General features: G+C 40.1%; 8 protein-coding genes across 8 annotated transcripts; 4 read left to right on the top strand and 4 right to left on the bottom strand.

Moving 5' to 3' along the window:
- Positions 1-13,529: 13,529 nt before the first annotated feature.
- Positions 13,530-19,720, top strand: bcl6ab (BCL6A transcription repressor b; the record flags this gene model as incomplete). Its single annotated transcript, XM_079220383.1, has 9 exons — positions 13,530-13,560; positions 15,284-15,455; positions 15,587-15,808; positions 15,910-16,773; positions 16,882-17,006; positions 17,106-17,273; positions 17,868-17,998; positions 18,085-18,222; positions 18,439-19,720. The coding sequence occupies 9 exons, from the start codon at positions 13,530-13,532 to the stop codon at positions 18,580-18,582; spliced, it is 1,995 nt and encodes a 664-aa protein (XP_079076509.1). The 3' UTR covers positions 18,583-19,720.
- Positions 19,721-20,891: 1,171 nt separating this feature from the next.
- Positions 20,892-26,321, bottom strand: cmpk (cytidylate kinase; the record flags this gene model as incomplete). The annotated part of the gene is made up of 6 exons (XM_079223316.1): positions 20,892-22,215; positions 23,609-23,705; positions 23,974-24,050; positions 24,161-24,313; positions 24,898-25,044; positions 26,178-26,321. 6 exons carry the CDS (start codon positions 26,319-26,321, stop codon positions 22,174-22,176), a joined length of 660 nt encoding a protein of 219 aa, XP_079079442.1. The 3' UTR covers positions 20,892-22,173.
- Positions 26,322-27,442: 1,121 nt separating this feature from the next.
- On the top strand, positions 27,443-29,201 carry fam78ba (family with sequence similarity 78 member Ba; the record flags this gene model as incomplete). Its single annotated transcript, XM_079225699.1, has 3 exons — positions 27,443-27,777; positions 27,957-28,236; positions 28,959-29,201. The coding sequence occupies 3 exons, from the start codon at positions 27,443-27,445 to the stop codon at positions 29,199-29,201; spliced, it is 858 nt and encodes a 285-aa protein (XP_079081825.1).
- Positions 29,202-30,954: 1,753 nt separating this feature from the next.
- On the bottom strand, positions 30,955-37,914 carry slc35a3b (solute carrier family 35 member A3b; the record flags this gene model as incomplete). The annotated part of the gene is made up of 7 exons (XM_079229883.1): positions 30,955-31,797; positions 32,480-32,613; positions 32,732-32,850; positions 35,180-35,354; positions 35,547-35,669; positions 37,338-37,473; positions 37,697-37,914. 7 exons carry the CDS (start codon positions 37,912-37,914, stop codon positions 31,704-31,706), a joined length of 999 nt encoding a protein of 332 aa, XP_079086009.1. The 3' UTR covers positions 30,955-31,703.
- A 4,737-nt stretch (positions 37,915-42,651) lies between these two features.
- On the top strand, positions 42,652-44,592 carry imp3 (IMP U3 small nucleolar ribonucleoprotein 3). The gene is made up of 7 exons (XM_079230962.1): positions 42,652-42,812; positions 43,182-43,289; positions 43,657-43,731; positions 43,829-43,908; positions 44,046-44,097; positions 44,254-44,326; positions 44,459-44,592. Exons 1-7 carry the CDS (start codon positions 42,676-42,678, stop codon positions 44,483-44,485), a joined length of 552 nt encoding a protein of 183 aa, XP_079087088.1. The 5' UTR covers positions 42,652-42,675; the 3' UTR covers positions 44,486-44,592.
- A 1,079-nt stretch (positions 44,593-45,671) lies between these two features.
- sec22ba (SEC22 homolog B, vesicle trafficking protein a) lies at positions 45,672-47,438 on the bottom strand. The gene is made up of 5 exons (XM_079230951.1): positions 47,328-47,438; positions 46,678-46,787; positions 46,375-46,535; positions 46,121-46,267; positions 45,672-45,837 (listed from the first exon to the last, which is right to left on the bottom strand). Exons 1-5 carry the CDS (start codon positions 47,400-47,402, stop codon positions 45,683-45,685), a joined length of 648 nt encoding a protein of 215 aa, XP_079087077.1. The 5' UTR covers positions 47,403-47,438; the 3' UTR covers positions 45,672-45,682.
- Positions 47,439-47,835: 397 nt separating this feature from the next.
- Positions 47,836-53,809, top strand: LOC306744706 (uncharacterized protein C1orf21 homolog). Its single transcript, XM_079227388.1, has 6 exons — positions 47,836-47,915; positions 49,060-49,201; positions 50,479-50,558; positions 50,915-50,985; positions 51,110-51,173; positions 51,938-53,809. Exons 2-6 carry the CDS (start codon positions 49,111-49,113, stop codon positions 51,959-51,961), a joined length of 330 nt encoding a protein of 109 aa, XP_079083514.1. The 5' UTR covers positions 47,836-47,915; positions 49,060-49,110; the 3' UTR covers positions 51,962-53,809.
- A 534-nt stretch (positions 53,810-54,343) lies between these two features.
- Positions 54,344-55,470, bottom strand: tsen15 (TSEN15 tRNA splicing endonuclease subunit; the record flags this gene model as incomplete). The annotated part of the gene is made up of 4 exons (XM_079217304.1): positions 54,344-54,515; positions 54,634-54,769; positions 55,244-55,325; positions 55,414-55,470. 4 exons carry the CDS (start codon positions 55,468-55,470, stop codon positions 54,344-54,346), a joined length of 447 nt encoding a protein of 148 aa, XP_079073430.1.
- Positions 55,471-60,948: the final 5,478 nt, after the last annotated feature.

Raw genomic sequence — 60,948 nt, 5'->3', positions numbered from 1 at the left:
ACAGATAATTATCACACAAATCTGCAGTTCCCCCTCAGCACAATGAAGAGTTTTAACTTATTTTTAATTGTTTTGGTTATACAGACAACAACTTTACGGTTTTATTCTTAATGCTCTCATCAGTGTTGCTTCCAGCTCTGATAAAGCCACTGTACTCTTCCTGCTTCACTCTAAACAGCAGACAGACACAGTTAACGACTAGCTGTGAACATAGTTTAGCATTTTGCAGCTAAAGAGCCTGATATTTCCCTCAGGGGTTGGTGGAGACCAAAAACCGAGCAAACCACTGTAAATGAATACTAATGTTGCTCCATGTCTGCTGAAAGTTGGTAAACAATCAGCTATTTGCTAACACATATTCCGTTGTGATAATATATCAGTGTTTATGAAAAGATCCTAGGAAATGACCGTGACTGGATCCAATACAACCAAGTTGCATCCATACTGCACTCTCCAATGACTTTGCAGCCTAAAAGTGGTCAATTTCCACTTGGTCAATTTCAAGTGGTCAATTTCCCGTATGACATTGAGACAATGCAACAAAGAGAGGTATACATGCTGCGATTATAGAGACAAAGCTGCCAGGATCCTCGATCAACAAAAAACAAGTCACTGTGCTGATATGAGTTTTGCCGTTTTACCGGGTTTAACGTATCCAGTAAGAGAAACTGAACGAAATGGTTTTCTCTGCAACACAAACCTGGTTTATTTCTGTGTGAATCTCACACCAAAGTCGTGTTACTCCTTTTTGCCTTTCCTCACCGTATCTCTCTCTATTTACCTCTCTAGTTTTACATTATATATATATATACATATACATATATATATGCATATATATGTATATGTATATATAATGTGAAACTAGATATATATATATATATATATATATGTGTGTATATATGTATGTGTGTATATATATGTATATATATATGTATATATATATATATATATATATATATATATATATATATATATATATATATATATATATATATATATATATATATATATATACCAGGATAATAAAACTGTGTTTTCAACCCATCGCTCAAACAAAGCAGGGCTATTTGTGACGGTTTCCTTCCTCTCCTGTGTCCTAGCAGAGGAATGTGATCTCTCAATCCACCCTGATCTCCTGCGGTGAACTGTAAACTGTGTGCAAACTGTTTGACCTGGATGGGACTATCTATACCATGTACTGGACCCTGTATCTGTTTAGATGTACACAAGATATTCAAAGACTGCATTTCATCTAAACCTGTTGAAAAGATATATAATTAGTTATACCTATTTTCTTTTCTTTTTTTTTTCCAGTTAGCAAATTATGGATTAACACTTCAGAAACCCTGATGCCTTCTCTCCAACCCGTGGATACAGTGAACAGTATTAATTACAGCCATGGGCTACTGTCTAGCAGACGTGTGACATTATTATGTTTCTTCCCTCTCGTTCCTTGTGCGTTACTGCACCTCGTTGAAACTGATCCAGGCAGCGAACACCGACTAGTCCTGGAAATCTGTCACCTGCAGGTGTCAAATACAGAGCAGCGACAGAGGGCCCACCTACAACATGGCCAGGACCCAAATAACCCCTGATGATTTGTCTCATGTATGGCGCTGCCCTCTTTCACACCTCCCCGTCACTCCTGTGTGGAGCAGTTGTTTACCTCTAGCTCGGGTTACACTTGTGGTTGTGCCTTGGTGAGTCTTGTGAAACCAAAGCGATGACCTGGAATTCTATCCTTTGACCCCTGTGTGAAAGGTGCGCTTGTGATGAAGCAGCACTCACATGATTGGGTTCTAACCCCCACAAAGAAAAAACATGTTTGGGAAAGAAAGAGAAAATTGACACAGCCTAAACAATTTAACCATTCTAACTTATATTAAATGCAATACACATTTCTGAAGAAAGAAATCCTCCATTCAACACTTCAAAACACTGCCATATCAAGTTTCAGGTCATACTCCTCAAACTGGATTTACCATCTCTGTGTATAGCCCAACCTTGAATGGCCAACAGAGTGCATATCTTTCAAAAACATTGTGGCCTCTGTACAAAAGATTGTTTCAGTGACATGAAACGCCTGTTTACAGCATCATAAACAACCTGCTACATACAATAAGAGAATCCAGAGCAGCAGGTAGCATCAGGTGAAATATTTTTAGACTCTTATGAACACAATGTCAATGTGACAATTATAGCACGTTACTGATACTTCACGGAAGAATAGAAATAGACTCATCGCTTTCTTTATATCTGTGTGTGCCTGAGCCACTCTGGACAGAGTGAACTGAACACAAAGTTAAAGGACACAAGTTGAAGCTACCTCACTGTCAGACCGTATTGATGCAACAATACATTTTGGTTAATAATTGATACGCAACTCTTCAACTGCAAGTACATCTTTTTGTCAGACTAAACAATAACTTAATGGGACTCCACTACACCGGTTCACAGCCTGCATGCTGCACAAGTCGAATTTCTTTGGTCAAGTTTAGAATCGTTGAGGTTTTTGGTTGCTGGGATCCGATTCCTCAAAGTGCTATGTTGTTATCCATGGCTTTTCAGATTTCCATGAATCTTATGGACCTGCCCTAGATTTTCTAAATGCTCATATTGTTATTTGGGTTTTCAGTAACAGTGGAATCATCAAATCAAGAGTGTTGAGTTAAGTGCGCCTCATTTTACAACACGATTAAAAGAATAGCTCGACATTTGGGTAAACACACCAATGTCCACATTCAGATGAGAAGATTGATACTCTTATTGTTGTCCATTGAATATGAAGCTACAGTCAGTGCTGGCTATAGCTTAGCTTAGCATAAAGACTGGGAACAGAGGGAAACAGCTAGCATGGGTCTGTACCATAGGTAACAAAATCTGCTTCCCAGCATGTAAACCTCACCAAAGAACATGTTATATCGTGTGGAAAAAATTGTCCATTAGCCGTTGGACAGTTTCCAGTCTATAAACTAAGCTAAACTTAACAGCTGCTGGCTGTAGCTTCATATTTACCATACAGATATGAGACAGACAAGAACAAGGAAGCAAATGAGAATAATATTTCCCAAAATGCCAAAACAATCCAACTTTTGCGAAAAGAACAATAGAGAGACAAATGTAGATAAACCAGTAATAACAATTCATAAAGAAATGTTGAACAAATTGCTAGAAATCATAATTGTATTGAAATATTTAATTTAGAAAAGACAATGTACATGAAGCTGGTTTACTCAAATACATACACCCATATATATATATATATATATATATATATATATATATATATATATATATATATATATATATATATATATATATATATAAGCAAAACCTAAAATGTCATTGATGAATCTCAGTTTGCTCTCCAATTCTTCAAAACAAGTTGGACATTGAAAAAACTATATTATTTGGTGTTGAGAAGGTTCCAAGTAAAACATCAAAAGCTTCAGCAATATGGATGATTAAAAGCACACCATCTGCTCTGCGTGCAACACGCCTTTTTTTTCCATGTTCCACCAGCATTCCTGAAACTAACAGCACATATATTTTAACTGTCAGACAAAAAGCAAGCCACGTGTATCTCCCACACAACCCTGCAGAGAGGGGGAGGCGTCCACTGCTGGGGAACATCATATTTGAGCTGCAGTTAAAAAGTTGAACATACCCATCTGTCTGACATTAACGCTGGTTATACATTAACCCACATCTTAAATACCTCCACTGCAGAAGCAGCATAGCCCTCTGTTTGTTTCTCAAGGGCAGGTGTTTCCCTTTTAGCATGTGTAATAAATCATATGTTTTTGGAGTGACAAAACAGGTTGAAACCAAACTCATATTCTAAACCTGCTGTTGTGAGAGGACTAAGCATTGCCACTGCAAACTGAGAAGGAGAAACAAGGACTCCAGAAAAACGCAGTCAAAACGTGTGGACATCTTTGTATTAAAGCTGCTGTGACGATAAGGATTTTTTAGAGAAGAATTAATTTCACCCCATCACTATGGCAATGGATCATTTTAGACCAGCTGTACTCAATGAATCACATCTGTGCTCGACACTCAGGTTACACAGTGTTACACTCACCAAGAGGCTGCCCTTATGACACACTTGACCACCATTTGCATGATCTCATGACATCCAATGACAGTCACTGCATAGCTTACATATTTAGCATGCAGTGATGTTCTGTATGCTTCAAATGAAACCCCTGCTTAAGGTCAAGGGCAGATCTGTGACCTGAACATGCATGTCAGAAAAGGGGGAGTTATATATTTTTTCTTTTTTACTAAAGGCAGGGTTGTCTTTGTCTTTTGGGGGGAGAGAAGATTACCTCTCGAGGCAGCATGGCACTTGTCTGTATCATCCAGCAGTTTCTTCATTAGAACCACTATGTTGTAAAATATGTATCAAACTGTAAATATGTCACATAACGAGACAATGACAGCTCTTGGTTTAAGATCAAAGAATGGTTACACTATTCATTGAACAGGATAAATCACTTGTTTGCCATTATTTTTAACATTTGCTGATTCCACTTATATTGGACACAATACTACAGTTAAAAAGAGCACACTACAAAAAAAAGAAAGAAAAACATCTGATTGTCATTGAAAACACAAAAAATACCAGAAAGAATCTAAATGAAATTGTAGCATTCAGTCTTTATTGAAAGTTTTTTTTTTTTTATGCCTGTGTTTTATTTAGCAGTGACACAGTTTTTCACTGCCAATATATATGAGCCCCTGACTGACATTAACAGCAGTGATATCTGTTGTATAACCTTGTTTGTCCTCAGAGCGCCGTGTTCCCTCTTTCCCTCCTCTTTGGTATGCAGACTTCTGGCATCATCAGTCAAATCTTCCTGCAGCCGACTCCATTCAGATCGTCTGCTTTTTTCTCACTGACTCACCAGCATGTGAGGAAATAAAGCTCTGGCTTCTTCAGAGGTCACCGAGTTATAGAATTCACACATCACATCCGGATTAGCTGCTAATCAGCATGTTGTTTTTATGGCAATTCCCTCAGTGACTCCAGCTGGCGGCCGGACTAATAGTATTAGCTCCGTGCTCTCTCATGTCCTCATCTCAATCAAGGACTCAAGGAGATTTCTTTAGACAAATAATGCAATACAAATGTTTTCACTGTAATTACTTACTATTGCACACAGAAATCTAATCAAAATGGGGGGATGGGGATTTTCAAAGTGAATGGGTGCAAGTTTCAAAGGAGGGCACCTACAGTTAATTTGCACTGTGGTGAACTGTTTGGAGAGCAGGCACAATAAAGAAATGTCCACATCATACAATCTTTCCTGTGAAGTAGCGACTACTTTTCTGTTCAATCAGACAGGAGCTGACTCAACGCGATGGGAGTTTTTAATACCATTATTATCCTGGATCATATCATATTAATAAAGTAATTATTGTTTACACTTAAAATATAATAAAATCAAATATAACATTACATCATGGCCTCATGCTATGCAGCACCTACAGGATGCTAAAGGAATGAGTATATAATATCCGGAGATGAGTCAACATCTTTGTATTTTTGGTTAGCTCGTCTCAAGTCAATGGGTTTTCCGAATGGGTTTTTGGTTAGATGCCTGAAATATGCGCCATGGTTAACACAAGATTAAGACTAACTTTAGCTTTTTGCTCCTGGCGATTGCATTCCCGCTTCAGAAATCATAAAAGTGGTGTTTATTTGTGAAAATCATCTTGCTTCACAAAATGTTTAAGTATCATAAACTTGTGCTGGCCACAGAGCTTATTTTCTGCCATAATCTGAAGTGAAAGACCCATTGTTTTTTGTGAAGGGAACCAGTGGGATGCTAACTTCCACGGTTTGGCCCCACTCTATACACTGGAATATGTTTAAGCTCTCCATTTGAGATGTGGCCACATTTTATCATCAGCTATCAAATATATGTTTTTCAATGCCATTGTCTAAATTGAATTATTAATTTACAATTATTTTGAATTAGGGCTGCACATCAACACATCTCATAAATTGATGTCCAGCTAATGCACATAAACTGCCCTCTTTGGTTTGTGTTGTGTTTTTACAGCATCTGTGGTTCGAAGAGGACAAACCAAACAGGTTTTTGCCCCTCTGCAAAAACAAAACAAAACAAAAATACAGGGAAACAACTGACTAAAATTCAGTTTTGGAAAATTGTTATCCTCTCAAATCAGGCTAGATGGTAAGCATTGATTGTAATTGATTGTTTGACTGGTGGGTCTTTCTTTGTAGATAAGGATGGAGTATTGGGCTACGCTATTCATAAAACACAGATACACACAGAGACAAAGATGTACTGCAGGCACTGTTTTTGTTCTTGTACTTCATTAAAATGTGTACACACGTTTGTTTAAATGTTAGAACTAAAACAAATAACAAGCTACTTCAGTGGGAAACACATTTATTTTACAACGTGCCATCTTCATACACTTCCACATTGATCTCTGGGAGCTGCACAAACAGGCTTCCTCTGTTTCCCTGTCAGGACGCTCTGCATTGTTGGCAATTTAAGTATATGTGACTGATAAACCACAAACAAATTTCCCCTTGGGGATGAATAAAGTATCTATCTATCTATCTATCTATCTATCTATCTATCTATCTATCTATCTATCTATCTATCTATCTATCTATCTATCTAAATATTTAGCTTGAAAGTATAACCAATCACAGTATATTGTACTATTATTACTATTATCACTAATATCTTTGAATAAATTGAGTTGAACAGACATACATACATGTTTAGTCTGGACTAGCACTGCAGCACCTTGCCAGCTCCGAATTGGCTCACTCACTCAACTTGATCAGTGTTTGTTTAATAACGAATGAAATATCCGCCATGTTCTCTTGACCTTTTTCATGCCGTTGGTCTGTATCTCACTAAGGTAAATTCGCCTCAGCAGTGCATACGTTTTCTGGACAATCCAAGTTATCAGTCAAAACATCTTGGTCTTGTTTTTGAGTTCTCATAGTTGACGTCTGACACTTGGTTTCTCATCACCTGGACCAATCGGAGATGGAAGGCATTGATGAACTGAAGAAGCAGCCTTGGGCAATGTGCCTTCATGAACTGTATCTGGAAGTTTGCATCAAGAACATTTGAACTCTATTCAACAGCTGATGCTGACATTCACATATTCTGACAAAATGTATAACAATACACGCAATTGTTTTGTCATTTTTAATAGAATTTTGAAAATGTAGTCATTGTTGCTTAAAATGCTGAGTTAAAGAGTACTGCAGACTTAGTAAGCAAATTTCTTCAAATTAATTAGTTTGTCCTTTTCAATTCTTGAAGTAAAGTAAACATGTACAGGTGAAATGTGTCATTCCTCATACATTATTCTCATTGATATATTCCCAGCTGTTCTAAAGTAACTTAACTTAACCACCAGAGAGGCACCCACAATCAAATCAATAACTTTCATGACTCTCTGTCTCTCTCTCACACACACACACACACACACACACACACACACACACACACACACACACACACACACACACACACACACACACGCACACACACCTCTTGTGCCTGTGCAGCCCTGCCCCCTCCTCACCGTCATCCCTGAGGTTTAGCTGCAAAACAACAGGGGAATCAGCCGTGTTGACGCGGCTGATTCCCCTGGTACTTTTCCACAGATAAAATGAAGTGAGAGGTAGTGTTGCAATATGTGTTTATATTGACTTTGCACATGTATTGCTTCACATTGCACAAGGTAATATGCTTGATTATTCCTTCAGGGCAAAACAGCAGCAATTAAAGCAAATAAAAAGAGGAAAGAAGTGGGCTTGACCTTGTTAGGCCATGTGCTGTCAGACGATCCTTAAAGTGACAAGTGTTTGTCTGTCCATTAACCTATTTTCAATAAACTCTGACAGTGAAGTGTGTGTTGTCCAGACAAGCCACAGACACACGACACCTTACATATGTCTTGTTGCACAGAGTGGTCAGCTGACCTTTCCTCTACATGTACAATCCATTTAGCCAATTTCAACTGAGGATGCTTTCTTTGAAGAGCAACAAAGCCACCATTCATGTATCCCCTCTGAGCATTTTATTTGAGATTAGACCACGAGGACGAGTCCCCGTCCTCAAGTGACCTGAAACCGGCAGGATGATCCAAATAATGTGATTTATTCTTTGGTCAGTGTTGAATAACACTGCAAACTGGCCTGTTGTTGCTTCAGCGGACAGTCTAAGGAGCTCATTGTACAGTGGAAATGTTGAATCTAATTGAGTGTTTTAAATGTTACATCATTTTGTTATTAAGCAGGGTTAATGTAAAATAATTAAATAACTTTAACTCTTGCAAATGTTTTGCTGCTATGATCTTAATGGGGAACACGCAATGCTCTGGATTCCTTCCTATGAAAACAAATGATCTGTGCACCTTAAACAACAACAAAACAGCTTTTACAAAAATAAAACATGTGGACCCCTTAATTAAAAAAAACATTAATAAAAGGTAGAAACATTAAATACAGGATTTATATTATTTGTATGTGAAGTGCAAAGAGGAAACTCAATGGCCAAATATGAAATGGTAAATGTATGTTTCTGCAAATCTTGGAATGTGCTGAATGTCGACATTTGTTAAAAAACAATGTCATAAATATATTTCATATCTGCTTTGTATCACAGTTTTAGAAACTTACACTGCCACGAGGTTACAGACGTGAAACGATTGGTTAGGTTTAGGCAACAAAACTACTTGGTTGAAGTTAGAAAATAAATATCATGGTTTAGGTTAAATTAATAATGTATAAACAAAATGTGACAATCACAACAACGTAACTAAAATAAATACATAACAACCGCCCTTTGCAGACTTTTTTGGGGACAAGTATCAAAGTCAACGTTTAGTTTGGGTTTCACACAGGACATGAATAGAAGACTTCCGGGGAGAGTGAAATTCTGAAAGTCCAGTGTTTGTTTGCCCCATAGTGGACTTTTTCGCTTGTTGTACTCATTATTTTGCAACGTAACTTTCAGTTGCTAAATATATTTTGTCACTTGTTCTGTGCGTTGCTTGCTGTACTGCGTCTACATTTAATCTACCTGTGTTTTGCAAAACGTACAATACCAATATGTTTTCCGGGTGACGAAGTGTGAACCTGAACCATGTTTCACTTGATAAAAAGCTGCTGGTTTGAGTTAGATTTACAATTGTACAGTATCTTAGAGGCAGCAACTTTTTAATGAGCCAATTATTTTATTATTAATAATAATAATAATAATACATCAATCTTATAAAAGCGCTTTTCCAAATACCCAAAGACGCTTTACATAGGGCAGAGACAAACAGAACAAAACAAAATATAGAAAAAAAGGAGCAAACAAAACAAACAAACAGAACATTTTCTCAATTAATCAATAACTTTTTGATTAGGAACATTTTTAATTGAAAATTACTTCAACTATTAATCCATGATTCCAATTATTGGCAATTCAATTTATGAAGATCGACTAATTCTTTCAGCTCTACAGTGTTGTGTTTCATATCTGGATATTCGCAATATAGGTTAGACACAACACTTCAGATGATTCACACTTATGGTAACACATCTACCTTGCTGGGAAGATTCAATGCCCTCTCTGTGCAGGACAGCACTTTACTGGCAGTTTGACACCAACACATTCGATGCATCCAGTCACCCGAAGTTCATATTTACTTCTAACTGCCCCATGCAAGCGGCATGAAGCAGTTCAAAGTTCGCTGTGTTTAGCTCACGTGAACATTCCATATTCAGTGTTTCATGGGGTTGTGTGCAGGGTTCATAAACAGCTGCTGAAAAATGACACTGAACTTTGTGCTATAAATAAGCAAGTCAGGTATTTTCATGCATCTTGTTTTACCTTTATACATGTTGATCAAAAACAAGCTTCCCAAAATTATTATTGTTTTCAGCTTTCTGTGGAACTTTTGTGCCATGCCATAATAATGACTCATTATGTTGCAAATGATGTTTTTCTCTTGCATGCTGCTCCCCAAATTCAAGTGCACACTCCTGCTTCAACAGACCTCTCCCCTTCGGCAATGTGTCTGTCAAGACTGAGCTAGTTTTAGAGTCATATTTTATTGATATGACCTTTGATCCCTGTCAGACAACCATGTACCTGGGTCATGTTTTGGGACAGGCACGTTGATATCCGTCTGCGTCTAGGTCCCGGGTTAGCGGAGTTCATGAGAGGGGGGGATGGGGCAACGCTTGTTAACACATAGCACAGCCTCTTTCTAGCCGAGGACGAGAGGAGAACGGCAACACATTTGTTCCAGGGCTGGCTGGAAAAATCCCATGCAGTGTTGTTTTCATGACATGCATTCTTCAGATGGGCCCTGCAGAAAATGAAAAAGGACGGCTGTTTACAGGCACACATGATCAGGAAGGAATTATATGCTTTTTTTCTGTTGATCTTCATGCAACATTATTGATTAAAAAAAAGAAATCCTTTTAAAGTGGCACTCCACCCATTTGACTGATATCTGTTTACTCATCATGGCTACTGCTCCTCAGTCGGTAAACACAATATAAATATGTAAAATATCTTCTGTCTTTGGCGGAGCTTTCTAAAGAAAACCACCCTGAGCGTAATGTCATCAGGGTTATTTTTGAGTGGGGTCAGAGACCACACATTTAGAAGAAAACTTGAAGTTTGGACTTTGAAAGAAGTGAGACTTTACCTGGCAAGGAAGGTCTAAGGAGATACACAATTGAGTATTTTTGGAACTTGATCAATACAGGGGATTAAAAGTCTCGATATATCAGCCTCTGCTGCATTCTCTTTAAATGTCTCTTTTGAAAGCCTCACAACATCAAAAACATTGTGGAGGTGCAACAATAAATCACTGTGGTGCCTCTTCATCCTTTAACCTCTGTGACCAACAGATACAACAGACACATTGTTTTCCATTTTCAGCAGATGAGGTGATATATTATTTTTTGTGGTGCAGAAAGAATCAGACCTTGTAGGAAAACAAACAAACAAACAGACATTTATTTTGCAAATCAAACCAGTAGCACCATGTTTGTGTGAATATGGACTCTGAAATGAATCACACACAGCAGTTTGTATGTTTCACATCTCCTATAGCTTTCTGCTATTGTATGGCAGCTAACCCCTAATGTGATGTTAAAGATTCTGCAGTGATACGAGCAAGGAAAAGGCTGACTAATCAAATGTACGCATCCTTGCCTGCAAATAAACAACTTTTAACCAGGAAATCCAATGTATATTTTCTGCCACGGCTCTAATACTGAACAAGTTTTGCCTCATCTCATTCAGACCAGAAAGTATCACTTTGTTCAAAGGATGTGAAGATGATCAACCCATAGGAACTTGGGCCACTAAAGATAACCGCAGGGGAAAAACATCTAGAGTAAAAACATTAACTAGAAATAGACCTCTTTGTTGCCATAGTCACCTGAACAGCTGTAATTTAGATCTGTTGAGCTGCACTGTTCATGTATTTCACAGAGGAAAATTCAGTCAGAGTTGTTCTTTTCTGCAACAGAAAAGCATAATGGTCAGACTAAATGCATATTTTGCTTAGTTTTATGTGCAGTGATATAATATTTGTAGAAGACTTCTGTGAACAATTACTAAGTATCATTTGTACTGTTCCTTGCATGTAATGTTGCTAAATATGACACATTGTGATGTGTTACTATGTGTTGATGTTCCATGAAAGACTCACATTTCCATTGACAATTATTGGAGGTTAGTTAATTACTGGTTAAACACAAAGGTTTTTGCAATACTAATATGAGCAGTTGTAAAAATGTAATGCAGACCACTGTTAATAATGAGCATATGGTATTGACAAAATGTATGCTCAAAAAAACTGGATCAGTGAAGTCTAAATGCTTTACTTCAGTGACGAACATGGTCCTCGTTAAGTCACAATTACTAGCTCTAGTTCTCAATTACTGTGGTTGTGTGTTTTCCTCCCACTGAATTCTGCAACCTGCCCGAGCATTTGTTCAGCAAAGCCTCACTGCAGCTCACGGCGAGAGTACATGGTGATGCCAATGAATGGTGATTCTTCATATTGAAAAACACAGAAGACCCTTTTGTTCATCATTAGCTTTAATTAAATCAGGGAAGGGAAATAGGGAAAACATATCATGTTATAAGGGGTTGCTTATAACGTGGCATAATTCAACAAAAATGTAAGTGATTTACAGAATATAGTGTCATTAAACAAATGTAATTGAAAACATGAGATATTCGTCAGATTTTGTATGATCATATGAAAAAGAAAAGACACCTGCCAACCGTATTCCCAGATAAAGTGTAACATACTGTGCAGGGGAGCTGAGGGCATATACATATGAATAGGTTACAGATTCGATTAAGGCAACACTTTGCAAAAGGCAAACCAAATCCTGCGGAGTTATCAAGAAACTAGTAGGAAGACACCACTTATCCTAAATGGTCACAACATAGTAACAACGATGCAATAAGTACTTTAAATGTTGTGCTATTTAACAGCTCATTTGGAGTTAATCAGGATTAAGAATTAAGAAAGTGGTCAGATGTCTAGAAAATGTCACACTGGTTATGAAGCAGTCTGGTCTTTACAATTGTATATCATTATATCATTTTATTGACGTTATTTATACATTTTTGATCCAGAGTTATTCAGGAACTTCTTGTTAGTTGTTCATTAAAGAACAGTTAGTTCCTGATTTGTTGACTAATTCATTGGTAGCATTTAGGATTTTATGTTACCCAGATGAATATACAGCTGTGATGCTGAGACAGGAAGTGGTGGGAACACAGAAGAGTGCCAGTGAGCCTTTTGAAGGGTTGGGAACTTTACACACACTCACAAACATGGCTACTCATAACCTATGTGTGACATTAAAAATAGAACGTCACAGCACACTGCATGCAGGAAAGGCTCTAAGATGTGAGATCCTTTATCAGCATTGCAGAATTCCCCAGGAAGTTAATAAAATGTTCAGTGCAAACTTTTATAAAACATACAATATAGAGACAGTATTCAAGTAAACAAACAAATAAACACAAGCAAGAAACATCTGGTGCGAAGACGTTACAGAAGAAAATCAAAATAAAACGGGGGCATTATGTTGCTACTTATTAGAAGATAAGATGACTGTCTTTTCTCAACTCTTCGTGGCAACTCAGGTAGGTTTACTCACATGCTCTCATATTCCCCACGGTATTTATAACTCGGTCAGCTGACCTTGCACTCGGACCCATCTACTGCAAAGGAAGCTTAACCCACTAGGAAACGAAGATATTAACTGATACAACTACTCACACCGCACTGACCCTACAAAAAACGGATTAATTAATAATTACGGCTGATCGCAAATGTTTTGCCGTACAGTATTGAGGGTAGAGGGTGGACATGACGCAGACGGGGGTGAACAGCTCCCCCGCCCCGCAGATAATGGTACGGTCCTCTGTTGAAATTCCGAGAATTGGGCTGTTGTGTTTCTTAGAACTGGATTCTCAGAACTGGTGATGCACAGAGTTTCGAGGAAACTTTTACAAGGTGACTTTTTTTCCTTCCTATTTTCCCAGCATTAGGTCAGAAGTGTAGTGAAGTAGCAGATGTTCATGTGACGGCTGCGGGGCTGGGATCGCTTCAATATTTTGAATATTTTGTGATTCTGTTTAGCGACAAGTGAACTAACAGACTTGAAGTTTGATAGTTGACTTTGATAGCTGCTCTGCCTTTGACTGTTTTAATGTGAGACGGAAGTGCGACTTTTTAGGATGTGTGCGGATTTAATTTGACCATTTGTACTTTAATAGCTGCCTGAAAACCAGTAGATGGTTGTTGTTTTTTGCGGCATAACCATTAGCCAAGACAGCAATGGGTATTAATAGCAAGCTCAGTAGTATTTAGACCTTTTATAGTTGTATTTGTTACAGCATTTGGCAAGTTAGAGGCGCTAAAAAGTGGCGCAACAGGACAAGTCGATCAGGTTATGTCACCCGCATTTTCTCTCTGCGTATTTATTATGTCGAGAAACAATCTTCACTTCACTAAATGTCTCCAACGTAGAGCCGGTAACTTTCGAGTAGTTTTAATTAAAAAAAAAAAAAAATCTGCAGGACAATCTCCAGACTTGACAGCTCAACACTGTTTCTAAACTTGAACCGACTTGTGCTGGCCTGCTCGGGGGTTTACAGCAGAAGTTACGCAGCAACAACTAACCACTCCTTGGAAATAAATAACACCCCACGAAATCACGCTGTCTCGGTTTAGTCTAATACTATTTCAGATAACTCGAGATATTGGTTTAGCGGGAGCAGACTACATGTTAATGTGCTAAATGAGATGAGTGAGTTCTACTTTGGGGAACAGGAAACCTCTCTGTGTAACGTTTCTGGCAACTTAATCTGAGCAGCCAGGACGGAATGTGCTCGACGTCAAGCACGTTTACAACCTCCGGGCTCCGGGCTGCAGCGCCTCCGCCTGCGCTGCACGCTGCGAGGCGGCGACATGAGCACAGCATAACCTAACGTCAGATGTTTACCATTAGAAGTCAGCGGTGTGGGATTGTGTTTGCAGTACATGTGCTGTTTGTCCATGTAATGTCTTCACACTGCGAATGTTTAGTTGTCGCCTCAAAAATATGACAAACTGACAAATATCACGATTTTCAATGGTAACGTGTTTAAATATTGCTTCTGTAATAACACCGTCACAAAGGCCAAGTAAGAAGCAAGCCATGGCTGAGAGGGTTTAGTGAAACTCCCTTTTACTTTTCTGTTTGCAATGGCGCCGCTCCTTGATGAAACGCGGTCAAGACACTTGCAGGTTCAATGTTTTGATCCCTGGCGGCAGGTGGCTTGTGAGAGAGAAGCATGAGCTTCATGAGGGTGATGAAATAGGTGTGTTTATTTTGTTATAAGTGTTCATTAATGTACAATTTACTCATAATGATTTATTACAATTGACTTAAGTTTCGCTTCGAGTGTAATTTAGTTAGATGTATGGGCTTTAAAATGACAAAAACAACCTCATTGTAATGCTGCCATTGTTTATATAGTGCATATATTATTATAGAGTAGTGAAGCAATCTTTTTTTTCTGAAAACGGGTTATGCTCATCATATTGCTGGCAACATACTCCATGTTTTTCTCAGCTTGCGGTATGTGCACCGCTCTCCTCGTTCCTGGCTGTCTCTTTATTTAACATTGGATCACGTTTAGTGTTGCCAATAATGATCAAACTATTTGTGTAAATTGTTTTTGCCCTTGCTCAGATTGTGACAGCATGGCCACGACTGCAGATGGCTGCATTCAATTCACACGCCATGCAGGGGATGTCCTGCTCAACTTCAACTGCCTACGCAGCAGGAACATCCTGACTGATGTCACCATACAGGTGGACGGGCAGCATTTTCATGCTCACAAGGCCATCTTGGTGGCCTGCAGGTATATTCACCATCATGAATTTAGCAGCATGAGTACTTGTTTTAGTTTTAATCACTGCGCCTGACACGGCCTCATCCCAAATTAACAATTTTCTATAACATTGTATCCCCCTTGCTCTTGTTCTCTCGCAGTGGTTTCTTTTATTCTGTGTTCATGGACCCCAAGAATGCAAACCTTAGTGCCATCAGCTTAGACCCCAAAGTGGACCCCAAGGGTTTCTCCATCCTGCTGGACTTCATGTATACGTCCTGCCTGGACCTTAAAGACAGCCTGGTCCTGTCAACGATGAACACAGCCATCTACCTCGAGATGGAACATGTGGCCGACACCTGCAACAGGTTCATCAAGTCCAGGTAAAGGGAAAAATAAAATGTGACAAGACACACTAATGTCTTGGTAAAAATGGATGAGATCTGAGTTTAAGTTAATAACCTCTAATTGAATGTTTCTGCAGGCAGCAGATTGAAGAGGTACAGATTAACTCATCACATCTGGTTGAGGAGATCCCTGCTTTGATGCATGTTGATGAGAAAGAGCCAGACTCTAAAATCAACCACATTTCAACCACATACCCTCTCCAGGAGTGCAGGGGCTTCATCCCTAATGTTTTCAGGGGGATCAACACCTCTGGTTCAAATCACGTCTATGGTGACCTTCCTGTCCCTGCTGGGATGCTGGAAGGTACCTATAAGGTTAGCGACCTTCCCAGAGGAGGGGCTTTGACCCAGAACCAATGCTTGCAGGTACCCAGCGCCAACATGGCTCACAACGAGTCCACCACCATCAACCCCCACCCTATGCCATCCCACCCCAGTATCCCCACCACTATCACCCGACCTGCAGGAGCCCACGAGAGCCTTCAAAGGCCTGTCTCTCACGTGGAGGAAGACGGCATTCAGTATCCACAAACCAGCTGCCTAAGATTGTCCCCAGGTTTTAGCAAAGGTGTGATTTGTAGCCCTCAAAGCCCCCTCAGATCTGACTGCCAGCCGAACTCGCCCACTGAGTCTAACAGCAGCAGAAACGCCACGCTGAGCCTCAGACAGCCCTCAAACTGCCCCAAAGGCACCAAGGCCCGCAACTGGAAGAAGTATAAGTTGATCGTGATGAACCGATCTCCTGACGAGAATGAAAAGGAGGCTCAGGGAGGCAGTGCTAAAGCTGTAGCCATGTCCCCGACACTGAGCCCCTGTAGGAGTGGTGAATCCAGTAGACACAGTGAGGTCCAGGCAGAAGATGGAGCCAGCAATCACAGAGAAGAAATCCTCATGTCTCAGAGTGTGGACAGCTGCAGCAGCAGCACCTGTAGCAGCATCAGGTAAAACTCCAACTCATTGTGAGAACATAGTTAGTTGGAACTTAATACAAATTGTTAAGCGAAGAACCCAACTTTATTTTAACTCTGTGGTCATTTTTCTCTGTTCAGCTACCGCAGATGCTCCTCCTGTGGCTGTGACAGCCCCCAGTGCATGGACATGGGTCACCTTTCTCCTGACTCCTGCCGAGATGACACCACCAAACTACACTCAGAGTGTTCCTCCTCCAGCTCAGGTGAGTGGACTCCACAAGTGCCATCCCATTAACACAATTATGTAAAACAAAACAAGAGGTGTGTTGAATTCACATTGATTTGTTTGCTTCTTTCTACAGAAAGCAACGTCTACTTCTGCAACGGATGTGACTCCAAGTTCACAGAAGAAGATTCCCTGAAAGAACACATGGCCCAGGTCCACAGTGACAAGCCATACAAGTGTGACTGCTGCCAGGCTGCCTTCCGCTACAAAGGCAACCTGGCCAGCCACAAAACCGTTCACAGCGGTAAGATTAATAATTCCTTTTTAAATTACCCTCAAGCTGACTTGATTTTTATTTATTTATTTTGCAGGGACAAATGCACACTAATCAACAGTAAAACTGTAAGTGAACCAGAGTTAGCAAGAGAGGCTAATTTTCATCTGCTGTCCCTGGCCAGATTTTCTTTATGGCAGCCTGAAAATACATGTTCAATAACACAATCCAACTAAGATAGACAGACGGTAACGTACAGACAAAACTAATTCACAAAACTAATTCACATCAAAGAAAAAGAAAAGAAAAAAGTGTATCCACAGTAGACGCATATATAAAACACTGGAGGCACATAAAATACATCAACACCAAACAAGACAAATGCACATATACACCAAATAAGCAGGCAGGACAGACAGCACATGAATGCTTGCACACCTGATTGGCAACAAGACATTCCTTAAGGCTATGTTTGAATGTTTTGTACGTTTTCTTTTGTGCGTATGTGTGATGGAAGGGCATTCCATGAGTTTGCTGAATTCACAGAAAATGCAGATTTGCTAAAGGAGCTTGATGGATGTGACAGTTTCATTCATTGCACAACCTGCTGATCTTTTCTTCCAGGTTCGAAGCCCTACCACTGCAACATCTGCGGCGCTCAGTTCAACCGGCCAGCCAACCTCAAGACACATACCCGCATCCACTCTGGAGAAAAGCCATATAAGTGTGAGACGTGCGGTTCCAGATTTGTCCAGGTAAGAGAAAAAAAGTAAAGCTTTGCACATGTCAAACTATTGCTTTTAATTGTACGTATTTTAATATATGTTGTATTGTCCTCCAGGTGGCCCATCTTCGCGCCCATGTGTTAATTCACACGGGAGAGAAGCCGTACCCCTGTGAGATCTGTGGCACTCACTTCCGCCACCTTCAGACGCTTAAGAGCCACATGCGCATTCATACAGGAGAGAAGCCTTACCATGTAAGCCTCCTCGTCAGTCTCTTCCTCCTTATCCACCGGGTCTGCTGGCTAAATAGAGAGTAATCCCTTCTCCCACATGATCCATGTGCCTATCAATAGTTATAAGTCCTGAGTGGTAATCCTAGAGAGCTATGAACTGTAGCTGTGGGGATTGGGGGATGAAACTGTCCCTTTTTTAAAAAGAGTGATTCTAAATTATTTCTCTCTTTTCCTCAGTGTGAGAAATGTGACCTCCACTTCAGACACAAGAGTCAGCTGAGGCTTCATCTGCGGCAGAAGCACGGCGCGGTCACCAACACCAAGGCTCAGTACCGCAGGACTCCTAGCAACATCATTACAGGCCTGGTGAAGTCCTGCTGAGCCCGCTACAGTCCCCATGTGTGCCATTCTAGTTTTCCTTTTGCATCGCCTGCCATGTTCTTCAAAAGATTTTATTTTTACAAAGAGAAACATAAATATATATATAAATATATTTATATATTTGTCCTTTATGCATTTGTAAATGATGCACATACTTAAGCTCTTTGGTATTTCAAAGATTGTAGAAGTTTATGCTTTCGTTGTGAATGTCTAACAACAGAATGTACATTTTGAATGTAAATTTGAGCAGTCTTTTCTCTTTTTCGCAAATCACTCAACAGAATGTCAGCATTGAAGGACAGTCCTCTTTCTCATTCAGACTAAGAATCACTGTTACAGTTTTTCTGTAGATATTGGTATGAATTTTCCCAGCAATGTGGTCACAGTTTATGCAGTTATTTTCCATTCGGTTATTTTTTGTAAATAAGATAATATATATTTTCAGATTGCCATCTGCTGGCAGAGTACAAATATATTTATGTTAAGTTTGTCGTTACAAAAGGGCTTGTTATATTTGCCATCTCATAGTTTATGATACGTATTTTCATTTTTAAAATTTGCTATGTACATATTTCATTTTTTCAATCATTTCTAGCCTGTTGGTATTTTGCACATACTCATAATGCTGTAATTCATATATTTTCATTAAAATATTTCTACTTAAAATGTTAAAATGACATGTTTAAATTGTGGCCCAGCACTTCCTATTTTCTTATTCATATTCAAAGTTTTATTTGATGTATTCTTTTACATTTTGGTGCTTCAATGATCCATGTTCCTCAGCAGGATTATTTAAGTCTGATTGTATTTGATCTAACTATATGTATTATAGTGCACTCGTACGAACCAGTTTAAATAGTGCCTTACATTCACACTTATATATTTGCTACCTACCCAGACTAACCATTAATGTGTTCTAATTTTGAGTATATGAAAGCCCCAGTAGTTATAAACTGCTGTTGTGATGCATTTTACATTTGGTACATTGCCCTGTTGTTGTCACGTGTATGCAAGTGTGGTACTGTTGTTTTGGAAGCTGATTATCTGTTGAGTGTGGCTCTTACAATGCAGATGCATCAGGCCTCAAGCTAAAATACGCTCAGGAATATTCGATATATGTAAGCAAATGTCTTTGTAACTGCAGATTATATGTATATATAAATATATATATATATATAAATATATATATATATATATATATATATATATATATATATATATATATATATATATATATATATATATATATATATATGACATGTCATATAATACAAATAAAATTTTTTAATGTAGCAATTGATGCAATAATGATGTTCATTATTTTCAAGAGAGATGATTTGAGCAAAAATGTAAGTGAACCTTTAAGTATTTAATATCATTTTCTAGTATAGTTTTGTAGGTATAAGTAAAGTATACTTGCTTCTCTGTGGCTCACCCTGGTGTTCAGTCTTTGAGAACCATCATTCATTCTTCTCTGCAGTATTAAAACAAGAGAGTATTTGGAGCACAGATGGTTTAGTTAGCCTATCAATTAGTCTCTATTTGTGTGGGTAAAAGTGGTAAAACTACAAAATATTACTATCAATAACATGAATAAATTAACAGTAACATTTTAAGAATGACCCATTTGAATTAGTAAATCATTTTCTAAATATATGAATGCTGAAATAGAGAAATGCTTTACAATTATTATTGATATATATCTATATATATATATATATATATATATATATATATATATATATATATATATATATATATATATATATACATATATATATATATATATAAACATTGAACAAAAGGTTTGGAAATTTGTGTTTGGTAGATTATTTCTCTATTCTAACAATGCTTCTTGGCAATACATTGTATACCGTTGGAAAGCCTGTCTGTTTCCCTTTCAAACGGTGCACATATGTATGTGGGTTGCGCCCATGAAAAATTTGCCAAATCTTCTCTGCCAATGCCAAACATCTTATTCTGCTGTTGCTTGACTCTTGTGTGGTGGATTGTATGATTGAAGTCTATCAGTAACAAGGAAGAAACAAAACATATTCCAGACTGTGGATCAATAGGATTGCTGCTGGTTGCACAATCTCATCTCGATATCTCTGCATTGAGAATGTCTCCAATGAAGCACCTTTGGAGTCCGGAAGCTCAAAACAAGAGTCAAGCAACAGCAGAATAAACTGGTCGGCATTGGCAGAGAAGATTTGACACATACTGAGCTGTGCTGCTCATCCCAGAAATGCATGTTCCTCACAAATGGGGCACTGTTTAAAAGTGAAATAAACAGACTTCCCAACAGTATGACATTTATTAGCAAGAAACATTGTTAGAATATAAGCTACAAAACACAGATTTCCAAACTTTTTGTTTGATGTTTATATATTACATGTGTATATATATATATATATATATATATATATATATATACTGATATAACAAAAGTTAAACAAGAATAAAATGTATATTTAGATAAGACATAATAATTAAGACATGTATCCGTTAATTACCTATATTTAGCACTTTCATACTTATAGTCGAAATAATTTTGTATTTCAGCATCCACTTACTATTTATTGATGAATTTGTTTTTTTCCCGCCTTTGTGAAAATCCAACTAACAGTTAATTGCAAAAAATAGATTAAAAAAACGCGCTCAAACTATACAGTGAGGATAGAGCACCCCCTATTGGCTGATAGGGGTTGAAAAGCTATTAGGTGCATGAGGTTTTGTGGATTGTGCAACAGTTAATAACTTCTTAACTATAATATATATATATATATATATATATATATATATATGCATATATACACATATATACACACACATATAGAGAAATCACATCCTGTATAAATATACAACCCTCACTTAGTAAGTACTAAATATTAACTAGATTAATTGAGCAAAACAAGGGGGAAAAAGTAATAGTTTTTACTTTTTCTTCAAGCAGTTTCAGTACAGATTTAACAAAAAGTAAATTTTTATCTACATGTTTTCTCTACGATTAGTCACAAGTGTCAGAGCTGTGTTGAAGCACATTGAGGCGTTGTGGTGCAAACATCTACCTGATAACTCTACATTGCAGAAAAGCACCTGCTCCAGCCGTACTGCCCATTAAACATGAGACAGATGTTTCATGTATTTTATTTGGAGGCGATTGGATATTCCGTCAGTCTTAAATCAATCCCAGTCTGTCGTCATCAGGTCAAACTATTTGGTCTGAAGCATTATGGCTGCTTCCATCATGGCAACTCTGAGGAGAACACTTTTGTAGAGACTTTCACTGCTAGATCTTTGACAAAAGAAGTGTCTATTTAAGCTAATGATACACTCAAACTATGATGAGCATGCTCTTCTGAGCATGAACTAGTTGATCATAAGTAGATGCTTGGCAACATTACTTCTCATTCATACCAATACATATAGTACACACAGACACACACACAAACAAAATAGATGGAAATATGTAACCAAAAGGAAAAAAGTAATATGAATGGACATATAAACATAGTATAGTGTACTTGCAGTTGATACAAAGAAAACTAAAAAAGTAGATAAGTGAATGTTGTTGGCAGCTGGGGAAACTCAACCCTCTTTGTCGAGGACGACTTTCACATCAGCAAACACCTGAAAGAGAACAAAACTGGTAAGAGTTCATCCATAAAAAGACTGAACTGTACAAGTCCTTACAAAACTCAAACTAACAAGAGTAGCCTGAAATACTGCCCATATTCTGAACTCAGATCGCAAGTAAAAAACTGAAAAAAGCAGTATAATAATAATTCATCCTTTATTAATCCCACAGTGGGGAAATGTATTCTCTGCATTAAACCCATCCTTAGTAATGAAGGGGGCAACTGGGGGTTCAGTGTCTCAAGGACACTTTGACATGCAGACTATGGGGAGACCAGGGATTGAACCGCCTACCTTGTGGTTTCGGGACGACCACTCTCCCCATGAGCTTTGGGGATGAGGTGAAACAGTTTCATAAAAGAGGTCCAGATTATCAGACAGGTTTTAACAAATTCCCTCAGAAGGATATTATCTGAAGCAAAATCAGCTGGTCCATTCAACATCCATGCAACTGTTTCAGCAAACAAATTTGAAAACAGCCTTCAGTGTCAAACTTAAGCCTCCAAGTCAAGAAACAATAAGCAAAACATATGTTTGAGTGGAGGGAGAATTTCAAATCTGTCTTGTTGTTGTTTCCCCCATTAGATAGAGGCACTCAATCGCTAGATGTTAGCAATTAATAATGCCAAATAAAATAACATCCAGGTGGAAAAAAAAATCCATAACAAGCTAAACCAAAATGTTGCCAGTGCCCCAATGTTGCAAGTGCCCCCTATGACGGCAGCCTTGTTGCTTCATTGTGATCAACTATTGAAACGTTTGACTTTACAAATCCTGTATTTTGGTTTTCTTTCGTCAGTATTTAAGCGCAATTAGTGGCCACCAGATTAACTTTATATTAAGGCATTTCCCCTTTGGTTTACACATACTGTACAGTGGGGAAGTTTTTCCTTCTGCCTGACTGGAGGATTTCCCCGTTCTATCATGTATGTGCAATAATGACACCTCGAACCCTGAATTAAGTGTCAGTCCACTGTTTCCTCTGATTTTTTTCCCTAAAGCCTTTGATGGACTTTGCTGACAAATTGAACAAACTACTTGGCAACAATGTGGCCAGTAATGTGGGACTGAACTTAATCTGGTAAATATTGCTGCCTTTTTTCCCCATTTTATATTATTTGGTCCAACGTCATTAACACGTCTCACCCTGATGCGCAAGCTAATGTGGAAATGCCTTTAAGCTGCATTTCTTTAAATTACCACAACAAGATGATTAAAAAATATATACTAGACTGAGAATATTAGTGAGAAACCCCTCTCATGTCTTTTTAAGGGCTTCTTTGCACTGAGTGACACCACCTCTTTTGCTCCACCCACAAAATGTCCCTTCAGAAATCTATGCATGGCGCTCATGGATGCTTTCCTACGGGCGATGCCTTTTATTCACCTTATCCAAAGAGCGAGAGGCGTCTACAGTGCGCACTTTGCCGCGTTTCTCATACAGTTCAATGATTGGTCGTGTAGACTGTAGGTAGGTTTGGATTCTGCAAGAAAAAAATGCCTGGTTATTGGGGCCAGATGACACGGAGGACTCAACGGAGACACAAATTAGGTCAAAAACACACAAGCAGGTATCCAACACTCAGCAAAATGGGTCAGACAAATCTATACCAATCAGATGTGCTTGATGTACTTTGTTGCAGGCAGAAAGAAATCAGTTCATGAAACGTTAAAGGCAGCAGTACAAACTTCTGGGGTTGAGTACTATTAAATTCTGATGTGATGTATTTTGTTTATGTTGCACAACAATACCTTTTCTCCAAGCTTTCTCTGTTGTCATCTGTGCGTCCACTGCTCTTCCCTCTTTCTAGACATCTGTCGATGCAAACCTGTGGACAAAAAATAAATAAATCTAGAGCTCAGTGTAAGATGTCTCTCAGGATATCACCTCAGTTCTCAAAGCTGGAAGAGTTTTAGCTTTATAGTTTCCATGACTCACCTCATTGCTGCAGTCAAAGAAAAGCACAAATTTGACATCTGCTTTGCCAACCATAACAGTATCCCACCCCGTAAGGTTGTCCTCGTTGCGGGGGAAACCATCGATGAGGAAACGAAACTTTTTATCGTCTTTCTGCATGGTCTCTTCCATTGCCTTACAAAACAGAAAACAACAATGCATGAATACTTTACTTGTAATGTGAATTCATTTAGTTTATTCAACTGACTAATAAAAATAAACATTAACGTACAAATTCTACTCTGTATAAAAAAGTGCATCTGTGATTCTTGATATTCAAACATTAACAATGATCCACATCCATGTCAGAAAAAGGTCTTGGGTTGGAAACCATATATTTTATCAGGAACAAAATTGAGCTGTAACTACTGATTTTTTTATTTTATTTTTTATAATTGAATTCATGTATAAATGTAATCAATGTATCGATTGTCACAGCCTATACATTGAGTAATTAGCTTGGTTTCAGCACTAAACAATAAAGGTTATGGCCAGATATTGGCATGATTAGCCAAGAGAGTAGACTCAAATTCATTCAGATTTTAGTTAATTTTCACTGTTTACTTTATCTCGTGTCCTTTATAACTAAACAAAAGTCAAGTTGTGCTGAGTTACAAACAGGTCCTGAATAAAAGTATCTACGCCCAGGCAGGCAGATTGATTAGGGTTTGAGTCTTGCTAGACAAACACACACCTGATGTAAAGTATTTGGTACATACCTTCCTGAGCAAGTTGATGGTGATCTCCACAGGAACAATTTTGCCCTCTTTGATGTAGTTGTCAATGAGCTGTCCAAACTCTGACTCCTCTCGGGATCGCTCTGCCCTCAGCAAGTCCCCAGCCGACAAATGGGTGTAGTTGTAATTCTGGGAGAGACAAAGAGTTTTTTTTTTTTTAATGTTAAGTTGAACTCAGGTGATGAAGATGGTATCTCAAAGCAAAGCCCTTCGGAACTAGCCATTAAGAATGAATTTCTCTGGTGAGGATAAAGTGACGGATGGTCATTTAAAAAAAGGTTTGTAGATTTCTATTAAAACTAAAGATCTGTATTTGACAAGACGTCCTTTACAGACAGGCTAAAGTCGGAAAAAAGCCAGGAAAAAAAGAAGTGTACTGAATGAAAGGAGCCTGTATGCATAGCTGCCATTCAGGCCTAACCAGCACACTTGAAGCACAACAGCCAACACCCAATAACATCCGTGACCAGAAATAGTTATACAGTCTCTTAAAGAGGCTCTCTCTCTCAGTCAAACACACACATCAAATAATCCACAATGGGCGGAGTGATTGCATAACTGCAGAAATTCAAGACAGATCAACTAGATCAAATAAAACTGCCATGATGGAAATCTTAATCACAATTTCTTGAATTTACACGTTGAGGTGAATTACATATGTTGACGTATTGCTGTCCATCCCTTACAACTGTATAGAGTGATTATATAACCGCCTGTTTGTTCAAAGCCGGTGGTGGAGTGACCAAGCACAGCCCGGACTTCACAGATGAGTCAATGATAAGGTTACAACATAGTCAATAAGGCATCTCCTGCTGACTCTATCGCCTTGTGTGAAGCTCCTTAATTGAGCCGATTCATTAAGGCGGTTGACAGCACAACACTTAACACTGGGCTACATTTCACTGCTTTAAATCACATATCAGAAATAAATACTGTGGAGTTTCAGAAAAATGAATACTGTTAAAACTGTGCTTTTTATCGCCTGTATTCAGGTGCACGTGGTTGTTTATGAGCGCATACACTGTAGTATTATAAACTGTGTGGCTAACTGGCTAGCGTGCTAGCTGGCTAACACAGGTTCCTTTTAGAGGACAACCGGAAGTCAATTAAATCTAGACATTACTTCATTAAAAATGCGCTATTAAAAAGGCACAACAATCCTAAAATCCACTTAATAACATTTTCGTCACGACATGCTAAATCCTAGCCACCAAATCCGGTAGTTTTCATTGTCCTTTCTCTCGCCATCTCTCTTAAATTACCTCCACGATTTTGGAGCATTGGGTCCCTTTGCCGGCTCCAGGCCCGCCCAGCACGAACACAACCTGCGGCTTCATCACGAGAGACACCCGGTACAACAAGCTCTGCGCCCTCTGCGACACGTTACCGAGTAAAAAGCCGATCATAAACCAGCGCCAGCAGCTACAGAAGTGAACCGGCGGGGCGGGGACACATAAAACGAGCCAAGCTGACCGGTGAATGCGTGTCAGTTTGGGCGAGTAGGAAGTCGACGGGCACGGACGACGACACCACTTCCGCTGTTGACTTCAGCGACCAATGGGGTTTCACATAGAAGTGACGGAGGGTTGTAGCCACGCCCACTTGTACTTGTTATTTATTTTTTTCAATGCAGCGGTCGGGTGACGCCCCTCCCCTGCCTCTCTAGCATCAGCACCTCCAAATTGAACAAGACGGCTGGAAAAAGGATGCTCTCCGGTCCGCGATGCTCACCAGCGCGAGGAGACGTAACGATGAGGCGACACTCGGAGAGACGCTCGAGCGGCTGGGTATAGTCCCTGTTTCTGTACGTTTATGCTGCATCACTGCCCCCATTCATGATGCACCATTCATGCATCCCCAAGAATGGAAGCACATTGCGAGGAAAACATTAAAATAGCATTTTACACCCCTGTTTCCTCGCCTTTATAAGACACACGCTTTTTTAGATGAAGCTTTTTTTCATGTAGGTCAAGGTGATGAAGAGCCCGATTTTTTATTTTGAGGACGCCGCGCGAATGTAGGGCTAATACAGGAACGCCAAGCAAACAAAAGGCATCCAGCCCCCCTCCTCTGACGCACCTGGCTGCCCTATCGCCACTTGACATGACAGCGCAGAGCCGGCAGCAGAGCAGCAGGATCAAGGGGCACCGACGTGTAGCCGGACGCGTGGACTCGACAAGGAATAGAGGAGCACCCGGACGCACGGCGGAGAAGCAGCAGCTGCCCAGGGGAGGCCGGATTGCAGTTTCTGGGGACGAGCGCCAAGGGCAGTGCGGCAGTCAGCAGGCAGACCGGGGGGAGGAGGCTGCGGAGATCTGTGATACTTCCCCCCCAGGCCCCGCTGCGCTCTCACCTCCATATCATCCCGAAAATACGATGGTGAACGCTTTTATGTTTGCGCAATGGTGACTCTGATACTCCCCGTTATTTTTCTTTCCTTTTTTCTCCTTCCCAACCAATCAGTGGTGATGGGCAATTAAAAGATTAGATCTGGTCTTCAGGCAAGGGTGGACCCCGGAGGGGACTGATGTGCATACTGGCCAGGTATCATTTGCGCCCTTCTTCTCTGGTTCTGCTCATTTTGCTTGTCGCCTGCACTATGGGCTGTATTCAGAGCATTGCATGCAAGCCCCGCATCAGACGGGAGAACATTGTGGTGTATGAGGTATCAGCCTCAATCGACCAGTGTCCCACCATCATTGAGGAGAACTCACCGATTGTGCTCCGTTACAAGACGCCTTACTTCAGGGCCTCAGCAGGGGTTGTGATGCCACCAGTGCCCCGCAATGAAACCTGGGTGGTGGGATGGATCCAGGCCTGTACCCAGATGGAGTTCTACAACACCTATGGTGATATTGGCATGTAAGTGTATAGGAGACCTATAAGATCAACTGTTTGCCACTGAATGTGCTCAGTGTGTATGTTTAAGTGGGTAAAGTTTGGATGTGCACACTGTTCTCCACTAATATCGCACACAGAACATCTAAACCACAACCCGGCTGCACCTGCAAAACTTTGTCCTCTTCCGTCCACTGCCACAGGTCCAGCTGGGAGTTACCAGAGCTGCGAGAGTGTCGGGTCAAGGCCATCAGCGACTCAGATGGCGTCAGCTACCCCTGGTACGGCAACACCACAGAGACAGTCACCCTGACCGGACCCACGTCCAAACCGTCACGTCTGACCGTCAGCATGAACGACAACTTCTACCCCAGTGTGACCTGGGCTGTGCCCATCAGCAACAGCAACACACCCATGCTCACCCACATCACCAGGGACCAGAGCTTCATCACCTGGCTGGTGGCCATGAACTCCGTCACCAAGGTAGGACAAAAACCTGGAGAGCAGCTTGACATTGGAGATATATCAATTTGCTCCCACTCGTATTTTCATAATGTTTCGTTATTTTTCCTGCGTTTTCACAGTTTTTTGCTGATTTTTGTCTTGTGTATTTTAAATGAAGAACACTGGCTATACATCGTCAGAGACTACTCTTGCATTGCACACACAGACTGACTGTGATGTAATCATCTCCCCCTGCACTTTCTCTTTCTGGTGTAAAGTTACAAAGTACCTCATCATTGCCTTCAACTCTGCTGAATAAAGCCCCCGTAATGGCCCATTGGGAGTCAGTCTAGCTTAAAGTGTGCATCAAAACACTTCCAGTATTCATGTATTGTCTGTCTGGAATAGTTGTACTCTTTTTAGGATATTATAGAGAAGGCTATCAGGCTTGCTTGCTTTATTCTTGGTCAATAATTTCAGAGCAGAAGAAGAGTATATCTGCAGAAAACTGGTGTGCAAATTCAGCATTTTAGCCAATTTGTCTTCTCTGTAATTTAAGATACAATTATGTTTAACAAAGATGAAGTAACACACCATTTATTAGGATGTACATTAACTACACATCTATTAGCAGTAGAAAACATGATGCACAATCAACGTAAGCTTTCACAAAACACTCTTTGTGTACTTAGACTGTACCATGCACAAATACATGTATACAGGATTAACCAATTAAACATTACGCTGCTCCCCTCCTCCAGGAGCGCATTGTGTTGCAGACGGTGCGGTGGCGGATGCGGGTGGACATTGCTGTGGACCCTGACATGCCTCTGGGCTCTCGGGCCTCGTTGGTGGGTCGTCCCTACCAGGAGCAACCGCACATCCTTAACTACCAGGAGCCCATCCCTCCCAACGCGCTGGGGAGGCCGAATGCCAACGACGCCCAAGTGCTAATGTGGAGGCCACGGAGAGGAGCGCCACTAGTGGTCATACCGCCAAAATAAGAAGGGGAATGGTTGCACAGACAAAAGAATAATGGTTCCGTCCTACAGAAAAGAGGGCACGATGAAGGGGATGAAGTCATGAAGCCTATGTCGGAAGAGAAGAGTGACGGTTTCATTGCGCTCAAGATGCCAGTTGTTCAGTATCCCTGAAATATTTAAGTGGACCATTAGAACAAGCCAGAGTGGATATTACATCGGCTTGGTGTCAGAATGGAAGTCTATCAAAAACAAGGGCATCACAGCCTTTTGGGTCCCCGACAAGTTTTGGACTGCATTAAAGAGTTCTGCCTGCTTTTTAGTGAAGAAGGAACACTGATTTTAAACGTACCACAGAGGTAATAGACCACAACAAGAACTGCACCCTGCATCCTTATGTAGATCTTATTGCATGAGCGAGTGAGAGTGACAAGAAAAACTGTCCTTGAGAAGTTTAAGAATAGCATTTGTTTTGTATAACTTGATACCTGAAGACATTTTGATTGAAAAAGTCAGCCAAAAAAACCCCTGTGGGCTGGTTAAACCTCGTCAGTGCCAACAACGGCCTTCAGCACACTCAGCACAGAGTTAAAGGATGTATTCAGAGATTAAAAAAAGACAAAGTATTATATGAATCTTTTTAGGTTAATCTTAACTCATGCATCAATCAGATTGTATTAAGAGCATCCACCTTGCATAAAAGTCTGGAAGAAAAACCAATATGCTGTAGTTTTCAATGGAGCTTTTCTAATACACCAAACTTATGCACCAACCTATTAACTCCCTCGCCTCTGTCCTGCAGCTGATATTTTATTCAGATGGATGACAAACTATGAGTGAGGGGCGTTGGACCTGTTACCACAATAGATAAATAATGTCAGCTATGCTTTCAATAAGTGCAGTGTAAATGACTTGGATTAGTGCCATACAACAAATTTAAAACAAGAGGGTGATAGCTGGAATGGTGCCGAATTGTACTCAGGCCGAAGGTAGATTTGATGTGGCACTGATCAGGCGATGTTACACCACCAAGTTACATAAATCCTCCTACAATCAGGGAATCTAAATGTACTCTTAATAGTTTCCTTGGTGTTGAATTAAACCAGACTGAATTTTGAAAATGGTTGATTTGAATTGGTGCCATTATTTAACATTGGTCAAATCTCAGTTTCTTCTCAAATCATTAATATGAGGTGCAGTAGTTCCGCAGATAATCCGAGATGAAGGTTTCCTGTGTCATGACGTGTCCAGTGGCTCAAGTCCAAGTTCCTGCCTGCCACTCCGCACAGGAGTCACATGACTCATCCTCCATCTGTGCTTCTCTCCAGGTTCACGTCTCACCTTCCCAATCTGCCTGCTTGTTTTCTCCCGTCTGTCCACCTCACCACATTCACCCAAATACACTCATTTGCTCTGAAATCCACAACTATGCAAAGATTATCTGTGACTGTAAACAAAACCAGAAGGTCAAAGATGTATATTTTTGTGCATCTGCTTCAATCTCTTTCTTATTTGTCAGGGTCATTGTTGAATACAAATGGCTGTTGTAAATGTAAAATACTCACAGATTAAAATAGGTTATATTAAATCAGTGTGTCTACATGTGTCGTCGAAGCTCATTCAGCCATCTGTTGCTATAGAGACTGGTTTGGTTTTTCAGAATACACTGCAACTGGAACTGAAAGAAAAACAGTTCAAAAATATTCATGGGTGTGCCTCACTCTGTGTGTACGCATCCGTGTGTGTTGGAGAAAGTGGCACACATAGACACTCACAGCTCCAACGTATCCAATCATTTCACTTTGAAGTAAGAAAAAAAGATCAAGACAGAGCTTGTTGCTTCAGCATGGAAATATGCCTTAATGTATTCATTTGTTTTAACATAAAGACCTGTTTTGCATTTAAATAACAGCAGAATGAGTGCTTCTGATATAAATACTCAGACTGTGAGCAGCAAGGTCAAAGCGGTCATATCCCATCTCATCTCATATAAAAAAGGACATTCAGCATCTCTGACCAAAGGTAATCCACCACTAGATGGAAGCTCTGTTGAGGAGTTTCCTCTCTTTAAGGCAGGCGCTGTCAGCACCATCAATAGGCTGCCTTTTTTGTTAAGTAAATACACTCCTTTCCCCAAATCCCATCACACATAATTAAACATACAGTATATTGAACTATAAAATAATAATGTCTTCCAAATATCCACAATGCCGTTTCATCATAATCTCCTCCTGGTACCTGTACATTACATTTAGAGAAAGCAGTCATACAGAATGTGAGTTTTACTGCAACAATCTGGTGTAATGGAAAGTTAGCTCCACTGTACTCCTGTTCGTATTTGAAGAGAAGAACCTTTAAAAAATTCATGTACAAAGGACCAGTGTATATTATTGACGCCCATCTTTTGTGCATAGCAGCATTTTGATGACAGTAACAGGTTATATCACTTTGTTGAGTCCTACTCAGGTCTCTGTCGTGTGTGTGTCGTCACTTCTGTCTTGTAGCACACATGACAGAGGTCTCTGTTTATACTTTGATGGCGCTGCCACTGGCCGGTTTGCGCTTGTTGCTGTAGAGAAATGTGGCAGCAATAACCAGTACAGCCCCAAGGAAAAATACCCTGAGAAAGGCATGGACATGGAACAAAAGAGAGAAAATAAAGAGGCATTAAAAAGTGAATTCAGTAAACCAACAACTGTGTACTCAACTCATGTCATGTAAACAAGTAACACTTTTAACTTGATGTTACTGACAGCATGCTAACGTTCACAATGACAATGCCTACATGATGTACATGTCCTAATGTTTAGCAGGTATTATGTTTTCCATGTTGACAATCTTAGCATGCTAAACTAAGATTACACAAAGACGCAAAGTAGAGCTAAGGCTTTACAGCTATCTAGTCATAAACCAGAGTATTGGAGAATTTAAACTTTAACCTACTGCTGGGCTAGATTAAAATTCCGAGGATCACCATAATTATTACAATTCTCACCATCTTTACTTTAAAACCACAAACGTCAACTGCATAGTGACGCAAGAGGCTAATGTCAGGGGGTCATGATGGAAGTCAGTGGTATACAACACAGAGAGTCTGTTCAAAAGTTCAATTCAATAGTTGTTGAAATAATGCATTCTGGACCGAAGTGGTGGACTGACCAACAGACTGACATTGCCATCCATAAATCCGTGCAGCTAACTAGCATGGCAAAAATATAGTGGGCTAATTATTAGTCATGAGTAATTATTTGCAAACCAAAATTAAGCCTTGTGGGGGTGTTGATGAGCCTGTATATGTTTACCCTGTAGGATTAAAGTCCTCCAACAGGAAATATGAAACAAGTGTTGACACGATGATGGACAAAGAGGTGGCAAATCCTTTGAGGATGTTGTCTGCATATTTAATGACCACCGCTACGACCAACCCGCCCAGAGCCTGCAGACAGTTAGAAAAAAACATGAAGACAGTGATTGTGATTCTGATTGTGTACACCAAATGCATTTTAATGACAATTTGACAAATGTGAGATTGAAGAGAAACATAGTGATCAAACCTGCAAAGCAACAACTGTGCAGGTGACGGTGGTGTAGCCCTGAAACATGCCCAACTCTCTGACCCTCTTGCCGTCATACACTATCATTCCTACGGAGCCAAACACTAAGCCAAATAAACCTGAAGGAGACAAGGAGAGAAAGTGAGGTCAGGTTTTGGTTGAACCTACAAGGTATAGAGGCGTTTCAACTGATCTTGGACAGGAAACATTAAGGAAAAATCAAGCATGATGGGAGAGTACCATTTCTTTAGCAAGAGTTTAGGACAAGTTATTCTCATCTTTAATCAGATTGTTGTCTGAAGAAGTTGTTTCATGACACCTAACTGCCGCTACTGTATTTGAGGATACAGCTAAAGCTGCTTAACGGTTCAATAAAGTGTAACATTTAGTTTAAGATCCACACACACACAAACACACACACACGCACACACACACACACACACACACACACACACACACACACACACACACACACACACACACACACACACACACACACACACACACACACACACACACATAAGCATACCGAAGAGAATGTAATAGTTTCGTCAAGGTTGACAGGTGCATCATCACATTGTTGTAACACAAGCACAGCATATGGAGAAATCCACAAACAAATGCTGTTATTTTCTCAACAGTCTATACATACATTGCACATAAACTGATTGCTTTGTTTCTGGATTTGTATGTCTAATGCCCATTGAATGAACAGAGTGCTGCCAGAATGAGTTCTGAAACCAGGAAATTAGTTATAATTTTTGCACTTCTGATTCGCCCGTCTGGAAGTTAGTGGATTTTTTGATTAGATGCCTGAAATAATGTTTGTGGTTAACACAAGCTTAAGAGTTTTACAAGTTTTGTGCTATGTTTAAAATACGTCAGTAAAACCGCTCTCTGAAAAAGGTGATTGCTAACAAGTGGCTGCATGAGACTACAAAATGTCATCATGCCGACTAGTCCGCCTTCACAGCCTCGTTTTGTGTACTTGTGATTTATGCGACTGTGATGTAGTTTGTTTATAGCCTAACGTTATATAGCTTTCTACTTCTGCCTTTTGTGAAGATCTTCTTGCTGAACAAAACATGTAAGTATCATAAACATTTGTTTGCTGCAATGCTTATTTTCTGCAATATTCTAAAATCCAATGGAAAACCCCCATTGGCTTTTTTCTTTATGGAAACAGAGCGATGCAAACTCCAGGACTGGAGAATTAAAACATCCCTGGAAAACTCTAAGTTTCAACAGAAGAAGAAAAAGAGGAAAATAGAGTCTGTCTGTAACATTTTAACCTCCAGCCTGTTCGGTCATAAAAGTCAAATTAACCGGTCATTTTACAGCGGGAGAGAGAGTGACCGTTTTCTTTTATTTTTTCAGAGCATCTCCTCTCAAAGGATAATCTGATTCCCGCTCTTACTAAATGTATCATAAATTAAGCGAGCTAGAAAGATCGTAGCTGACCCCTCTCACCCTGGACACAACCTGTTTGAGTCCCTTCCCTCTGGCAGGAGGTTGAGGTCCATCAGGACCAAGACCTCACGCCACACCAACAGTTTTTTCCCGTCGGCAGTCGGGCACATCAACAGAGCCCGGGTCCCCCACTGACTGATTCGGTCACCCCCAGGACTATTTTTCTTTCTTTTCTTTCTTCTCACCGGTCACTCCACTGCACACTTCATATTTAAACACTCATGCCACTTAACATACACTTTTTAAATTAAACACACATGTCACTTTAACATACACTTACATTAACGTTATCTGTTTGTCTGAGCACTTTATCTTATACTTGATTTAAATATCATTGCACTGTTGTTGTCGTTGACTGTTGATTGTTGTTTGTCTCGTCTAATGTATGCACCTTCCGCCTAGCAAAATTCCTCGTTTGTGTAAACATTCCTGGCAATAAACGGTTTCTGATTCTGATTCTGAAATCATATCAGACATTGCAAAGATTCTCCTATAATTTAAAATGTAACCAAATTCCCTTCCTGACCTGAGAATATTTAATTAACATACATCAACTTTAGGTTTTGAGATAAAGTTAACTATTGCATTTGCTTTTTTCCCCTATATTTAGCAATGTTCTATTGATGAGTGACCACTAAACGAATCAACCACCTGAAAGTTGTTTCTTGTTTATGAAAGTGGCAATGGAGTGTGCCACTATTAGATGTGTCTACAAACAGTGTTTATTTAATGTTTTGTTTTTTTTCAGAAACTATTTTGTTAGACTATGAGATAGTCATTTGGAAAACAATGACACTTTATTCCAGTTCATGTTTGTGACACACAGAACATGAACTTGTCTGAGAGTGAGAGGAGGATGGGTTATCTTATATAAGTCTTATTCTAGTTTATCGATCTTACACACACACACACACACCATTATTAACTCAACACATATTGTCTCATCGAACCAGACAAACAGAGGTCATAGTTACTCACCCAGCTGTATGTTACGGACCCACACACTCTGTTTAGTCTCCTTGAGGATTTTCTCAAAGTAAACTCCAGCGAAGCCACTGGACACACAGGCCATCAGCACAGCCATCAGTCCCACAAACTGGGAGCCGGCCGACAGGACCAGCTGCTCAGTGTCACCTTCAGACTCTGTGGGCCACTGTGGAGGTGACAACACTGATCATCACATGCAGGGACAAGCACAGATGAAACATCTGTCAATTAGGGTAACTAATTTAGGACTAAAACATCTGATGAGTCAATATAGTCATATTCCACATTCATGGAGCAGATACACCAGTGCATTATGTAAATTGCTCAGGGAATTTGCAGGCTCAGTGTCTGCTGGTACCTGCACGAGAGTGACTCCTCCCATCAGGAAGAGCAGGGAGAGCCACTGGTAGAGGCCCAACCTCTTCCCCAGCATGGAGACAGAAAACAGTGCTGTTGTGAGGATCTTCAGCTGGTACGTGACCTGTGTGGAGCGCAACACAAACACACCACTAAGCAATGTCGGGTACCAACTGATGGAACAAAAAAAGTATAATTAACACGTGTAATGGAAATTTTAGGATTTTATGTCTTTAAAGAGAGACTTTATGTCTCTCCAAACAGCAAGCTGTAGTGCCATATGCAATGATAAGGACAGAAGAAGATAAGATGGTCTTTATTGTTCTATGAGATGCTGTTTTTGTACCAGGAAGATAATGTGTACTCAGCAGTCTCTGGAGTACAACCCACTGGCTTCTCCTCTGTCCTTTGCTCATTGAGTTGACTGTGCTGTGAGTCCGTCTGCAGACGCTTGAATTAAACTTACAGAAAGACAAAAGTTGACTTTGTTCTATATTTGACGGAAAGTGCCACCACAAATGTGCCGTTGGTGGCAGGATCCTTCATGTGAGAAGACATCTGGGACTCAGCGCTGAAGGTGGAGAGACCATGCACAGCTAGTCTGGGACTCTAAACCTCAACCTCCACGTCAAAGAGGATGTAGAAGTGTGGGCCTGAAGCCTGAAGACCGGAGCCCGGTCACCACTGTGACCCAGTGAACCAGGTGGCGTGGAATTTTCTGGTAAGAGAAATTCAGAGAGTAACAAAGACGCCTGTTTGCTTTATGTGTACATACATATGTTTAGCGGTAAACAGGGGCTGGCCACTAATAGAGAATCTGAACATAAAAAAAGAGTGACTCAAGAAGATTCAAAATTATTGTCACTGTCGCGACAACATGACTGAGGATATCAAATTGTGCAGCATCAGCATGGTAAATTAAGGGGTGTTCCACTGCAAGATTTTGGAACATGACTGAAGTGACAAAGCATGGAATGAATCAGCCTGTCATCACAACAACGAACCCCACAAGCCAAGTTGGTCCTGTCTGTTTCACCAGGAAGTGCTCTACATCAAGACAATGTCCTGGGGATATCGCCATGTCAACAAACAGCCACATGTGGCTTGACATGGGACGGCGGAAAGACAACTTCATGCAGATATGACAATCAACTGGTTTCTCTGCCCTCTCCCCAGCTGCATCACAGAATGGCGATGGACATGATGTAAGCCAGCCAAGGAGCAGTTTGTTGCATCATTGGAACGGACTGCTGCACCTACATTCAGATAACATGACTCGTATTGTTTCACACCTTAATGACCTGCGGCTTGTGGTCCTAACTGACAGCATGTGGATGGAAAGCCACATAGATGAAACTATTGACACCTCTGTCAACATCAGCCTTGACATGTTGTGTGATCCCTTGTGCTAAAGCTGTGATGGACTGTGCTGTGAATTTGGTTGCCGATGCTTGAATTACACTTACAGAAAGACAAAAGTAGACTTTGTTCTTTATTTTACGAAAATTGCCACCACACACAAGAATAAGTGAGAAAATATGTTAAAGGATTTATGTAAAAAAACTTCTTTTTTTTAAACATTTCCCCCTGACACATACCAAGCTCTGTAAATGCATGGCTACACAGTAAGGAAAATACCAAACCTTATGGAAACCAGTAAAACACACACACACGCACACACACACACACACACACACACACACACACACACACACACACACACACACACACACACACACACACACACACACACACACACACACACACAGAATGAACTTGAACCATGTGCTACCTGATAGGTGGCTGCGTCCAGGTTGGACAAGGCAACATAGAGCAGATTGTTCTGCAGAGTGTAGATCCCTGCAGGAATGGCCAACTTCATGGTCTCCACAGGTTTGTTCACAATCTCCTCCTTCAGCAGTCGCATGCTGAAATCTGGCAGAGACAGAGAGTGGGTTGTCAGTAATTTAATCAAGGGACCACCCATGGACTGAAGAGACAGTGAGAAGAGACAGAAAGGATCTGAGAGTCAGCCTGGTATTAAGAGAAAGATTGGAGGACATTTATATGAGATGTTGTGCCCTGTAGAGCCTACAAATAGACTAATAAGAGAGAGAGAAACTGAGAAAAGCATGCTGTCCCCCTTCCCACTCTTCCAACTCACTGTTCTCCTTGAAGACGAGGATGGTGCAGACGAGGATTTTGAGCAGCTCGGCTGACACCACAGCGGAGGAGGCCAGGTAACGGGGGCCATCTTCCTTCAGGGTGCGGGAGTAGCGCATGGTCAGCACCAGCGAGGTGGTCTGCAACACCAGCACCCCCAGAGACAGATACTTCAGCCTGGAGGAGTGTGGCGAGGACAACAGCATCGTGGAGGACTCTGTGCCAGAGTTAGTAGACAACTTAGGAGTCTTTGGAATGGACAAAAAAAAAAGGAAGAATGAGTGAGTCTGGTTCAGTCAGAGAAATTAGGAATTCCCCTGCAGCTCCTTCTCAGGGACTAATTGAGAGTGTATGTAAGCCCTTGAGCAAGAAACTGGCTTCTGCTGAAATCTGTCACACATATTAAGAACAAACTATATAGGGAGCATGAAAGTGAAAAGCACAAGAGAATAGTGGAGAGTGTCTCTGAGGAGTCTGAGATAGGAGAGAGAGTGAGTGAGTGAGGAACAATCAGGAATGCTGGTCAGTAGTTTGACAGAAAGTGGAGCCTGAGGCAGTGCAGGGCATTCCTGTGACCGGCCTGTAGACCTGAAGCACGTTAAACAAGCATCAGACCAGAAATAAGAATTATGGGGTCAAGGGGGAAAAACTGATATTTTACAGTACAACTCAAAGTACAAAACAGCTGTCATCTTCTCTTTACTAGGTATGGAAGACTGGCCTCCAACAACAGAAAGAAATTCAGGAAGGAGGGAGGGATTGATGAATCATTAGTGAAGCTTATTGACCAGCAGTTTCCTAAAAAATTACACAGCCTTATTTTTATCTTCATACCAAATTTTAATGAAACACATTTTTTTTCTGTTATATTCATATTCTTATCTGGTTGGTGATAGACTCATTGTTAGTTAGTTCTGCCTGTTTTAATATATTAATAGAATATGTCCTCTGAGGCAATACAGTTGAATGATATTTTAGTATCTCATAAAAATGTACTAAGAGCAAAAACTGGCTGTGATTCGCAGAAGTACTCTCTATAAGTATTCATAGTTACTATTTTACATGGGTCTTCTTAATAACATTTGATAATACTATCACTGGTGTAACAGTCAGGGGGTGGAAGATGTACTCAGATACTTTAGTTGAATAAAATGACCAATACCGCAGTGTAAAAATACTCGAATACACCGAGTCCTATATTACCGATCCTACCCATGTAAAAGTACAGAAGTAGCCTATATTTTACAGAGGTAAAATAATACAATATTTCACGGAAAAAAGTAAAGAGAGAGATGAGACAAAAGTACAACAAACAAATACTATTGTTTTATAGCAGAACACATTATTGCATCACTATCAATAATCTAATGATGTAATAATAGCCTATATCAATCACTGGGGCTACTTCTGCAGAAATGAATATGTTTAAATAAATAAATACTTTTTACTGATTGTACTTAAACCTTTTTACGATGATGAATGCAAGACTTTTACTTGTAATGGAGTATTTTGACATTGTTGCTGTTGTACTTTTACTTAAGTAAAGGGTCTGAATACTTCTTTCATCATTGACACACACACACACACACACACACACACACACACACACACACACACACCGACAGAGAGAGAGAGAGAGAGACAGAAACACAACATAGTAATCTACAACATAATAGTTATCTTTTGAATTTTGATGTCATTTTTACTAAAACATTTTGTATCTCTACAAAGCACGCTGCCAAGTGTCCAGTCTAGTTGTTATTCATAACCTTTCAGTTATTAAAGGTTAGGTTGAGAGTAATGAGGTAATTATTACCAGTCTTGAGACTATGGGGTCCGGGAGACTTGAAGACATTCTTCACTCTTTTGCTTTACATTTCTTGAGTGAAGCAACTTTTCTCTGAACAGCCAGTTCCACTTGTCTTTGTCACATCATCCATATGCCCCTAAATAAAAAAGAAAATGGAAGGCAGAATATGAGGCCCACCATACTCAACTTCTGCGGCGATGTCACTTTTAGAGTCGGTCTGCTTCAGTCCCCTTCAAGAAGTGGGAGGAACTGAGGGACCTTTCCTGGGTTATATCAGGTACAACTGAATAGTAGATGGTTTGCTCGAGCTAATGTGTACCTGGATCTGTCTAACCAAAACTCTATTTTTTACTTTCCGCAGTTAAATCCCGCAGTCATTTCATTATTTCAAGCACACAAACTAGTTATTTGGTGAAAATAACGCAGGAAGGACTGTGTAAATCTGTTTGCTCTTTTACTGACAGATAAAGTCCACTGAGCCATGACATACAATGGTTGTATGTATTCTACTATGGTTTGTAAATCCTTTGGTAGAAAGAGCCACGAGAGCCAAAGAAGTGTTGACAGTGTGGTGCGTTTAACACACTGACCTCTCTATTTAGCAGCTCTGCTGAGCGAAGGGGCACGGCTACACAATCCTTCTCTGTTGGTGTGGGTCTATGTCTGTATGTGTGTGTGTGTGTGTGTTTGTGTGTGTGTGTGTGTGTGTGTGTGTGTGTGTGTGTGTGTGCGTGTGTGTGTGTCCTTCTACACACACCAAACAAACACTACTCTCTCTCTCTTTCTAAAAACATTTTAAGAACACTATTACCTTTCATTTGCAGCTATGCAAGGATCTTCACACTTTTTCATGAAATTGTTTGCCAAAATTGACTTGACAGCTGCAAGAATATTTAACCTCTTAATATGCAGCATCCTATTGGTGGGTCGGTCGTTACAAACCCACCCTACAGACTGTTTTGTTAATTCTTGTGGAGTTTCCAAAGTCTCAATAGATACCAAACATGTCAGGCGTCATTTGTGAGACGCCCATATTTACCTGCTGTCGGATGGGAAAACAGTCCAGTTGTTGTTGCTTTCTGGACAACACACTCACATCTTTCAAATGACCTGCATCCAGGCATGTTGCCAGAGGAAATTACTAAAGGTATAGTGCAGAGTAGATTTGAAGCAGGATCTACATCTCCAGTAAAACAGATATTGTATTTGAATAATATCTATATTATTTTATTCTTCTACTCCACTACATTTCAGAGTTTAATGGACAGCTGCAGTTACTGAACCAAGGACATTCCCATGAATGCCCGGTACAGTAATTTCCTGAAACAGAGGTATGTAATTATCTTCTCCATCACAAGATGGACAACACTATAAGCGTCTAATAGTCTGCAACTTTGATCACATTGAAGCACTGGCAGGCTCAGGACCAATCAGTTACACAGGGAAACACGTCAGAAGAGAACTAATGGAGCTGTTGCTCTATAAGCAAGACGGCATTCATTAAAACTTTTGTTCTGATATATTATTCTCCCGTCACAAATGAATTGCATGGCATTGGCCTCTGAATAGCCAAAAGTATGGCAGTGTCTTCACAAACCAGGTTTCCTGTAAGTGTCAGGCCTGGGAGTCAGATCAATGTGGAAATGTAGCCACACAATACTCTTTTAAAAATTACATTTATATCAGATGTCAGATAACATAGAAAACAGATATGTCGTAAACTCAAGTCAAAGACATCTATGTCCCTGGTGGCTCTGGTGAGGGTGGGACGTCCACCAAGGTCTGCTCTTTGGGACATTTGAAACTATGAGCACAGCTCATGTAGGTCAGCTCATGCAGGTTATACTAGTCTTAGATATGAAGGATAACAAGTTATTCAGCTGAGCGCCATCCCTTGCAAACACCCACTCATTTGTTTGACTTGAACACATATTTACAATCACAAATTCACCAGGATGTGGATCCGGCAGAAGAAAAAGGGATAAGGAGAGAAGTGAGTGAGTGAATGAAATCAGGTACCCTCTAATTAAAGGCTCATCTGATGGTTATTATAGCTTTCTATTGATGATAAGTGCGTTTGAACAAACTGTCCCTGAAAGGACACAGGCTACAGATTAAAATAAAGACAAAAAGATCTCCTTCTCAAACTCCATCATACAATAATAATTTACCTGTTGGACTGGACCTCAGGTAATAAGGACGTGGATGAAAGTGTCCGACACTCACTCGCTGGATAGTCTTCTCCTTTTTGCTCCTCTATGCTCGTATTATAACACTCAAAAAGTTAATCCGACCCCTATGTGAACCAAACTATGGCCAAAACACAGAAAACTATCTCACAGCTGTAAACTGGAAAATGTTGCAGTAAACCCCGAGTCTCTCGCCTCCAGCCCGGACTGAGTCTGTCTCTGTTCTGAAGGAACGAATCGACAAGTCGACTACCGACCATACACCAAACCTTTAGCGACTCCTTATGGAGAAAAAAGTTACTTTTCTCTTTTTTTTTTAACGAAGTACTTGATCAAAAACTTGATCAAAAATGAAAAGGAAAACAATATAACAGATAATCAAAGCAATCCTTATCAGAACAAAAATAATAATGTATAACATATCCTAACCAAAAATGTATATCTAGTCAAGCCAACCAGTGAATCAAAGTAGCAGCTCAGAGGCTGTATCAAGAACGGGTTTCTGTGAGCGTCTTACATGGGTTTCTTTAGGTTTCATTGAGCAGTAAGACTGATGTATTGGGAGTGATATGATTTGATGTCGTCGAGGTTTATGGAGGTACATAATATATTATTTTATTCAGCTGGGTAAATTACGCATCCAACAAAACAAACAAAAAAAAGAGTAATGTATATAATAGTTGGACTTTGAATTTGTGAAAGCCTGCTCCTACCACCTTTTTATTGGTGGATAAAGACTGAAACCGCTGTGAATATGTGGATGTAACGTTTTAAATCAATGTGGTTGAGCGGCGGTAGGTGGCGCTGCAGCGCGCGGTGACTCGACGTACGACTTCGAACGGTCGAAGAAGAAGAAGAAGAAGAAGAAGAAGAAGAAGGACACGTGTTTCCTCTTCAGCCTGCTGCTTAGTGGGAGCGAGCATCTTGTAAATATATTGTATTGAGCCAGCGGAAGTTTTTTTTACAAAATGGTTCGTAAATTAAAGCACCATGAACAGAAGTTGTTGAAGAAGGTTGACTTCATCAACTGGGAGGTGGACAACAACTTGCACGAGGTCAAAGTGTTGCGGAAGTACCACATCGAGAAGAGGGAGGACTACACCAAGTAAGCAACGACGTGTGTGCGTGAAGAGGCTGCAGTAAACCTAATGTGTGTGAAGGCCGAGACAACCGTAATAACACATTAAATGTGTCTATTTAGAGTTTAAGTCAAACCAAATGTAGCCGGAATAGCGAGGTTGAAACTCAAAACACAAATGTGTATCTTCTTATTTCACATGCTCAGCACGTAAAACCACATGAAATGTCCCAGGACCAGATATCAGAGCTTATAACCCCCAAACCTTTTGAAATTGTATAATTTGAGTGAACACATTCTGTTTGTTTTAAGTGAAGCAGCTGACCAGTGAATAGTAGAGACGTTCATTTGTATAGTAGTGTACAGAACCTTTTTTAAATTTGTCCTCTGTTTTAGGTACAACAAGCTGAGTCGTAACATCAGAGATCTCGCCAAGAAAATCAGAGACCTGGACGAGAAGGATGGCTTCAGAGCTCAGAGCACACACCACCTGCTAGAAAAACTGTGAGTTTCTCGGTCAAAATCATCTCTCTTATAAGCTTTCAGTCAACACCTGGCGCCTGAATCACGAAGCAAAACAAAGCCGGTTATCCATCCCCTTTTAAGGCCCAGATCTCTTTAACTTTGGTTTTCCTGTAACAAGAAGATAGCTCAGTGGAGATCACCATGAACTGAGAAACCCAGTTGAAATATCCAGTTGATAACCAGCTTCATGATGCGGTCATCCTGGATCACCAATGCTGCTTCATGGAACAGGCTCCTGTGCAGACACACAGTGGTGTTTGTTTTCCTTTGCTGTTTGGGGCAGTCTTGGTTTATCTGTTTGAAAACACAATAACAAACTGATAATCTTCTTGTTTCTTCACACAAGGTACGGTGTTGGTCTCTTGCCCACCAAACAGAATCTGTCCCTCACAGAGAAAGTCACAGCTTCTTCATTCTGCAGGTAAATCATCCCACACACATTTTTAGAGTCCTTTATTGTGAACATGTATCACTACTGTGGTTTTCTGTCATTCATTTCACCTTTGTGGCTCCTGCAGGAGGAGGCTGCCGAGCATCCTGCTGAACCTCCGTATGGCTCAGAACATGAAGACCGCCATCACCTTCATCGAACAAGGACGTATCCTTCATTGCTTCCTTATTGCAAGAGTTTGTATTTTGGAAGTTGAGTTTTATGTCTTGAATTTCCTTTGAATGATTGGTTAGTTTTGTCTATGTCCAAGGGGAGAAATTGTTTTGACCTTGACTCAGTCTCAGATGTGCGTGTTGGCACAGACATCGTCACAGACCCAGCATTCCTCGTTACAAGGTCAGTGGCCACATTTTGTTTGGTCTTCTCATAATTTGTGGTGAACCACTTACTGCCGCAAACGTCCATTCTGCAGAAACCGAAATAGCAGTATAGATACATGTAGCAAGGTGTCTCCGTGATCAAGTACTAACGCAACACTGACACCTTTTCCAGAAATATGGAAGATTTTGTCACTTGGGTGGACTCTTCCAAGATCAAGCAGCATGTCATGAATTATAATGAGGAGGTGAGTTTTCTGCTCTCGCATCCGCTACAAGTCTTTTGTTTCAATGCAAATGACCGACTTGTGTTTGCATCTATGATGAAACCTACAAGTGTCTTCAGCTGATGTCATATAAGCACTGCGTTTATTTTGCAGAGGGACGACTTTGATATGATGGCATAAGCCTTTTCCATTCGTCACCCTGGAGGACAGGAAAGGGACACAAACTCTGCTCCTGTAACTGTCGTGAATAACTCTACAAGAGGATGGACCAAGTGTGTGCACATCCAGGGGCTGATACTCGGCTGCCAGACAAACAAAAAATAACTGCAGGGCCCAGAGGAGCTCTGCACACTGTCAGGCTCCAGGCCTTTTGGAGCCTGAATAACTCACGGAGGCAACAGTTCAAATCTTCTATTGACTGGGAAACTGAGAAGAAAATACGTGCCAATAAATTAAGTTTCATCTGAACAAGGGCAGAATAAACTGCAAGGCTTTACTTTGGGCACCAAACGCTTCCTCTTTGTCGTGGAAATGTACGACTAAAACCCAGTCTATTAACCATCCAAAATATGTGGATTAATCCGAGACTGTATTTGTGACTGACATTATCAGCTGCACAGATTCTCAGTTCTCCTTAAGTCTCATAGTTCACTTGAACATTGTCATCTCCCTGTACAGAGCAGCTTTTAAAGTTGTGTCGGTGACCCCGCCCATATTTTTTGCTTTCCATATTGTGTTCTGTGTGTGAACATGAGCTGGCTTCAGAGTATGTATGTGATCATGGAAATACTAGTTTCTAGGTGTGTGTATACACCATGAAGAGGACTGCTGCTGCCGGTTCATGATATTAAAATAGCTTCTGTCAAATACAGCTGTAAAATGGAAAATACAATTTGATAAATATTTATTTTCAAAAAGACTTTGTTACAATGTAAACTTTTACAATAATCATTCTTTTATCACAGTATTAAGACCTTTCACAGCACTTCTGCATATTCATACATGGTTTCCCCTGAATGCTGAAACTCTTAACAGAAACCCTTATTTCCAGTTTGTTAATGTAGCAACACCCTGCTCTCAATATTCCAGTAAACATGAACTCACCACGGCGCATTTGCTCCAATACATAGAGCTGTCCCATCACAGACCTATGGCTTAGTTTATATTCTATACACGGCCTAAGTCAAAGCTGGATCTTTATCCAGCTTTGACTTAGTTCAGTTTTTAATTCTATACACAACCTAAGAAGTCATTTTAAGCTTCAATAGGGAACACCCGTATACGATCCCTTTTTAAAGGCACCCGGGTATATAACAGAAATTGAAGCCCAGCTTGTTTTTCAAAAGGAAGCACCCTTCAAATCCTTTTTGACGTCCATCAAAGCCACCAGAAACGCACATAGATGATGAGTGTGATGAAGAACATGGACACAGCAGCCACCTTGGCATACGTGGAGCGGGTATTGAGATATTTGGCATCGCTGCGGTACTTCTTCGACAGGTTGGACAGATTGCTGGCTTTTGTGTCTAGAGCTTAGGGAAACAAAGTATTGCGATGAGATGACTGGATATTTACCAAGCAATACACATACATTACATCAAGTTGTGTAACAGTACTGATGTAATACTGAGAAAAATAGGGAATGATTTACAGGGTTAACAGGGACACATAAACAATAAATTATCAATATTGACTGTAGTACAATCAACATCTCAGATTTACTGAACAAAATGTTTCACAAAAAAAGAAGTAACAGCAAAATAGGTATGGATTTCTATGTTCTTGGTAATTTGTCCTTTGTATTACTGTACTTACCAGAAAGAGATTCTCCTCTTTGCAGAACTTCCTCAATATTCGCCACCATAATTCTCTGGACATCCTGTAGCTCTGTATTAATATTGCCAAAGTTCCTCCTGTTCCTACTGTCAATGAATGATTTCTTTGTTTTCTGAATGTATGTGTCTGGAACAATGCATAATGACATAAGCTTAGTTAAGAATTTTTTTGTTTTTGCATGAAGTTTAAGACAAAACATTTTCTTGAATGTACCAGATCTCAAATTGTCTTACCAAACTCGATGAAAGAGTATGGCCTTGTTACTGTGGCTACTTTCCTTCCATACTGGTCATAGAATTCACTGTGGAGGTCTTCAAGGTATGCAAAGGCTATCTTTTTAGGAAATGAAGCCTCAATGAGGAACAGGTAGCACACACCCTGTGCTATTAAGTAGCTGGAATCAAAACAAGATCAGTCCGAATTAGTGGTTATTGATTTAAAAAAAAAAAAGTATATACAATATCTCAAAAGTAACAAGGGGTTTCCCTTTGAGACGACACTTAAAACAAGAGTATTTTGAGCTTCTGGTAACTCACTGGAAGTTCATGGCTCCAGCCTCCAGGGTGCAGCGGTCTGGACTCTGAGCATTCAGCTTACGACACAGCTGCTTGGCTTGGCTCTGGTAGTGCTGGAGGTCTCTTCCTGACTGATAATAAGATAATAAAAGCAGGGTGTAGTCAGAACTGGATGACGCAAAGCTGTAAATTATGTTATAAGCAACATTGCATTCTTTCCAAAAAAAAGTTACACTTTTTCAAATTCAAACTGACTATACACCTTAAAATATATATATATATATATATATATATATATATATATATATATATATATATATATATCACGTTTAGCTAAAGTTTGAATTGGTTCTTTTTACTTTACTTTAACAGTTGTTTTCAGTAAAATAATGCACCATGTATTGCCAGTAGAAACTGTAACTACTTTCGTTGTTAGCTGACCTTAATGTGTACAAAACAGGTTATATATTTATTAAAAGCTTCGTCGATTACCATATTATATCCCAAATGTCCCAATATATTAACCGTACCAAGATTCAAATTAAAGTCTTGACTCTTGTTTGGGTAAATGTAACTAAGCTAGCAGTCATTAACATCACACTTTCTGAATGGAGTTTGGTGCAGTGATCCCCACACAGAGGCCATAAGGGAAAGCTAGCTTTAATTCAGACCTTCTCATCCTCCTGTATGGACGCCGCGAGCGTGAGTCCGTCCGAGACGCGCGTGATCATGGTGAGTGAAGTCATATTCACGGAGGTCAATAATCGGCGACGTCAACTGTCAGCTTTTCTCTGAGGCAGTGAAACTTTTAAAAACTTGGTATATGTTTCGGCTGTCAACTTTGATGATGCGTAGGAATGAGCTGGACGAAGTTCCTGGTGCGCCGGTCAATTAGGTCCGACTGGCAACGGGTGAAATTCAACTTAGGCAAATTTCCATCGCTCGAAGAGGTAGGATGCTTCCAAAAATCATACGGAAATTGTGTTTTGCGCTGACAAATAATAGCATTTAAAAATATATATTTATATTTGGGAAATATTTTGACTCGCTTCTTTATTTTCGAATAGGTTGCCACTAATTTATCACTTTAACAGAGTATCGGGCCATGAGCTCCGACCAGACAGCTGGCAGACGTACTGACTGCCTCTCGACTGCTGATGCCTGTATTGAGCCGAGAGGTGCAGATGCGGTCTGGGTCCTGCTTCAGGAGTGAAGCCTCTCTGAACTAACACCAAAGGAACCATGGATAAACCGGAGAGGTAATTCTGCCCCATTCTTGTACCTCATTTCGCTCTTGTTCGTTTACTTGGTTCCCTATTTGCCAGATCGCCTGTTTCCTGCTGGCCGGAGAATGGCTGCTCTTTTCGCACCTTCTTTTGTTATTATTTGTTTAAGAAACCCTGATCGTTGTCCCCTCTCTCCGATGTTATGAAATGAGACGAAGGTTGATATTATGCAGCTTAAAGAGAAATGCATTTTCCTCTGACTTCTCGTTATTGGCGTGATTAAAATTGTACGAGATAGCCCAGTAATGCACCGTTTACAGGCTGCAGCTTGTATCTGTATAAATGTACAAATGTGAGCTAAATGTGAGGAGGTGATCTGTGCGGTTCAGTTGATCGTGCAGCTCAACTCCGCTGAGTAATAAGTGCCTTTTTAATATTAATCATATCATATTGATTTCAACCACTCTGCATTTTGAAGAGCTGGTGCAAAATACTATCGATTGACTTGGTCAAAGATACCGTGATGTTAGCCATTTCTGCGAGTCTTCAAAGTCAATATAACGGTGGCGATGGGAGCACTTGTCCATGATCACACTTTAATCCTCTTGAGCGCCACAGAAACCCCCCCATTCACTAATAGAAACGAGCTGCTCGCTTGGCACAGTGGTGTCCTTGCAGCTTGAAAGGCCTTATTGTTGCGGTGCAGCTGGCACAACCATGCCCACGTTGTGATTGGTGTTTCCCAGACCGGCGTGTGCATGATTCACACCCGGCTAGACCGACTATTTTACGGTGTTTTCCAGAATAGATTGGAATGCCCGCGTGTTTTCTTGCTAGGGTGGGGCTCTTCATAACTAATTGATTGTGAAAAATTAGAAGAAAAAAAGAGTGATTGCCAAGCTGGAGTTCAGGGGAATCCTGTGAAATGAAGACTAGTTTACTTCTTTTCCTTTTAAGAGCTAATGTTAATTACAGAGAGCACATCCTCCACTGGATGTGTCTAATATGAACAAATGCTCCTCAGATGATTTCCCCAGAGACCAAACCTTAATCAAGGGGCCTGTCTGTGATCGGAGGCTGTTCTGCTTGTGGGGTCTTGCTCACAAAATATGTTTGAACTGCTGATCTACACATATCCAACCATACTTTATCACGGCCTCATACCTGCGCCCCCCAGGTGTGCCTGTGATGCTCAGGGGTGAGAAGGAGAGCAGCTGAGGAGGAGGAGATGGGCTGCACCTCTACCAAGCAAGTGTCTGCGGTGCCCAACGGGGAAGAGGGCCAGAATAAAGCCTACAGCAACGGGGACCTCCTCTCTGGTCAGTCTGTTCACTTTTGATCACATTTCCAATGCACCTCTCAGGTGCTATTCCACTTCCTTGATATTCTCGCTTTAATTTGGGGTCAGGCTGACCTTTTGATAAATGAGGTATTTGGCACCTTTTATCAATGTCATGAAATGGAAGTTCCCTAATGATTCAGCCACATTTATATTGATATGGCTATGTCAAATAAAATAATTCATCTTTCAATAGTTTGGGAAATTGTTATCAGTATTCCATAAGGATTCTGATAATGAAGGACCCATTGATTAGTGCTTTACTAATCAAACAGTTAGAGCTATATATCACTTTATAACTGAATCTTGTCTAGGGCCGCAACTAACAATTACATTCATCATCAACTCATGCAGTAGTATCATTTTGCTGTTTTTTTATTCTATGAAATTATACAAATTATTGATTCCAAGATGTCGTCCTAAAAGGTATTGTGTATTCAAGATATTCAGTGAACAATAAGGTTTAAAAGCTATAATTGTCACATTGTAGAAGCTGGAACAGGAAATTGCCGTTTAATTTTCTGTTTTTAGTTTATTAAGCAAATCAAATTATTTTAGCTCTCTTTGTATTTATATTACTATATAAATACAGTATGTATTTTATATATTATTCTGTCTGTAAAACATCCACCTGCACTGTCAACATGCATTCAGAATATTTTTGTTTTGTTTCAACTTCTCGTATTTACTCGAGCCCATGAACAGAAAAGTAGTGATTTAAAAAATCAAAAATACTACCACTACTACTTATAACAATACTATCAATAATAAATATTTTTGGTATGTTATTAATAAAACAGTGTAAATTCAAACTTAATTTGACATTGGAAATGTTTAGCCATGATTCAAATTGCTGGAGTGAACTTTTAAACTATTAACTGGCGAGCTGTCTTTCTGTTAGCTAAAATAATAATGTGTTATAACTACATCAGTCCATCAGGCCGTCATTACTATGCATCGTTACTGTATTTCCATTTCCTTTCTAAATGCGTGGGAGTGAGGTAGAGGAGGGGGCTGTGCATGTGTGAGGGAAAAGATGGAGAGGCAGAGAAAAGAGGAGAATCAGGCTGACGGCTCATGTGTTTGCAGTTTGCCAGCCATTGTGAGGATTTAGTCTGGAGCGTGAGAACTCGAGCAGATAATGACTTTGCCAAGTACTGAACTGTGAGAACTATTAGTCCAGAGGATTGTGCTGTGAGTGTGTCGTCTTCTGCTGCAGTGTATTAATAAGAGGAGATGTGCTCCTCTCTGTCTCAGATGAGTACAAGATGAAGGGAGTGGAGAAAGTCAAGTACATCAGTGGAGAAGAGGGCGGCATGGACGGCCAGGACAGCACAGTGCGTGGTGCTATTGTATTCTTTTCATGTCTTTTATCATGTCTATAACGGGACATTTACTATATAGTACAATGGATCCTGTGCATCTGTAAAAAATAGTAAATTTTTAATTGAAATAAGTAATGACATAAACTTCATAATCAGAAATTTTTTGCATGATTTTGGAGTTCCGTGCTGCATACATCTGCATATTAATGAGGAAAAACTCTTTTGTATTAATACAACATATTTGTCATGTTAATCTTTTTTTGATAGCTCATTTGTAAGTGTAATTGCTGCGTTTCCCATTCTGCTGAATAATGGGATCATAAGACAACTTTCAGATCAAATGGTTGATTGTGTGCGTGTGTTTGCAGGAGAAAAGTGCTCTCCTTGGTAAAGGTCAACACATGGATGAAACGGGGTCAAACGGAAATGGAAAGATTCTGTAAGTGTCACCGACTGATGATGCTGTTACAATATAATTCATATGATGTGTTAGTAGTGTGTCTGTTTTGTTATAGTAAGTAATAGTGCTATGCTCTAACCTGCTGTACCATTTTGCTTTGCAGGAGCATCCACTCCTCAGAGAGTCAGCAAGAATTCTTCAGGATGTTGGATGAGAAAATTGAAAAAGTAAGAAATGACAAACCATCATTGGAGTCACTTTTTGTTTCCATATTTTAGCAAAAAAGCTCATGCTAAATGACATAATGGAGGTTAATCCTATCACTGCATCACATCTGTAGCAAGTGGGGAAACAGCAGATGTCATACTTAAAAATAAAAAAAAAGCCTCAATCTGTCGTGTCCTGTGCTTTCCACTGTTGCAAAAACATGTTGCACTGAGTGCTACAGTGCGATTGGATCCAGAGGATTGCTTTGGATAAACTGGGCCTCTTAATGAGTCGCATTGTTTTGTGGCATAAAGGTTAAGTGATAAATGATGTCATGCGTATCAGAGTATGAGGCCTCCACTATTATTCTCATCTCCGCCTGGTGGATCATGCGATCAGTCGTGTGTCTGAATGCGTGTGCACCTCTGTGTTGGTCCAAGGCTCATCTTTCATTTTGCTGCAGCACACGGCATGATCTTTTTTTGGGTGCCCAGTTATTGCAGCGTACTCCAGGGCCACATGTTCTCAAAGGCCCGTTGATTGTCTGTTTTATACGGCCAATGACTGCCAGCTCGTTCACTCTTCACCGGCTCCCAGCCAGTAGAGGTTGCTCGTGATAACACAGCTGAGTGCATCGCTGACCCTCAGTTGCTCCTCGGTTCCCAGACACACAGTCTGCTCACTTTAATTGTTTTGTAAGGTGTGTGAGCCTTCGGAATATGAAACACATGCCATCAAATGAGACTAAAAATGTAACGTAGACTAACATCTGTTTTGTTTCCAGGGCCAGGACTACTGCTCAGAGTAGGAGGACATGCCATAGCACTGTGGTTGAGTATCCATAGGCCCCGATATGAAAGAACTGTCGTCGCAGTGTTCCGGACGGGCCGCACCACGTGTTATATGTAGGAGGACTGTCCCCTGTATGAACACGCCTCAGAAGAATGGATTACTAACTTGAATCAAGCACCTTTTTGCCCTCCTGCTCACATTAGTTCCTGCTCATATTTCAACCAAGAGAGAAAGGAACACACAAATCAAAGATGGTTTAATATTTTTAAGTTATTGAGGTTTTACTTGCTGCAATAGACATGGCGGTTACCCAGACTTCCTATAAACATTTGAACCATTCAAACTGTTGCTTATGAACATTTCCAACAACAGAAGCAACCTGTGCTCTCTTGGACTCTCAACGTGAAGATTACGTCCCTATCTGCATTATTTTGACTTTCATTCTTAAATGCCTCCCTGAAAAGTCAACAGGTTGGACACTTCCTGCATTCCAAGACACAGTATGAACCTCTTTTCTACAGTACGTTGGCCAGTACAGTGTCTGTCTGTCCATGTCTGTTTCTGCTATAACGTAGAGTATTTATGTTGAATAAGGCTCAGGGTTGAAGTGTTGTAATCTCTGTCTCATGTAGTCAAGTCCCTCCTTTCATTAGGACACTGTTTAAAACACCATTAAAACATACTCACACTCATGCACTCAAACCGCAGGGTCATCGATGTCCACTGCTTTGGTATCTGTCCCGTGTTACACCTTCAGGGTGGACTCTGCTACGTCACATCAGAAGTCTGATTATGTATTTCCCTCACCAGTGCTATGTTGTTGTGTTCAGTTTCTTTGTTGAATTTTTGGTTTTCTAGAAAAATAAAGTGATTTCACTAACTTATTCACACAGCTGACAAAATTGTGTTACTGTAAAGAAGAGCCAACAGAACAACCGGTCGGATGAGTCGCTTGGTTAGCAATAAAGGCCCCTCGCTGAAGAGAATACACCATTGCTGCGTCAACAAACGGTATTTAATATGCTGCACCATATCATACAAACTGGTCCCACCATGAGGCACTGGAGTGCGTTAAAACACCCAAATTGGGTGGTACGATTATTAATGGCCAGCTCAATGCATCTGGTAATGTGAGCCCAATTGATGGCTGAGTTTAACAGGCAATTTTATCATAAAGATAAACAAGAATGAAAAGGATAGACAAATTAAGTATATCATTACGAATGAAGCCTTTTCCAATTAAGACGTGGGGTACAACGATATTATTCTGTTTCAAGAGAAATCTCTGAACAAAAATGACACATTTGGAATATACATTAGGTCTCGATTGGGGGTTTCACCGCAGTATGTCAGCTTTGTTGTAAACAAACTATGTCCACAAATCAACATTGAAAACTCAGTTTGCAAGGCTGGAGCAGAGATGCCTGCCAAAAATGAAAGCCCACATTTCTGGTCGGAAGGGCAAACACACCTGCTCCTAAACATTATGAAAGGGGGATTTAAATGAATCAGAGTATGCACCATTGCATACTATCGGGAAAACTAGTGGAACATTCAGGTCCATGAGCATGTAAACAGCTTTGTAGGAATATGGTCTCTTTTGGAAAATGGGTAGAAAACATGAATATCTTTAGTCATAGTGTGACCATTACTTGGTGTGTCTCTACAGCACGGTACGAAGAGCTACAAAGAAAAGTATGTTCAACAAACAGAGGCAGGGAACAATATTATAAATCCAATTGTCTGTGACTCGATTAGTTAGCTGGTTAATAGAAACACAAAGTTATCGCATACAAATAAACTTTATAATAACCTTGTTGCCACTATCGACGAGAGCCAACTTCTATTGCACTCTTTTTGTTAGCTTTATTTAATGTTCACTTTTCCGGTTTCCGTCACAGCCGTAACTGTAGATGCCACCATTTCCATTTTTCACATCGGTCAATGGTCCTTTCAAATTAAATGTTTCATTGATCTCCTGGGATCTGACTAATCAGGTCCCGCCTGAATGTTTTAAGGAAGGCCGGTAACCACATACTGCTAAGTGTGGGGTTGTGTGAACGCACCCCTGATTGTATCGAGACGTACCGAGTCAACAACTCTCTGAAACCTTTGTCAACGGGACCTTTGACAAAAAAGTTTGAACGAATCACAAGCCAAAAAGTTGCAAACCCCTGAACTAGACTTTGCTGTTTGAATATAGCTAGCTGTTTCTCACCAAGAGCCCCTAAGTGGGCACAGCAGTTCAGTCCATTTGCATCTGCTGCCATGTTCTCTGTACACCTTTAGAGGAACAGCCTACACAGACGGACAGATGGACCAACTGACCGACTACCTGTCCCACTCGGCTCTCCCATGTTTCACCAACAACATCAAGATGACGCCACACTCCAGCTGGTCAGTGCTTCTGCCGTCTCTTCCGGTGCTGCCGACGTCCTACATCCTGGAAGGGGCCCGCAGGAGGGTCCGGTGTCACCAACCCATCGGTCATCCTCTGGTAGACCAGAGTGGAATCAGAAGCTACAGCACACAGCAGCATGGGGAAGCCTCTGTCCAGCACGTGGCGTATGCTGCACAGCAGAGAGGAGGAAGATGTCAGTTCGGGGAGACATGTTGTGATAGTAAAAGTGTTTAAACAAAAAGGAGGAAGGGGCAGTACGCTCAAGAGCTTCTCTAGTGTCTCGTTACCTTTTGTGGCTCAGAGATCGGTGAACAGGAAGTGGAAGAACTGTCTGGATGGGTGCTCCTTCCTTCTCCCTCCCTTCCAGCAAAATTACCTGCAGCTCAGGACTCTTGACACAAGACACCTCTTTCCACTGACGCACTGCGGAGAAAAAGAAACAAGTAGAGTGAGAGCTGTGGCCTGGGTCCGTGGCTGCCATTGAAGACACCACGTTCATGTCCTCAGGACCGTTTTAGTGCAATTAGGAAGTTTTAATAACCGAGGAGTTCATAATCTAGGACACATTGAGTGATTTAAAGGTGTGATTATATTACTTATTTCCCCTCAAGATCTTCAACTTTGAAAGTGTAAAGACAAATTGAATTAAGTAAATGAAAATAAAATCAATGGGTTTCTTATTTCTTCATCGTAATTATCTGTTATGTGCTGAAGCAGCATTTTAACCACAATGGTGGGAGATACAACTTAGAGTAAACACAACTCCTCCTTGTTAAAGCACAATTGATTAACGTGAAAATAAATCCTATTCAAGAAATAATATCCCCGTTAGGTGACTTATGCTAGTCTATGTATGACACAAAACTAATAACTCCTAAAACATCGTGTTAAACTGACCCTCAGTAAGATCCATGTGCACGAGGAAAGCTGCGTGTACTTGTGCACTGTCCTCGAGCTCCAGACTCTTCATTTGTTGATACTAAAACAAGGAGAAACACAGATTTGTTTGTGTGTGCATGATTTAGCAACAGAACCCTGAATGCATCGCGGAGATTCACAACACTCACTGCCGGATGCTGAAGGATCCAGTTGGGAGGGTCTGCGCTGTTTGACGCTTCCGACATTTTATTTACTAAACGAAACGACTCAAACTACCGTCTCACTAAACACGGATCTCATTAAACACGTGCTGCCGCCAGCACAGGTGAACATGCTGTCACGAACATGTGAGAGTTGTGTTTTCAGGTTTTCTGGTGTGCTACAGTGTAAATCGTCCGGGTGGAAAATCGTTCTCATTTATTTATTTAAGCGAGACTGGGGAAGGGCACAAAAACACATGTAGTTTCCATTTATGGTACATTTATTCAAATGTTCTCCGTTTTTGGTATCATTTTATTTTAATATCGTTTTTTTTTATAAATGATGATGTCATTGTTTTTTATTGTGTGCAGACGGTCCCAAACACTGGCCCCACTCTCGGTTCACCCACGTGGTCAAAGCAGGCAGCACTCAGAGCTGCCCGACGACTTGGGACAGACTGGTTAATAGATATCACCGGCACTCCTGACAAACCGCTAGGTGCTATCTGACATGATAGCAGAGAATCTGACAATTGTGGCACCCATGTTGGAATCAAAAAGCCTTTATTCCAACTTCTGTTATGGCCTGACTCCTCAGGTAAGATGTGTTAGAGACCAAAACCGAATATATAATTGTTGTGTACAAATACAAAACTTAAAACTACAAGAAAGTGATTGTTCTGGGTCTTCTAATACGCACAGGGCTACTACAGGCGAACACCTACATGCTGTACCTGAGGCGCAGAGCCAGCCAATCATTGGCCTTCCACACTCACTACCCCTACCATGTAGATGACATCATGGCCTTCGCTTTCTCTTCATGACAAGCAGGTCGGACCTTTATCAAATTAAGTTGCCCTTGACAAGATCATTTCCTGTGGTTTGGATGATGTTCATTTGGTGGCAGTGTTTGTTACTGTCATGAGTTTTTCTTATGTGTTTGGAAGACTTGACTGACACCAGTTCTGTCGGCAAGAAGTATGAAAGCTTTACTAAACTATAAATCATTGGGAATGTGAATTATATAAAAAAGGGAGCTTATTTTGTGAACAATTACTAACATATTACTGATCCAGAGACCCTTTTTGGAGGCATCCTGACACAAACTAGGGCAAGGCCAGAGTTTCACTTAAAAAACAAACTTTTTTTTCTTTTCTAAAATCTTTCCTAATGTTTGGTTTTAGTGTCTGTGTATACACCACATACTCTGCTTACATCTATGTTGATCCCTCTGTGCAGAAATCAAGACGTAAACACAATAAAATAAACTACACTACATTTAGGAAGATGCTTAATGCATTTCAATGTATAACAAAGAGGAAAACATTTGATCATTTAGTTGACATCTAATTCAAGTACACCTCATCTTTTAAAAATCTTAAATACAGCATAGTAATAGTTACCATAAGACATAAGTCTGCTCATTAAAACATCACTATAGAACGTAAACATGATGTATTATCATTCTCCTTAACAATAGCGTAATTAAACTTTATGACGTGTAGACAGACTATATGTAGTTGTGACTACTTAATTTTCCAGTGCCCCTCAGACAAGACCAGACCTGGAAGAAGAAGAGGAGAGTTTTACCCACAGTGAGAGGCACTCAGTAAGCACTTCCTCTAAATGTGTATATTATGTACTTGTAATTGACCATTCTGATTAACAGGAGGAATTTCAAGGCGCTCTTACTTCAGTCTTTGCTCACTTTTTTCTTGTTCCTATCTGAGCATGGTCCGTTTGGCTCTCAGTGCTTACACATGCCTCACTCCTCTGTTAAAGCCCACCACCTCTCATTTCCGGTTCTTCCCCTCTTATTTGACCGTTTCACATCAGTTCGATGTTGAACTGATCTAACAAATCCCCTTGAAACTAAAAGACTGCGAGGAAAAGCCACATTTGCTGAACTTCATGTGAAATGTGGATGTGTAACTTTACTTTCTAGTTGCAAATACCATGGAGCCGTCACAGCGTATGGAAAAATGGGATTTTATCAGGTACAAAGACATGTTATAGCTAAAGAGATATCTTCCCGTGTGTGCTGATTGAGTGAACACATATTTTATTCTCCTCCACTTCCACAAACAGAATATTCGAGTACCTGACATTGTAATGGGCGTATTTAGCATTATTGTTGTAGAAATTGACAGTTAAAACGAGTCTTCACCTGTCAGAAAATGTTAACGGTCTTATAGCTGAATGATTGAGGAAATATGTTTCCTTGTGTTGTCCACAGAGCCCTGAACTCTAGAGGGGAGATTTGCTGTTTCCTCAGCCACTACAACATCTGGAAACAGTGGTTCAGTGTTGATTGCTGTTACGTGTCTCCCCCTAGGTGCTGCAGCAGGAACTGCTGCAAGTAATTGTGCTGTAGGATGAATGAGGAAAATGTACAGAGGGACCTCATGCCAGTGACTTTGTGCAGTTTTCTACTCATTGTTCATTGCTTGTACCTTGCATACTCATATTCAAAGCAGCACCGTTTTTGTGCTAGTAAGGTTATATAGGCCATAAGCGGCTGCAGGTGAAGAAGCCTTTCCAAAAGTATAATGTCTTCAGGGTTAATAGATTCCATGTAATAACTATGTAACATCAAACTCAGTTTTAGTGACACAAGGCCATACATAGTTAAGACTCATTTGAACGTTTCCACATTTTCATTTTATGACATTCTCTTGCTGACGTACTAACAAGATGGAAGTTGTCATAAAACATATCACATTATAATGTTATAGTGATAAATGTTTTTATGTTTTAATGAGTCCACAGTGTGATGTGTTTTAACAGGACATTGTGTTTAATAATGGGCCTAATAAATGTCTAGGTTGTGTGATATTAACATAACATTAGATATTGTTTTAAAAAGGAAGTTCCCTGTAAAAACATAATTTGGTACAAAGAAATAAGAAGAAAATATAACATTAAACACAAGAACATTTTGTTTTAACAAAAAATGAGGGACATTGTAAAAAGAAACCGGGCACATTTTTTTAAGAAGTAAGACCTACAAGTGAGATTCAGCGAACACCTTGTACTCATGAAACAAACTAATTTCTGTTGAGATCTTATCAGGCAAATACATATATATTATACCTCATTAAGCAGAAGAAAAAAACAAAGATGAGCAAAAATCAACTTAAATGTTTTAATTCTTAAAAAAGCACTGGTATTTTCATGTCAAGCAAACAATGGAACCATTTTATATTAGCACTGTTCCATATCACAAAATGAGTAATGAAAAGAATATTTAAACCACACCATTTTTGGGAATAAATTAATCAGCACAACAAAAGAAGTAAAACATGCTTGTACTTAGGTGTTGCACAGGAAATATTGAAACTCCAATGCTCAAAATTTAAGACACCTGAGAATATAAATATCAAAACGACTTGTTGCAGCAGTTATTTAGTTCCACAGTTCCTCCTCTCTACCTTAACTAAAGCTTTGACAAGAGGAGTTTAAAAAAAAAATTACATTAATGTAAAAATTAGGCATCAATTTAAAAAACATCCATTTTTGTACAATGTGCATATCTGAATTAGTGTGGTGACAAGCGAAATCATCGCATCTTCTCTCTCAGCAAGGCAGCAAAAATGAAATCCAAAGTGGACAACGCTCGTCCGTCATCAAGCCACATTCAGTGATATGAACAAAAGGATTTGGACTGAGCTCTTTCAATTGAAATCTGCAGTGAATTGACAGTTTGCAGATATCTGTTCTTTACATTTTAATACCCTTTAAACCTCGGCCTGAGGCAGCAGCAAGTCTTTCCCTTGATGACTAAGACTCCTGCTGGGCTTTAATGACAGGGGCTTGATTTATCCCAGAGATTCATTTACTCCTGACTATTAACAACAGAAGTTCATTGAGGCAGGAAAAATGAAATTCTGCTGCTGTACAGGTAGTAGTGATGTTGCATATAAAGACATGATAAGGGCAAGGGTACATAGCAGACCATTTAGCTGATACAAACTTGTTTCTGAAATCCAAGGTTTGATGGCTTTTCAGGGCTGTCTGAAAGACAGTTTGGATGGATTTTGTAAAACCGATAGCAAAAAATAATCAGTGAGGTATGTTGTTATTGTGATATTATAGCTTTGAGACAGACAGAGTCGGTGTGTGAAGACACCCATCTGTGAGAAGACACCCATCTGTGAGAAGAGATGGGAGCAAATATTTCCATTTCAAGACATAAAAAACAAATATATTGTGTGTGTGTTCCTTAGTTAAACAGTCCATGTGTCTGTGGTTACTGCCAGCAGCAACCACATACTGTCAACAGGTCGAACTTCTGAAAAATAAATGTGTAAAAAATGTCATCGCATTCACTAATGAGTACAGCTCCCATGAAAATGAGATCAACAGTGAAATGGTAAAGAGGTTTTGACACATGAATGAGGTTGACATGTGAAGTCTGAATGTGGAGGAGACAAAGTTGAAAGATCTATATAGGAAAAAAATACATATTCCATCACAAGAGATGGTCTGGATGACTATGCCACACAAATAAAAACTACTACAAACATATTGTATCACGCTTTCTAAAGCACTTGGACAAAAAGGCGGTTTTACAAACCATTGGTTATTAACATGTTAGTTCCACAGTGCTTGCTCGTAGAAGCATAGTAACAGTGCAAGCCATTACACTGTTCAGCCAAATACACCTGTAAGAAAAAAGTGCCACATTGCATATTGAGTATCTGTGATGAGCCCACATGAGGGTATATATACCTATACAAGGATCCAACTGTAAACATGGTGTGAAGTAGTTATGACAGAGTTTAAGGCTTTAAGTGTTGTTCACTGAGATAAAGGAATATGTCCATGCGCTGGACAAACAGTGTGGAAACATGAAAAAAAAGATTCTACCTCTCTCTACAATCAGACCTGGATACTGTGTCATAGAATATATTTGAAATATCTAAATTACTTGCGCTTTGCTGATGAATGTTATTTTTCCTGAAATATACAGTTGATTATTGACTTTTTTTGGCATATAGGAATATTTAGGCGTCAGTTTCCCTAAAATGGACTGAACAGGTTCTTCACATATCTTCATCTGTTTTTCCAACATTGTAACGTGTCTTTATTACATTGGGTATTTTGACTTGTTAAACACAGGCGTAACCAATAACAACATTGGCTGTATTCCGGTCACACATGCCTGCTGGTTCAATGACACCTACATAGTCATCATTTACTTATTATTCAGATTAGCTGCACGTGTGCTTTTGTTGCTTTGACAAGTCAAAATGTGCACCTCAATAAAGGTCACGAGTTAGCTGAAACTCAAACCATTGAAATCAACCTGTTACACCTGATCCTAAAATGCGCTCTGCCGCCTGGCTTCACACCCCTGATGAGTGGGATGAAGACTTTTACTTTGAAGGCAACAGGCTGAAAGTCAAGCTCAACTTATGTCATCTTTTCCTCCCCAAAAAATTGTTTGACATCATAGCATACACACTTTTCTCAGTTCTGTCGCTAACAAAAATGTAAATAAAAATACATACACACCGACAC

The sequence above is a fragment of the Taurulus bubalis genome (genome assembly GCF_910589615.1).
Source record: "Taurulus bubalis genome assembly, chromosome: 1".
Lineage (NCBI taxonomy): Eukaryota > Metazoa > Chordata > Actinopteri > Perciformes > Cottidae > Taurulus > Taurulus bubalis.
Note: the sequence above shows the minus strand (reverse complement) of the source record. Positions and strands in the feature narration are given on the sequence as shown.

Bases quoted from the DNA above. Each gene is read 5' to 3' on its own strand.
- imp3 (XM_079230962.1), top strand. From the start codon at position 42,676: ATGGTTCGTAAATTAAAGCACCATGAACAGAAGTTGTTGAAGAAGGTT. The intron at 42,813-43,181 runs GTAAGCAACGAC...CCTCTGTTTTAG, and splicing joins AAGAGGGAGGACTACACCAA to GTACAACAAGCTGAGTCGTA. The intron at 43,909-44,045 runs GTATCCTTCATT...ACTCAGTCTCAG, and splicing joins CACCTTCATCGAACAAGGAC to ATGTGCGTGTTGGCACAGAC.
- sec22ba (XM_079230951.1), bottom strand. From the start codon at position 47,402: ATGACTTCACTCACCATGATCACGCGCGTCTCGGACGGACTCACGCTC. The intron at 46,788-47,327 runs GTCTGAATTAAA...TCTTATTATCAG, and splicing joins CCATACAGGAGGATGAGAAG to TCAGGAAGAGACCTCCAGCA. The intron at 46,536-46,677 runs GTGAGTTACCAG...TTTTGATTCCAG, and splicing joins GCTGGAGCCATGAACTTCCA to CTACTTAATAGCACAGGGTG.
- LOC306744706 (XM_079227388.1), top strand. From the start codon at position 49,111: ATGGGCTGCACCTCTACCAAGCAAGTGTCTGCGGTGCCCAACGGGGAA. The intron at 50,559-50,914 runs GTGCGTGGTGCT...GTGTGTTTGCAG, and splicing joins TGGACGGCCAGGACAGCACA to GAGAAAAGTGCTCTCCTTGG. The intron at 51,174-51,937 runs GTAAGAAATGAC...TTTTGTTTCCAG, and splicing joins TGGATGAGAAAATTGAAAAA to GGCCAGGACTACTGCTCAGA.